Below are 72,089 nucleotides of genomic sequence, written 5' to 3'. Positions count from 1 at the left end.
GTGGTTTCTGTCAGCCAAGAGTTATCTAAACATAAAGGCTTGTGTTACATCAATCTTTCCTCAGTTAGCACTAGGACTAATTTAGCCTTCATTTGCCATTTTGGATGATTGTGTATGCTATCGCTACTTCTGTGAATGTATGAACTTTGTATCCAAAAATAAACTGGTCACATTCAGGACATAACTTTGTAAGGACTGTGTTCGTGCAAAATGTTTTTGTGAAAAAAAACAGTGTGGCTAGCTCATATGCTGACTGTTGCATCGATCAAAACTAGACATTCTAAATAAGCGTTCTAATCACACCAGTTTGAGAGTACGTTGCAGGGACCACTATAGCATGATCACATACATTTGTTGGTAAGTGTGAAAAGGTTAAATGTTAAATTACTTTGACCTCTTCACTGGACGTGCTACCTTGTCCAGGACCTGCTGTTTTCGACTCTCTCTCTCTACCGTACCTGCTGTCTCTAACTCTGAATGCTCAGCTATGAAAAGCCAACTGACGTTTACTCCTGAGGTGCTGATCTGTTGCACCCTCTATAACCACTGTGATTATTATTATTTGACTCTGCTGGTCATCTTTGAACGTTTGAACATCTTGGCCATGTACTGTTATAATCTCCACCCGGCACAGCCAGAAGAGGACATGCCACCCCTCAGAGCCTGGTTCCTCTCTAGGTTTCTTCCTAGGTTCTTTCAATGGAGTTTTTTCCTCGCCACCGTGCTTCTACACCTGCATTGCTTGCAGTTTGGGGTTTGAGACAGGGTTTCTGTACAGCACTTTGTGACATCGGCTGATGTAAAAAGGGCTTTATAAATAAATGTGATTGATTGATTAAAGTCATGTTCCCCTCATCCTTAACTTTTCCTAAATAAGTTTATATAACACACTGTCCTTAATTTTAATATCACAAATCGATAACCAGTTTTAGGACATTTCATTTTTTGAATGCTTTTCCCCGACCTGCTCCACTCCTCTCTGATAGTTGAGTTTAACATGCCCAGTTGATTAATCACCCCAATAATTGCCTCAAAACTGAACCTAAAATATACTGAAACTAATTGCACATATAACAACCACAGATTCAATAAATGAAGTATAGTATGATGGCGAGAATGGGTGAGTTCATGGGAGAGGGAAAGCGAACGACGCGTAACTATGTAATTGGCCATTGTGAATGAAGAACAGGGTGGGGCATTCTATTGTATGCATCTATTGTAATTATAATCTCAAAACTGTGTACCCTATATCAGTCCACTGAATCCAAGCAGTCTTATTAGTCCACTCTAGCCCTACTTGGGGTAGAGAGCGTGTGTAATTTACAATGACAAGACCAAGACGAATGGATGCACATGCAGCCTTAGCGTTGCTACAAGATCTGAATGAAAATGACTCAGACGGCAGGGAAGAAATGGATCATGACATCTCTGATGATGATTATTCTAATTCATGCTGAACGGCTTTCCATATCTGGGAAAGAATCCATATCGGGCAGCAGGTAAACGAGTGGCGGATAATGTTTTGGATCAGATGTCACGGCTTGTACTAGTTTGAGGGAGGAACTTGCCGCTGGCCTGTTGCTGTGTTCTACAACATGTTTGACTTGGCAGTTATCAACGCAAACATGTTGTTTAAGCAGTGCATGAACAATTATTATTCTTATTTTGATATCGTTTTTAAGGATCCCCATTAGCTGCGACCAAGGCAGCAGCTAGTCTTCCTGGGGTTCAGAAGTATTAAGGCAGTTATATACAATTAAAAATATCACATGACATTACATTTCATAACACTTTCCGCAACACATTAAGTGTGTTTCCTCAGGCCACTACTTTACTATCACATATCCACAATACAAAATCCATGTGTACGTGTGTGTAGAGTGCATGTCTTCTCGTGCGTATGTGTGTCCGTGCCTGCGTGTGTCTCTTCACTGTCCCCACTGTTCCATAAGGTGTATTTTTATCAGTTTTTTAAATCTGATTCTACTGCTTGAATTTTCCATGGAACTACGTGGAATAGTTCCATGTAGCCATGGCTCAATGTAATACTGTGTGCCTCCCATAATCTGTTCTGGTGGCATGTCTTGTGGGGTATGCATGTGTGTCGGAGCTGTGTGCTAGTAGTTTAAACAGACACCTCGGTGCATTCGGCATGTCAACACTTCTAACAAAAACAAGTAGTTGGTGAAGTCAATCTCTCCTCCACTTTGAGCCATGAGACATTTACATGCATATTATTCATGTTAGCTCTCCACGTACATTTAAGGGCCAGCCCACTGCCCTGTTCTGGGCCAATTGTAATTTTCCCAGGTCCCTCTTTGTGGCACCTGACCACACGACTCAACTCAATAGTCCAGGTGTGACAAAACTAGAGCCTGTAGGACCTGCCTTGCTGATAGTGTTTTTTAAAAAGGCAGAACAGTGCTTAATTATGGACAGACTTCTCCCCATTTTAGCTACTGTTGTATCAACATGTTTTGACCATGACAATTTACAATCCAGGGTTACTCACAAGCAGTTTAGTCACATCAACTTGCTCCATTTCTACATGATTTATTACAAGATTTAGTTGAGGATTAGGGTTTAGTGAATGATTTGTCCCAAATACAATGCATTTTGTTTTTGAAATATTTAGGACTAACTTATTCCTTGCCACCCATTCTGGAACTAACTGCAGCCCTTTGTGTTGCAGTGATTTCACTCGCTGTAGTAGCTGATGTGTATACTGTTGAGTCACTCGCATACATATTCACACTAAACAACACCATGAGCAGGAGAGACTTCACCATGAGTCAGTCGCACGGGCTGTGTGAGAGACATTACTGTATGAGGGCCAAGGCAGCAGCAAAGATTCCACGCCAGCCACTGCACAAGGAGGAGATACTGCAAGATGGTCAGGTGCACTTGGAAGAGAACGCATGGCACCTGTTTCAGCTGCAAGCAACTTGCTTGTGGGAAGTGTTGCAATCAAGTGAAGAAGATTTGTGGTGACTTGTAGGACAACGGATAACAGCTAAATGAGATCCAACTGTTGTGTGAAGACGCACACCATACTGTAAGCTCGAGCGAGGCCACAAAATGTGAACAGTAACTGAAAATAATATTTAATACTATTTTTAACCGCTGTCATATCAACACTTATATTCATTATGTGCTGATTTTCGCTATCAACCGATGTTTAGGCTATTGATTGTTTGTGATATTTTCCTCATTGACTGTGTGTTTGAGTATTTATTTTGTCATTCTAAAAATAAGTGTTTCAACACACATGCTTTTGGTTTCAAAGTTGTAACAAAGGCACTCCACGAATAAAATAAACTTTACACTTGAAATGATATGTTTTTAGTATTCACGCCACTTGACTTTTCCCACATTTTGTTGGGTCAGCCTGAACTTAAAATTGAATACATGAGATATTGTGTCACTAATCTACACACAATACCCCATTATTTATTTTTTAATCAAAAATTAATTAAAAACGAAAAGCTGAAATGTCTTGAGTAAATAAGTATTCAACCCCTTCGTTATGGAAAGCCTAAATAAGTTCAATAATAAAACTGTGCTTAGTCACATAATAATATGTTGCATAGACTCTATGTGCAATAATAGCGTTTAAAAATGTTTTATGACATCTCTGTACCCCACACATACAATTATCTGTAAGGTCCCTTAGTCGAGCAATGAACCACAAGCACAGATTCAATCACAAAGACCAGGGAGGTTTTCCAATGGTTCGCAAAGAAGGGCACATACTGGTAGATGGGTAAAAAAACAGACATTGAATATCAAATCAAATTTGATTTGTCATATGCGCCAAATACAACAGACCTTACATTGAAATACTTACTTACAAGCCCATAACCAACAATGCCGTTTTAAGAAAACAACGAAAAATACCAGAAAACAAAAAAAGTAAAAGATAAGAATAACAAATAATTCAAGAGCAGCAGAAAATAACAATAGTGGGCACCGGTGTCGAGGTATTTAATTTAAATTGTACCTTTATTTAACTAGGCAAGTCAGTTAAGAACAAATTCTTATTTTCAATGACGGCCTTGGAACAGTGGGTTAACTGCCTGTTCAGGGGCAGAACGACAGATTTGTACCTTGTCAGCTCAGGGGTTTGAACTTGCTTTCCATGCAGAACTAGAGAGAACAGTCTATGACTAGGGTGGCTGGAGTCTTTGACAATTTCTAGGGCCTTCCTCTGACACAGCCTGGTATAGAGGTCCTGGATGGCAGGAAGCTTGGCCCCGGTGATGCACTGAGCCATACGCACAACCCCCTGTAGTGCCTGCGGTCGGAGGCCGAGAAGTTGCCATACCAGGCAGTGATGCAACCCATCAGGTTGCTCTCGATGGTGCAGCTGTAAAACCTTTTGAGGATCTGCCAAATCTTTTCAGTCTCCTGAGGGGGAATAGGTTTTGTTGTGCCCTCTTCACGACATCATGTAGTGACACCACACCATGGCTTGGTGTGTTTGGACCATCTTAGTTTGTTGGTGATGTGGACACCAAGGAATTGAAGCTCTCAACCTGCTCCACAACAACCCCGTCAATGAGAATGGGGGCGTGCTCGGTCCTCCTTTTCCTGTAGTCCACAATCATCTTCTTTGTCTTGATCATGTTGAGGGAGAGGTTGTTGTCCTTGCACCACACGGTCAGGTCTCTGACCTCGTCCAGAGGGAGGTGTTTAGTCCCTTAGCTTAGTGATGAGCTTTGAGGGCACTATGGTGTTGAACGCTGAGCTGTAGTCAATGGATAGCATTCTCACATAGGTGTTATTTTTGTCCAGGTGTGAAAGGGCAGTGTGGAGTGAAATAGAGATTGCATCATCTGTGGATCTGTTGGTGCGGTATGCAAACTGGAGTGGGAATAGGGTTTCTGGGATAATGGTGATAATGTGAGCCATGACCAGCCTTTCAAAGCATTTCCTGGCTACAGACTTGAGCGCTACAGGTTGGTAGTCATTTAGGCAGGTAAACCTTTAGGCAGGTTCTTGGGCACAAGGACTATGGTGGTATGCTTGAAACATGTTGGTATTACAGACTCAGACAGGGAGAGGTTGAAAATGTCAGTGAAGACACTTGCCAGTTGGTCAGAGGATGCTCGGGGTACACATCCTGGTATTCCATCTGGCCCTGTGGCCTTGTGAATGTTGACCTGTTTAAAGGTCTTACTCACATCAGCTGCGGAGAGCATGATCACACAGTCATCCTGAACAGATGACGCTCTCATGCATGTTTCAGTGTTACTTGTCTCGAAGCGAGTATAGAAGTAATTTAGCTTGTCTGTTAGGCTCGTGGCACTGGGCAGCTCTCGGCTGTGCTTCCCTTTGTAGTCTGAAATAGTTTGCAAGCCCTGCCACATCCGACGAGCATCGGAGCTGGTGTAGTACGATTCGATCTTAGTTCCGTATTGACACTGCCTGTTTGATGGTTCGTCGGAGGGCATAGTGAGATTTCTTATAAGCTTCCGGGTTAGGGTCCCGCTCCTTGAAAGTGGCAGCTCTACCCTTTAGCTCAGTGTGAATGTTGCCTGTAATCCATGGCTAATGGTTGGGGTATGTACGTACAGTCACTGTTGAGATGACGTACTTGATACCCTTATCGATAATGCCTGTGACTGATGTGGTGTACTCTTCAATGCCATCGGAAGAATCATGGAACATATTCCAGTCTGTGCTAGCAAAACAGCACCTGCTTCATCTGACCACTTTTTTATAGACCGAGTCACCAGTGCTTCCTGCTTACATTTTTGCTTGTAAGCAGGAATTAGGAGGATGGAATCATGGTCAGATTTGCCAAATGGAGGGCGAGGGAGAGCTTTGTACGCATCTCTGTGTGTGGAGTAAAGGTGGTCTAGAATTTGTTTCCCTCTGGTTGCAGATGTAACATGCTAGAAATGAGGTAAAACTGAATTAAGTTTCCCTGCATTAAAGTCCCCGGCCACTAGGAGCGCCGTCTCTGGATGAGCATTTTCCTGTTTGCATATGCGGTGTACATCTCATTGAGTGTAGTTTTAGTGCCAGCATCAGTCTGTGGTGGTATGTTGACATCTACGAAAAATACAGATGAGAACTCTCTAGGTAGATGGTGTGGTCTACATCCTATCATGAGATACTCTACCCCAGGTGAGCATAATCTTGAGACTTCCTTAGATATTGTGCACCAGCTGTTGTTAACATATATGCATAGGTCCCCACCCGATGTCTTACCAGAGGCTGCTGTTCTATCCTGCCGATAGAGTGTATAACCCGCCAGCTGTATGTTCTTAATGTCGTCGTTCAGCCACAACTGGGTGAAACATAAGATATTACAGTTTTTAATGTCCCGTTGATCCCATTTATTTTCCAGCGATTGAACATTAGCTAGCAGGAGGGAAGGCCAAGGCAGATTAGTCACTCATCACCTGATCCTCACAAGGCACCCTGATCTTTTTCCGCAAAATCTCTGTTTTTTCTCCAGCAAATGACGGGGATCTGGGCCTGGTCGGGTGTCTGTAGTATATCCCTCTCATCCGACTCATTGAAGAAAACTCTTCGTCCAATTTGAGGTGAGTAATCAAGCTCTTTTCGGGCATAAGAGATGGTAGCAGCAACATTATGTACAAAAAAAGTTACGAACAACACGAAAAAACAAACAAAATAGCATGGTTAGTTATGAGCCGATAAGAAGGCAGCTATCCCCTCCTGTGCTATATCCCTTTGAGCAGTTATTAAATACACTTTGGATGGTTTATCAATACACCCAGTAACTACAACGATACAGGCACCCTTCATTACTTAGTTACCGGAGAGGAAGGAAACCATTCAGGGATATCACCTTGAGGGCAATGGTGATTTTAAACAGTTACATAGTTTAATGGCTATGATAGGAGATAACTGAAGATGGATCAACAACATTGTAGTTACTCCACAATACTACCATAAATAACAGAGTGAAAAGAAAGAAGCCTGTACAGAATACAAATATTTCAAAACATGCATCATGTTTTCAATAAGTCACTAAAGTAATACTGCACAATAAAATAGCAAATAAATTAACTTTCTGTCCTGAATACAAACCATTATGTTTGTACAACTCTTCATATTTTCAATATATTTTTTTTCTTCCACTTTGACATGACTATTTTGTAGATTGTTAAATCCATTTTAATCCCACTTGTAACACAACAAAATATGGACAAAGTAAAGGAGTGTGAATACTTTCTAATGCCACTCACTGTATTCTACAGCAACATAAAATAATGAAAATGTTAAAATGCTCTTTCAAATATTTACATTTCGTATTCTAATTTTGCCTTACACTGACATAAACACAACCAAATTACATTGGCACAATGGATTTATTAGACTGGTGGTGGCTATTAGTACTCATATTCTACTGTAAAAATGGATACTGGTACCCCTATTGTATTGTAAAAATGCATACGGTCATGGTGCTTTGAGGATGAAATGCTCAGGAATTTTTGTATTTTATGATATTTGTCTGAAAGTACTGCTAGAGTGTAAAATACACATATTTAGGAAAAGTCATGGACAAGTGGGGTCAAGTTTTTTATTGAAATTAAGTTGTTAAAATTACAAAATTAAAAACAGACCGTCTTAATGGTTTTATTGTTCACTAAGGCAGTGAGCATGGGGTCAAGGGAGCAGGTTGTGGTTGTGGATTTAGAAAATTGTGAATTGATGATGGCTTTAGGGAGATGACATTGTATGTTCTCAGGCGGCGAGTCAGACAGTCCTGGGGGGGTGAAGGGGTCAGATGAAGGATAAGACTTTTGCAACTGTTGGTAGATACAGTAGCCTCCACTTTGTTTTGAAAGGAGGCCAGAAAACAGTCACAGATGTCACTGTCTGTCTATGTGAGTCTTTCATAGGACTGTGGCTGTCATGAAATGTTGTCAGCCAGTGATTGTCAAGCAAATAACTGCCGGTCTCACAGTAATTGACTGTTAATTAACATAAACACATTTAGCATCTCCTGTCTTCCACGCATAGCCTACATGTCACTGATGCAGACCTTTGGAACATCTACATTTTAATGAGTCTAATAAATCCAAGTAATATAGCCGACACCATCACAATAAATCTATTATTTATTTTAAAACAGGTCTAAAGAAAAATTATATGAAGAAAATGTAGTATTTTTCAGAAGAACAGAATAGCATATATTGCTTTGTCATTATGTTAGGCCCTGATCTGGCTATGCCATATGGCTGTGGGCTACACTAGTTAATTTAGCAGACAAGATTTGCTTAGAATTCTGTGTCATTATTTTATAGTACTTTATAGTATGAAGAATACAATTGAACATAGCTGAATAGCTGAATAGAAAGGATATTTCTTCTAAACAATTTGAGGGAGTGCTCACATGCGGCTATTCTCTGTTTAGCGGTTAACAAAGAAACAGGTAATCATATATGCTTAGAGTTATTTATGCTACTTTAGTTGAGATACAAATGTTGGGCTATATGTTTTGATTCTTAATACATTCTAAGGCTGCATTATGTGACTCTAATGAGGATTTGAAAAAAGTTGCATGAAAGCCATGAGCTCTGCTTTGTTTCTGGCGCAGGCTGTACACACTTCATCAGTCTCTCATTCACAATTTGACAAGCACTTGATAATGCCTTGAATTTCCTGTCTGATATACCCTTTGTGTGGCCATAATCCCTCTAAAAAAAATCCATGTCTTTTGTGGCCAGAGGCTGTTATACCCTTGGGCTGAACATAACAATTATAATTCCCTTCTCCCCGCTGCATGCCAAAGCACCTCTCACTCACATGGCACTCAGTCTCATACGCTACAAGTGAATACAGACACATCGGGGACACAACTGCGTGCATCCTTATACAATTCCGAGGCGCATATTGAAGACGTTGGAAGAACTGTCCACATTTATTTTCGTCAGCCAACAAGATGAGTAGGCCTAATGAACAGAAAAAGCACTAGCCTATGTCAATCTACTATCCCACATAGTACAAAAGTTGACGTTTCTATTTGCTGCGAGAAATATGTATTCCAAACATACTGTAGTCTGGGACAATTGTGGGATGCGATAGATCACAAATTTATACAACCACTTGCATCAAAATAACTTTTAAAAGCAATAAGGCTGATGCAACAGGTCAGAACATTGTTAAAATGTTGATAAACTATTAGGCTATTTCTACACATTATAAGTGCAGCAATGCGCACATGGAAGTAGGCTATCAGCCCAAATATTCCATTAGCAGGAAAACACCATTGTCAAAAGTGACCACAAATCAGTTTATTGAAAAAGATCTTGCCCAAACTTGAAACTCACACGCTGCTTATGTAAATCAGTTAGGCTCTACACCCGTTGTAAAGCGGATTAATGTGCTTCATTTTAAGACGTTATTTATCCACTTTAGTTGTGATACAAACCTTAACAAAACATATAGGCCTATGGGCTAGGCTACATGACTATGATTTGAAAAAGATAAAAGAAATGGGCATCGTTGTGATAATATATATTTCACAAGTGATAGGCTAATAGTGTCACCCATCAGACTATTCTTGATTTTATCTGGTCTTTACATATACTAAATAATATATATGTGAAATTTGTTTTGATTTAGAATGAACCATTATCATGCACCTGTGTCAAAACAGGTTCATTGGGGAAAAAATACATGTCATCTATGCACCTAAATAGAAAGAGAAGCAATGCGCTTAATATTAGGATGGTTGAAAAATAAATATATTGTCCTAGCATATAGAAACCTGACAGGATCCTCCTCTTCTTAATAGGGGCCATCAGTGTTTTCTCAAGCAATTGCATTGCCTATAGAAATGTTGCGCAACATGAGCTCATGGGCTCTCATGGAGTGTTTGATTCAATTTTCGAACATTTGCATTAATCAGAGTGATTAGAGGGACGACAGAGTGCTGCGTACCAGGTAGTTAGCAAGTTTGGTAGGCTACTAATGACCATCAGCAGCATCAGAGCTTGGCGAAGCCTAATTACCGTGACTAACAGGTCACATGGAATTTGACTGCCATCATGACTCGTGACCGCCGGTGTGGCGGTAATACGGTCACCGTAACAGCCCTAATCTTTCACCAATTTACCTATTGCAGCTTTATCACCAACGTTTTTGTCTTTAATGCAATGTATTGACTTATGCGTCAAATCTATTGATGCAAACCTATACATCAATATCCTTAATGCATATCTTTTGCATTGAATGCAATGTATTAACTTCTATGCATCCAAAATCCAGTCTGTGGAAGTGGGAAAGAGGAGAGAGAGTAGGCGGGAGGGAGGGATATAGAAAGAGAAGAGAGAGAGGTATTGAGAGAGAGAGAGAGAGGGAGGAGGGAGAGAGCGAGCAGGAAGGGAGAGTGAGAGAGCGAGAGGGGAACGGGCGGAGCGGTGAAAGAAGGGGGAGGGAGAGAGATAGAAGATAGTGAGAGGGTGGAAGAGAGAGGGGGTGGGTGGAGGAGGTGAAGGATGGTTGATGCTAATCTTTTCCCATTTACTGCAATGTATTGACATAAACGTCAATTGGTTGATGCACTTCTTTTCCCATTTACTTTGATGTATTGACATAAATGTCAATTGATTGATGTCCCCCCCCCCATTTACTTTTATGTATTGACAAACATCAATTAGTTGATGCATTATGTTGTGATGTTTTTTAGCAAAAACGTCAGAATGGCATTTTTCTATGATATCATGTTGCACAGTAATTCAATTAACCGGCCTCTCACATTAACAACACAACAACTATTTAAACAAAGGAAGAAAGATTGAAGTGTACTGTAAAAAATAATTTCAAACATTTCAAAATAAGTGAGGTTTTAATGCCAAATAATATGGGGAGAGTAGTGAAAAACAAAAACAATATGATACAAGATAACAAGACATTAGAGGCTACTCTGACTAGTTGGTGTATTTCGAAACAGCCCCCTCTATTCTACCAGGAATTAGGAGTCTTTGGTTTTGTAAGTATTCTCTTTGAAATGTGTTACCTAGTCATATAACACACACAGTGGGTATTACAACATAGACGTATATGCACAGCTTGAAAGAGATTATTGGTGTGATTTTGTGTGTCACTGGGCAGGGTTATGAACTTGATATAACAACGGAGTCTACATTATTTATCGGAGTCGTAAGAGGTTGACATAATAAGGGAAAACGGGAGCCCACCATAAATAATGCAGTCATATATCTCTTTGACTATGCCAATGGTAGAATACCTGCCAATACAAAAAAAACTCCTATCTACAAATTCTCATCCTTACACAGTATGCCTATGTGCGAGTAAAAATGGATTGAACTTCTGAACTTCAAGAGGGACAGTGACTAACTAGTAAGTAGGATTTGGTGAGACATTTTTCATTCTGTGCATTAAATAGTGTCTGTCCGTCAGAAGAAAGATAGCGTGAGGAGCAGGCAGGGGGTTAGTGTTTGCAGTGGTCACCCACACGTTGATCGCGATCGACTGGCCAATCTCCAAAGCATACCTAGTTGATCACCAAACATTTCTGTAAGAAACCCAACAATAAAGCGCTGTTGGCGGTAGGTGTACTTGATTCAGCAAACCGTAGCGGTTTCCCATTTTGAACTATTGCATGTGTCTGGAGTAGTGCTGGAACAGACCATAGTTGACCATAGTCATAATTCCCTAAATCTCGATGCAGAGTTGCAGTGAAAAGATAAAGACAAGACAAGTGTTTTACTCTGAAGCCTGATGGTTGATTTGATTATTTTTTTTAAAGCAGTTGTGTGTACTGTTCACGTGAACGGGGCATGTTGAATCCCAACGAATCAACCCTGGATGCTCACGTTGCAAAAAGCAAAGAAGAAAAAAAAGAGTAGTGAGGAGCTGAAGAACTGGAAAAGCCTCCCGATTCATTTAAGTCTCATGTATCGGAGTATATATATGATGACGGAAGAAGGGTGGTGGAAAACACCATTACGGTGAATAGGCATTGTGCCAGAAGAAAGCCGTATGATCATGGAAATACATTGAGAATGGACACTCATTTAAAGCATCACCACCCTGGTGTGTCAGTGACGGGAGCCAACTCAGCCAAGAGACAACAACTTCTCACCGCGGAATTTAAGCAGCCATTTGCTGCAGAATCAGACCGGACTACAGCCATCACCATCATCTATTGGGATGTTTATCGCTGCAGACACGAGGCCATACTCTGTTGTGGAAAACAAAGTGTTTAGAAATATGGTGAAAGTGCTTGAGCCACGCTACGAAATCCCTCGCGCCCCCCACTTCAGTATGAAGATCGTGCCTGATCTTTATGAACAGGAAAATATCAAAATTGTTGACAAATTATCCAAGGCATCCTCTGTTGCCCTCACCAAGGCAACGGAAAGCTACGTGACTGTGACTGTTCACTACTCCACAGAGGAGTGGGATATGTGAAGTCCGGTGCTACAGACACGCTCCCTCTATGAGAGTCATACAGGCACAAATCTGGTGCAAGTACTGCTAGGAGCAGTAGCAGAGTAGAAGCTAGAGAGGCCCAATTGAGACATTTCTATCACCACAAATAATGCCAAGAACCAAGTAAATGCAGTGATAGAAGCTGGACTGGGGCCACAGTCCAGAACATATTTAGCATCCCAACGGGGAATCTCAGTGAACCAGATGGACCGCCTCCTTGGGAGGATCAGGAAGGTGGTTTCCTTTTTTCAACGACACACAACAGCCGCTCATGTGCTTAAGACCAAGCAAGAAATGATACAGCTCCCGACCCATGAGCTCATACACGATGTCACGTCAAGATGGAACTCCACTTATGACATGTTGGAGAGATATCTTGAGCATCAGGCAGCTGTATACTCTGCCCTGACAGACAAGACCCTGACAAAACATAGACATTATCACGTGAAAGTGTCAGAGGAGGTCCTCCAGGTGCTCAAACCCCTCAAAACGGTTACAACCCTATTGAGCACTGAAACTGCACCTTCTGTGTCCATGATCCTACCTCTGAAAACAAGGATTCTACAATCCATGGCCCCAAGTGAGGAAGACAGCACCACCACTAGAGATGTCAAAGCTGCCATTAGAGAGGATCTGAACCCCAGATACCCCCCTAATGTACAGGACTACCTTTATAGCTCTACTTCACTGGATCCAAGGTTCAAGTCCCTGTCTCACCTAGACCCTGCCCGACACCGGAGGACATACAGTGATCTCACCACTGAGATTGTGGCCACTGAAGAGGTAAAAAAATGTAAATATGTGTGAATTACTTAATAAATATATTGCAGTCTAATCTTAATCTATGCTATTGCTATTAGAATCATCCATTTTTGATTTGGAATAATAATGGCTTTTATTAAAATGTTATTGCCACAATTACAGTTCTAAGAAGATTCAGAGGCATCTCCACCACAAAACTAATTTGGCCAAGAAGGAGCTTTTCGGGGGGACCTCTGCGAACAAGGACACAGGCAAGACGTTTGCCAACACCATCAAAAGATGCAGAGGCATCCTACAAGGCAGCAAGTGTCATTGCAGTGGATGGTGATCCACTGGCATGGTGGAAAAGCAATGAGTGTAAATACCCTCACATTGCCATGATGATAAGATGCTACCTGGCTGTGCCTGGCACTTCAGTTCCCAGCGAGAGGGTGTTCTCCACGGCAGGGGACATAGCGACCTACCCTCTCCCCAGACAATGTAGACATCCTCATCTTTTTGAAAAAGAATTTGAAGTTATAAGCTCAGGTCTGATTTGCTTTCTTTAAAAAAAAACTTTTGTTTGATGTGGATACAGGCTATTTTTTCACTCACTATTGTTCAAAGGAAGAAGGTATCATGCCTCATATTGCACTTTAATTGAACAATTGAGTATTTAATATTTTATTATAAGATTTTATTTCAACATTGAAAAGTTCCTTGCTTTAAGTGTTCTTTAAGTAATAAATGGAAAGCAAATTTATATTTGTCTCCCTTTTTTGTGTGTTGCTGATCCAAAAAGATGATCTGACTCAAAACCGCGATCCGATCCATGAGTTTTGTGATCCGTTGCACCACTCGTCTGAAGGTATAACTCCACCTACCCGGCAGGTCCAGTGCACCTATAGGCCTACCCCTGGCCAATCAGATAGGTCAGATTCTTGTGTCTGTACAGTTTCTTCTGTAAAAAGAAGCCTTGAACATACAGCAAAGTTGATACTGTGAGATTTCTAAACTTTTAAAGCCACGACCAGAGAGACTCAACGAATACAGCAAATAGCTGCTTTTTTAAGAATGAGGTCACATTTAAGTTGTTATTCAGGATTGTCAACAATTTGTTCAACGCTTTTATAAGCCACTCATGCTACAACCAGTGGTTTGCTGCTTTTTTCATATTGAGGAATATTTCACTTTCTCTGGTCATAGCAGTTAACAACTTTTAAAGGCGATGGGTACCCCTACATGAACTCCACCCCCCCCCCCCCCTTCAGCTGAAAAGGTGGCACAGGGAATGCAAAAATATTCTTTAGAAATATATAACCTCCACACATTAACAAGTCCAATACCTCAAATGAAAGATAAACACCTTGTTCATCTACCCAGCGTGTCAGATTTTTAAAAATGGTTTACGGCGAAAACAACATATATTTATGTTAGACCACCACCAAGCCAAAGAAAAAACGTAGCCATTTTTTTTCCAGCAAAAGATAAAAATCACAAAAGCAGGATAAAAAAATCTATCACTAACCTCTTGAAAATCTTCATCAGATGACAGTCATATGACATGTTACACAGTACATTTATGTTTTTATATCCATAAATCTCGGTTTATATTGATGCCATGTTCAGAAAATCCTCCAAAATATCCGGAGGAAGTATAGAAAGCTACGCCAGATAACAGAATTACTCATCATAAACTTTGACTAAAGATACATGTTCTACATATAATTAAAGATACAGCGGTTGCATTAAGAACCAGTGTGTCACATTTGTTTTTTACGTTACGGAAAAAGCCTAACATTGCAATAATCTGAGACGGCGCTCAGACGTAACAATATTTCTCCGCCATGTTGGAGTCAACATAAACACAAAATTACAACATAAATATTCCCTTACCTTTGATGATCTTTCATCAGAATGTAGTGCAAGTAGTCCTATTTCAACAATAAATCGTTTTGTTTCATAATGTTCAATTCTCGTGTCCAAGTAGCAGCATTTGCTATCACTTTCAGCTCACATGGCCAAAAAATGACTTCTGGTCCAGGATAACTTTGCATCAAAACTTCCAAAAGACATATTACAGGTCGAAGAAACTGGTCAAACTAAGTGCAGAATCAATCTTCAGGATGTTATAATCATATATATCCAATAGCATTCCAACCGGATCATTCGTTTTCATCTGGGGCTGATTGTCTTTGGTTGCTACGGCTGTTCCAAACGCGCCACAACAAAATGGCAATCTTTTGCGACACCTACTACTTTCCTTCCAATTAGGTCAAAGTTCACAGCAAATGCTCCATTACACTTTCTACTGAATGAGGACATCTAGTGGAAGACGTATGAAGTGTTTCCAGATCCATAACTTGTTGGGAAGGGAGGGGGCGATGACGTCAAAGTTGCCCCAACTTTCAGGATTTCAAAACTTGTTTGGAAGATTGCCTGCCCTGTGAGTTCTGTTATACTCACAGACATAATTCAACCGGTTTTAGAAACTTCAGAGTGTTTTCTATTCAATATTAGTAATAATATGCATATACTAGCAATTTAGGACAGATTTTGATGCAGTTCACTATGGGCACGCAATTCATCCAAAGTGGAAATACTGCCCTTAACAACATGAATTGGCGCATGAGGCAGAAATAATGCAGCGCAACTTGAGTTTGGCTATCAGCTGGAAGACTGTATCCCCTTTTCTCAGTGGCGGGATGGTGAGGTATGCTCACTCAGCTGTGCCTCACAAGTAATGCAACAAATGATCTATTACCAGTGTGATCATATACCACTTTTTTTAAATGGTCTGGCAGGAAGAAAGAAGCTTAATTACAGTCCATTAGGGACAGACCTCACACGGACAGACTTTGCCTCTCTGAATCATCTCTTCTCTCTAGAATCAACTGACCTGAGGAGAAACACTCACATATAAAATACATCTATTTTACTTTTTGGCTAGGTGACATGAGGACGCAAATCATAAAGATAGAGATGCAACATTCTCTATATCGCAGACAGCTACATTCTTGGAGCTTTAAAAAGGGACATTCATGTTACTTCTAAACATCTGTTATTCATGTCACGTCTACTATTAGTAAATGCATTGTCAATTTACTCTACAGAACCTGTGTACACGCACACATAATCCCAGCTGGCAGAGGCACACATAGGGGATGGGGCTGGGAGGCTAGTGTGACCATGGTTACTTACCGTCTTTGCATGCGAACTGTATGCACTCGACTCATCTGTACATAAAAGCTCACCTCTCTCCAGGGACAAGGACATAGGCAGCACAATCAAATCACTCTGCATTTGATCTGATGGGGAGAAAGTTCCTGGCATACAGATTGAGTTTCTACTCTGTGCTTGCCTCCCAATGGGATGTGAACAAACTGTTGGGCTAGGGACATGCAAAGAATAACAGGGAAAAACAGAACTGACACCCACGGATGATGACTGTCATATTTACCCTCCTGTCTGCTGGCATGAGAAACGAGGAACTGTGCTCTCCCTGGGGCCCTACACCACGATGGGATGAGGATGAGGAAGCCATCAGGAAGGCTGGGTGGTTACATAACGGCAGCAACGCCAGTACCCCCACAGCATTTGACTGATAGCAGTAATGATGTCAAAGAGTGGGCCCATGCCAAGTTGAAGACATGAGCTAACACTATGGGGGAGTAAGCATGAGAAGTGGGTACGTGTGTGTGAGGTGATGAGAAGGTGTGGAGACAGTTCATCAGTCCGCACAAATCCAAAGGAGTCGAGAGAATACATGCATTCAATCTACGTTGACAATTCTCCTTCTCTATTGGCAAAGGTTACAGTGATTACTGGAGCTAGTGTGGTTTGGTTTCAATAGCTTACTGTACATGAAGTGTCAAATATGTTGTATGTTGATTCGTGTGATTTACATCTCAATGTTATTTAAACATTGCGATTAGTCTCCTGTTTCCTTTTGTTTGTTTTTTACAACCTGTTCAAATAATTGTTACCAAAACGGATGTAAAATCCAGAGCGGTCTAGTTGGTTAGTAGAGAAATAGAAAAATAAACCTGATATACAATTAACTTATTTTCACCTCGTTTTGCTGGACGTAGGCTAATGTGCTTGGTCTGCAATCCTCTGATTAAGCTTATCCTCAGCTTATAAAGATGTCAGCAAAAGCTCATTTTAATAGCATAGAGCTGTTTAATTCATTACCAAATGTAAACTTAACTATGGAGTGAAAAGGGAAAGGAGCTGGAGGTACATTTTTAGGTTTATTTTACACAACTAATTACGCAATCAATTCAAAGCCCCCATGGGAAACACACTAGAATATAAAAGTGTTTAAAACTACAGCACGTGATTTTCCCCTAACATGATGCAACATACTTTAAAAATATTACCAAGGAACCACTCTTCTGCTTATGTCAACAGAACTGGCTCAGACGTTCAGGCAACACACTGAGCCATACTGAGTAAGGAATAGAATAGACGCTGGCCAGATAAAACAGCAGGAAAAGACAGTCATCAGCTGATTGCTTTCCTCACTATTCCAGTTCTGAAACAACATGCTGTAATAGAAAGCAGACACAAAGAAAGTAAAAGAATACCTCACAAACCTCGAGCCTTATGTTGATAGAAACCACATGGGGGGTTTTAATGGTCTGGATGAATAACCCAAAAGTTGATATCCTATTAGATATACTGTTTATCCCAGAACTCACCGTATACTGTGGCTTGAATAAACCCAGACAGTGACAACTAACACAAAGTAACAATGTTCCAACAGCAGCAGCAGCAGCAGTGAGACAACTGTGGTTATAGACATCAATGATGTATCCCTGTCACTCTGCCAAGGTAGTGATGTTGAGACAAACACTCAGGTGCACCGTGCAACCTGATTTAACAGGCAGCACAAACCCTTCTAGTACACACGTCTGTCGGTCTGTCTCGCTGTCTGTCTGTTAGGGCATCCATTCCCGTCTCTTATCTCCTCGCAGAAGGATGGCGTTTCAATGTCACCAGAAGCCCCCCTCCTGAGTCCCAGCTGTCAAGCCCCCTTGTCATTACATCCCCCGGTCCCCTCCCTCCATTTTGTTCTGTCAGGGTGGATGAGGTCTGACTACAGGTGACAGCTCGGGGTGCTCCTGGGAATGTCAAGCAGCTGGAATACAGCAGGAGGCCACGTTAGGGAGGAAAGGGAAATCAACAAGCACACAATCTGACTAAACCATGCCGGGGCCTCCCGAGTGGCACAGTGGTCTAAGGCACTGCATCACACTGGTAGCTGTGTCACTAGAGATCCTGGTTCGAGTCCAGGCTCTGTCGCAGCCGGCCGCAACCAGGGGACCCATGAGGCGGTGCAAAATTGGCCCAGCGTCACCCGGGTTAGGGGAGGGTTAGGCCGGCATGGCTGTTCCTGTCCAATCGCGCTCTAGCTACTCCTGTGGCGGGCCGGGCGCAATGCATGCTCACACTGTAGCCAGGTGTACGGATCTGAAAAGGAGGTTGTACGGATCGAGGAATCCTAAATGTACACTCCCTTCCATGTGTATTTGGACAGTGAAGCAACATTTTTTGCTTTGGCTATAATCGAGCATTTTGGATTAGAGATGAAAATACCCCCAAAGATGGTGATTTTCATACATATCTGTTTCACCTTTTAGAAATGAAATCACTTTTTGTATCTAGTCCCCCCCATGTAAAGTCACAAGTGTTTTGGACAAATTCACTTATAGGGTATTAAAGTAGTCAAAAGTTCAGTATTTGGTCTCGTATTCCTTGCAAGCAATGACAACATCAAGTTTGTGACTCTACAAAATGGTTGGATGCATTTGCAGTTTATTTTTTGTGCGTTCTGGCTCGTGATACACTTTCAATACCTTTGGATAAATAGAAGCATTAAGCTATCAGTTAAGCCAAATCATGACGGCATCTTGATTCCCTTCCCAACCTCCCCCTGGTTAAGAAATGCCGGTATTTATTTATTAATTCATATGTATGCATGCACCATTTCTGACTCGAGCTGTAAGGCAACATGTGAAACCAGGAAAGACAAAGCCATTCTAATATTCACACTCATGACACAACTGCAACAAATTTCCAGATCAGACTGCACTCTGCATTTCAGACCATGCCTGCCTCAATTGTAACTGAGTGAGCTCTGACATGAAAGCTGTGAAAGGGGGAGGGATGCCGGTTCACTTTGTAAATTCTAACCATTATAATAGAATGCACAGGCAGGTGCCAGGACATGGTGGGGAACATAATATTGGTAAAACTATACGAGGCTAGAGGTGACAATCTCTTTCTAATCAGGAGCACAATGGGGATAACAGGGACAATGGTGACAGAGTAACTGAAAAATATGAGAGAGAAACCATGCCTATTGAGAATTTGTTTGTGTTGTGTGGATGTGTGAGTTCACAGAGAAAGAGAGCGAGAAAGCAATAGAGTGGAACGGAAGGAAGCAGAAAACCCCACTGTGAACAGAGCACATCATTCGCTTTTTCCTTCCTGTCTACGTCAATGAAAGTATATATATTTATTTGTCAAAGACCAGACTAAGGCCAACCTGTTATTGTGTGACTTGACTGTAATCCGGCCAGTCGATAATACATAGCCAAAACCTCAAACATACACAGGTAATTATTTTCTAACAAAAATACGATTTTTATGTTTCAAAGGGATTTTTAAATCTACATGACCAAAAGTATGCGGACACCTACTCGTCTAACATCTCTTTCCAAACTCATGTACATTATAATGCTGTAACAGCCTCCACTCTTCTGGGAAGCCTTCCACTAGATGTTGGAACATTGCTGCAGGGACTTGCTTCCATTCAGCCACAAGAGCATTAGTGAGGTTGGGCACTGATGTGGGGCGATTAGGCCTGGCTCGTAGTTGGCATTCCAATTCATCCCAAAGGTGTTCGATGGGGTTGAGTTCAGGGCTCTATGCAGGCCAGTCAAGTTCTTCTACACCGATCTCGACAAACCATTTCTGTATGGACCTTGCTTTGTGCACGGGGGTATCGTCATGCTAAAACAGGAAAGGGCCTTCCCCAAACTGTTGCCACAACGTTGGAAGCACAGGAGAATCTAGAATGTCATTGTATGCTGTAGCGTTAAGTTTTCCCTTCACTGGAACGAAGACGCCAAGCCTGAACCATGAAAAACAGCCCCAGACCATAATTCCTCCTCCACCAAACTTTACAGTTGGCACTATGCATCGGGGCAGGTAGCGTTCTACTGGCATCCGCCAAACCCAGATTCACCCGTCGGCCTGCCAGATGGTGAAGCATGATTCATCACTCCAGATAATTAATTTCCACTGTTCCAGAGTCGGCAAGCTTTACACCACTCCAGCCGACGTTTGGTATTGCGCATGGTGATTTCAGGCTTGTGTGCGGCAGCCCGGCCATGGAAACCCATTTCACAAAGCTCCCAACGAACAGTTCTTGTGCTGAAGTTGCTTCCAGAGGCAGTTTGGAACTCTGTAGTGAGTATTGCAACCAAGGACAGACGCTCAGCACTCGGCAGTCCCGTTCTGTGAGCTTGTGTGGCCTACTTTGCGGCTGAGCCGTTGTTGCTCCTAGACGTTTCCACTTCACAATAACAGCACTTAGGCAGAAATTTAACAAACTGACTTGTTGGAAAGGTGGCATCCTATGACGGTGCCACATTGAGTCACTGAGCTCTTCAACTACTGCCAATGTTTGTCTATGGAGATTGCATAGCTGTGTGCTCGATTTTATACACCTGTCAGCAAAGGGTGTGGCTGAAATAGCCCAATAGACTAATTTGAAGCTCATTATAGCGTATTTTACATTGGCCTTGGCTGATCGAGCCAGACAGTTTAGAAAAGGGATACTTCGGATTTTGGCAATGATACCTTTTATCTACTTCCCCAGATTCAAATGAACTCGGGGATACAAGTTTTATGTCTCAGTGTCCAAGTATGAAGGAAGATTGAGGTAGTTTTGTGAGCAAATGCTAACAAGCGTTAGCACAATGACTGGAAGTATATGGGTATCTATGGGTATCTGGTGGATACGCATCCATTTAAAAACTGTCTGGATTGATGTAAAATATACTATATATACAAAACAACATTTTAGTTACTCCACAATATTTTGTTTTAGTATTTTGTTTTAGTTTCTGCCTACAGACAGGTCCACAGACGATGCAATCTCAACCACACTGCACACTTCCCTAACCCATCTGGACAAGACGAATAACTATGTGAGAAAGCTGTTCATCGACTACAGCTCGGCATTTAACACCATAGTACCCTCCAAACTCGTCATCAAGCTCGAGACCCTGGGTCTCGACCCCGCACTGTGCAACTGGGTACTGGACTTCCTGACGGGCCGCCCCCAGGTGGTGAGGGTAGGCAACAACATCTCCACCCCCCTGATCCTCAACACTGGGGCCCCACAAGGGTGCGTTCTGAGCCCTCTCCTGTACTCCCTGTTCACCCACGACTGCGTGGCCACGCACGCCTCCAACTCAATCATCAAGATTGCGGACGACACAACAGTGGTAGGCTTGATTACCAACAACGACGAGACGGCCTACAGGGAGGAGGTGAGGGCCCTCGGAGTGTGGTGTCAGGAAAATAACCTCACACTCAACGTCAACAAAACTAAGGAGATTATTGTGGACTTCAGGAAACAGCAGAGGGAACACCCCCCTATCCACATCGATGGAACAGTAGTGGAGAGGGTAATAAGTTTTAAGTTCCTCGGCATACACATCACAGACAAACTGAATTGGTCCACCCACACAGACAGCATCGTGAAGAAGGCGCAGCAGCGCCTCTTCAACCTCAGGAGGCTGATGAAATTCGGCTTGTCACCAAAAGCACTCACAAACTTCTACAGATGCACAATCGAGAGCATCCTGGCGGGCTGTGTCACCGCCTGGTACGGCAACTGCTCCGCCCACAACCGTAAGGCTCTCCAGAGGGTAGTGTGGTCTGCACAACGCATCACCGGGGGCAAACTACCTGCCCTCCAGGACACCTAAACCACCCGATGTTACAGGAAGGCCATAAAGATCATCAAGGACAACAACCACCCGAGCCACTGCCTGTTCACCCCGCTATCATCCAGAAGGCGAGGTCAGTACAGGTGCATCAAAGCTGGGACCGAGAGACTGAAAAACAGCTTCTATCTCAAGGCCACCAGGCTGTTAAACAGCCACCACTAACATTGAGTGGCTGCTGCCAACACACTGACTCAACTCCAGCCACTTTAATAATGGGAATTGATGGGAAATGTAAAATATATCACTAGCCACTTTAAACAATGCTACCTAATATGTTTACATACCCTACATTATTCATCTCATATGTATACGTATATACTGTACTCTATATCATCTACTGCCTCTTTATGTAATACATGTATCACTAGCCACGTTAACTATGCCACTTTGTTTACATACTTATCTCATATGTATATACTGTAGTCGATACCATCTACTGTATCTTGCCTATGCTGCTCTGTACCATCACTCATTCATATATCTTTATGTACATATTCTTTATCCCCTTACACTTGTGTGTATAAGACAGTAGTTTTGAAATTGTTAGTTAGATTACTTGTTGGTTATTACTGCATTGTCGAAACTAGAAGCACAAGCATTTCGCTACACTCGCATTAACATCTGCTAACCATGTGTATGTGACAAATAAAATGTGATTTGACAATGCCAACCTAATTGACAGTGAAAAGAAGCCTGTATAGAACAAATATATATTCCTGTTGTGCATCCTGTTTGGCACTAAAGTAAAACTGCAAAAAGTGTGGCAAAGCAATTCACTTTTTGTCCTGAGTACAAAGTGGTATGTTTGGGACAAATCCACTCTCCATATTTTCAAGCATAGCGTTGGCTGAATCATGTCATGGGTATGCTTTTAATTGTTAAGGACTGGTGAGTTTTTCAGGATAAAAATTTATGGAATGGAGCTAAGCAAAGGCAAAATCCTAGAGGAAAACCAGGTTGTCGGCTTTCCACCAGACACTGGGAGATGAATTCACCTTTCAGCAGGAAAATAACCCAAAACACAAGGCCAAAACTACACTGCGGTTACTTACCAAGAAGCCAGTGAATGTTCCTGAGTGGCCGAGTTACAGTTTTGACTTAAATCTACGTCAAGACCTGAAAATGGTTGTCTAGCAATAATTAACAATCAATTTGACAGAGCAAGAATACTATTGAAAATAATAAATGGGCATGTGTTGCACAATCCATGTGTGGAAAACTCTTAAGAGAATTACCCAAAAAGACTCACATCTGTAATCACTGCCAAAGGTGATTCTACAAAGTATTGACTTATGGGTGTGAATAATTACAGTACGTAAATTAGATATTTTGGTATTTCGTTTTCCATAAATGTGCAAAAATGTCTAAAAACTTGTTTTCACTTGGGTGAGAGAAAAATATGTTTAATCCATTTTCAATTCAGGCACTGTAAAATCCATACCATTAACATGCATGACTATTAATATACATTGAGGTTTTCATTAATAATGGAGAGTTCGATGCATTCTGATGACAGCCACAGGAACCTGCTTGATTGCCTTACTAATAGCATATTGTAATTCCAGCAGCCATGCAAGAAACTATGAAAAAAATACAAAAAGGCACAAGGTAGACCCCCTACCGTATCTATGTGTCGTTAGCTATTGTGATGGTAAGATTGTGTAACCACGAATGCTTCCAGGTCATTCAACTCACCTACTACATAACATCTGACCTATGGACAACAATCAACATTGCAAAAGGTACTGCACAGTCTTTCATATCTCAAGGGCAAGCTTCTTATCAATAACAACCCTTTCCGTCACCCTCCTATGGCTGTACCCCATCACACTCAAACTGCAGCACGACTTCTGCATACGGTGGCAACAATGGCCGAGGATAATTGGCTGGCACAGGGAAGGTTTCTCTGATGTTTATTGGCACTTGGCGGCCCCAGCAAGAGTCTCTTAGGTGTAGGAGCATTGGGACGAGCCCAACAAAACCCCTGTCTGTCTCAACTCTGCAGCAATTTGACGCAAGCTAGCAACAGGGGAGCTTTGGGGGAGAAGCCTGGGAATGGGAGAAAATTGGAAATGCAGCAGAGTAATAATGGAGTGATAGGGTGGGGGGGTTGGGGTGCAGGAGAGAAATTGTTATTGGTTTGAAAATATCTGGTTGACATGAGGGGAGAGAGGCAGTTGTGTCGTGGTGAAAGAGGAAGGATAACGGCACAGCAGGGGGGATTCTTGAGAAGGAGAGGCTGGAGGAAGACAGAGAGATAGTATATAGTTATAGATAATAGCCTCTCGGATACTTCCTATGGATGTTAAGGGTCATTAGGAAAGACCCTTAACATCCAGAGAAAAAAACATCCTGGGGCACTTCAGCCACTTTGACCCATTCTCTGTCCTTCCCCTGTCCAATCAGGAGGTAACAGACTGGCATGGTGGTGGGTGGCAGATGGCAACAAGCTGACCTTTAATGGCAGAGACACTTCACTAGTGGCTGTGAGATGTGCGATGTGAGCAGATCAGGCGATGACAGAGGTGCTGCTTGACAAGCTTTCAGCCGTGAGGAAATGTTCCGCGCAGCCAGGCATGCTGCAGGGAAAGAGAGACAGTGACACAGAGGGACAGGGAGAGAGAGACAGTGATACAGAGGGACAGGGAGAGAGAGACAGTGACACAGAGGGACAGGGAGAGAGAGACAGAAGGAGAGGGAAGGACGTGAAAGAAGGACTGGGGGAGAAAGAGACTAAAATAGATTGGCGCATGAAGGGAAAAGGACAGAGCGAGAGGAAAGAGCAAGAGAGAGGAAAGACAAAGCGAGAGAGAGGGACCTGGAGGGCTTTTGAGTAAGTCACAGTGATAGAAGCAGGGATGCCTTTTTCTGAACCAATTACAATCTGCCAATGAGGGATGTGCTCTTCCCAGATAGGGCCAGTGAAGGGAAATCATTCAGAGGGTTCCAGGATCCCTGGCTGCAGAGAACCATGGGGACAGGACCTGAGACTGGAGTATAGATTCAGTAGTCTTAAGTTCCTCGGCATCCACATCACAGAGGACTTGACAAGGACCATCAACACCTCCACTCTTGTCAAGAGGGTGAAACAGTGTATCTACGTCCTGGGCGGCTGAAGAAATTCCTCTCCAAATACTACCGCTGCACCATCAAGAGCGTCCTGAGCGGTTGCATCACAACCTGGTACGGACATTGCTCCGTCCACGTCCGCAAGGGCCTCCAGCGGGTGGTGAAGATGGCCCAGTACGTCACTGGGATCGTGTTCACCACCCATCCAGGACATCTACTCGAAACGGTGCCTGAGGAAATCTGGCAGCATCCAGCCACGAGCTGTTCAACAGACTTATCGTCGGGTAGATGATATCGGAGCATGAGATCTGATACCAACAGTTGAGGTCTAATACCAGACAGTTTCTATCTACAAGCCATCAGACTGCTGAACACTTGAACTGATCACCTGCTCTGATTCTCCGCACCTCAACACACATGCACCCACACATCACAACTGCTGCTACCAGACTCTTATTATGATTGTTAAATACTGCACCATTTAAAACACATGCCCCCAATTCCCACTTCCCCAATACACATGTAAACTTTGGACTATAAATTGTGCCTGTATTATATATATATATATATGCTAAAAATGTTTATTCTATTCTACTGATCTTTTATTAATTCTTATTGTTGCTGCATTGTCGGGAAGGAACCTGCCCAGCAAGCATTTGTTTGGACGGTGTATACCATGACTATCGCGTACACACGACTAACAAAACGTGAAACTTGAACTTGAAAGGGATGGATGGCAAACAACTCCATGAGTGACATGGAACTAACAGAGGAAGTACACTTTGGGTTGAAGGTTGAAATAGAACTCTCTCTATAGGGCTGAAGAGTTTATACAAAAGAGAGGGAGAGATTGCAGGCATGCGTACGTGTCTGCATGTGTGCACGTGTGTGCTTTTGTCCTTGCGGAGTGTGCACGTGTGCCTGTCTGCCTGCCCCTGGCTCCTGGGGTTTCACTCAGGGTCCTCTCTTTAACCATGCTCATCACCTTTCACTAATGCAGCATGGCGTCGTGCTGTGAGCCTGACTGAGGACCAGCAAATGAAGGAACAATGCACAAGTCAATGTGCTTCTCTCTGGGCTCAAGGCCTCAGTCAATTGTAATAGGCTGTGTGAAGTGAGAGAGGGAAGAAATAGGCTATGAGAAACGTAATTTAGTATCATCTGACATCCATCACAGTATGTCTAGTACTTTTTCAAGCGATGTGTCTTCTTCACAAGGAACAGCATATAACCCAGGCAAGTTGAAGTGGAAATGTGTGTGATTTAATTTTTCAACTGCGACAGCTTTATAATCGACCGTATGTATTCATAACATCAATCGATCACCAGGGCAACAGCATACTTAACTGACCATGGTCAACCCACAATTCTACCTAATATAATGTTTACATACCCTACATTATTCATCTCATACGTATACGTATATACTGTACTCTATCATCTACTGCATCCTTATGTAATACATGTATCACTAGCCACTTTAACTATGCCACTTTGTTTACATACTCATCTCATATGTATATACTGTACTCGATACCATCTACTGTATCTTGCCTATGCTGCTCTGCACCATCACTCATTCATATCTTTATGTACATATTCTTTATCCCCTTACACTGTGTATAAGATATTAGTTTTGGAATTGTTAGTTAGATTACTTGTTGGTTATTACTGCATTGTCGGAACTGGAAGCACAAGCATTTCGCTACACTCGCATTAACATCTGCTAACCATGTGTATGTGACAAATAAATTTGATTTGATTTGAATTCTTGGTCTATATCTTAAATCATGTATTTTTAACCTTTTTACCTGAAACATTATGGGTATTTTTGAAGAGACTGGAATGAGTTGGTCTTGAATCTATGACAATAACATTCTCTGAAAAGTTTTGTTTTTAAAAGAATACTCTGTTTGCTTCATCATTTACATGGCCTTTTCTTCTGTTCAATTTCATGTCTAAAGCATGGCTCTTTAAAAGAATTCTATAAAACATCCGGCCTCAAATGTCACACCTACTGATAAACTTCAAACGTTGTTACCTTTGTTTGTTCATTATTGTTCTATGGGTCAGTGCATAAACAAGGTGTTCAATATGCTGAGTAACAACATGCTCCAGTGGAAAAGGTACCGAAGGTCCTTCAGACAAATGGGCCTAACATATGGGGAAGAATCTCAATCGCATACTCCTCGCTTCCTCTCTCCTCATTCTCAAAATCCCTCTCCTTGTCTCCTCAAAACCCATTGGAGGAGAAGAGGAGGAGAATAGGAGTATGCAAATGAGATTCCTCCCACTGAAGTGCTACCTGCTGCATCAGGACACTGTTAATGTCTTCATAATGATGTCCTCTTCCTGACTGTTAATGAGACCAAGGGAATGCTTCTGCGGGAGAAATAAAACACAACTGCATGAAAAAGTGAGAAGTGATATCAAGGAAATAGAAGAGGGATAGACGGGGTCGAAGATGTTGCTACTAATTCATTATTTCAGGTAAACACATCGACTTCAGGTTCGTTGTTCATGCCGATGTGTTCGAGAAGTAAATGCTCATTTGGATTATAAAAAGAGACAGCTAATGGCTTTGACTTACTGAATAAAACATGCATAAACAAGTAGTTATTTTTCAGTTCTATGGAAAATGTGTTTATATAAGGATACCTTGTACAGCGCATCATCAGCAAACTAAGCACAGATCATACAAAGAAATACACTAGTCTTACAAAACAATGAATCATTTTCTGTATAAAAAAGGATATATTTTAAGTACAAACGTGCACAAAAACCTTGAAAATAGTTCACCTTTATCCTTGCACGATAACAATGCATGTTTACAAAAGCACAGTAACAGTAATGATTAGGCTAGTCATTCATCTAACTGCATGTGCATTCAGTCTGAGGATTCGGAAACAATCGGTGTGAGAAAATATTCCATGTATATTGGCAGTGTATTGCTATTGAGAGCCATACCACATATATAAAACCCAAAGTGGACAAACTGACATTTCTCTGGGAGTCATTTCTGTGTACAAATGTTTGATGGAATTCAAATGAAGGGTAAGTGGGGTGATCTGGTGTTGTAAGCTGATAACAGAGTGTGTACAGCTCAAAAGGCATTCACACCCGCGGCGGCGCCCCTCCTTTCTCTCCTCTATCACCAGACGTTGTGCTGGAAGGCATTCTAGGGCATAATTAACTCTTCAAACAAGCTGTAAATTCCCATCTCCATCCCTGACTAGGATGACTCAGAGATTGACTTATTGAAAAAATACCATTTAGGTTTCCATCTCCAAATTAGACACGGCAACAAAAATCTCACCGGATAACGCGCAATGATAATAACATTCGTTTTACACGTGGTTGGTGAAAAAAAAACGGCCTTCGCTTATCCCAGCAACAGGTGGTCATTACCAGCCAAGCGCTCACCCTCCTCAGTCACGCACAAAAAAACTACTGCACTCTGGGTACAAGAAAAATCATTAGACAGATCAAACATTGCACAACATCAATGAGGTTAAAAATAGAGAGTAATGAGAGATTCGATTAGCTACATATTGAGAATATGGGTAGAAAAGAAAGCAATTCTTCTTCATAGAGCTACATCTGATTAACCCGAGTGAGTTAACCTCCTGGGTAATATTATTGATCGTCTACGCAGAGCTCATAGTTGTACTGCAGAAGCGGTCACACTCGACCAGGAACAAAACAACGTGGAAAAGGGCATGATGCAGCCTACTTCTTCGGCACATTCTCCATCAGTCCTCCTTCATTTTAAGGACCTGTCATACTGCCCTCTCAAACGCTCTCTCGCCATCTCACAGAAAAATCAATCATACGTCATAGTTCTATCATAAGTTGAAAGTGTTGTAGCAGTGGAACAAAGTGCCAGCCCAAGTGGTGGATTGCTTTTTCTCAAAGCAATAAAAAGAGCCTCCAACTTGTTCTTCCGTGAGTCCAAGAGTATGCATGATGTATTTTCGCACACAGTGCCATGATGACGGGCAAGGAAGACCCAAGATTGTATCTGCCTTTTCACTTACTTGGTAACAAGTTTCATAGTACAAGTATCCCGTAGAAGTAGCAGAGAGAAATCAATGTAACCACTAAGTTGTGTGAATCAGTGGTAAGAGTCCTCTTTGGTGGGTACAGCTCTGAGCAACACCAGTCAATACTTTACTCAGCCCTGAGCATCCACCAGTCCAGTCAGTCAGAATTATCCCATGGATGAGAGTTTTGACAACTGTACATCCATGTTGAATTGCCGATGAAGGCACACTATTTCCACCTCCTTGTTTGAAGTCTGTATAAATAAAACAAACATTCCAATGAGATATTAGTAGAAAGCAACAGGAGAAGAAGACTGACAGATGCACACAAAGAGATAAGAAAAAGATGAACACCAACACAATAAGAGCCACAGAGTAAAGCTAAATACATACGGTGGGAGAGACATGGGTAAACACAGCCAATCAGTCAGATCAATGCTCTTGTGCAGACACACAATAACAGAGATGAGAGCTCTGAGCTGACCTTCACGATGGATGGGGCTGTCAGAACATCACAGTCTCTGGTTCGGGTTCTGAGTGGCGGCTGGTCACATGGCGATGACCCTGGAAGTGGATCGACTCTTTGAGGCCCTCCCTGGAATGGTGCATGCTGGGAGTAGACTTCAGTAGACTAACTGAGGAGAACATGCCTAAAGCAGGAGAAGATTGGATAGGGATTAGAAATATCCTTCAATAATCTAAAGCAGGGTTGTCAATCAATCAAATTGAAGAATTTCTATGTATAAGAATTTCTAAAGGATATTATGTTTTAAAAAAGACCTAAGTGTCTTCACCGTGTTCAGCCCGCTAACAATCCCCAAAACTAAAGCTACACTCTTAGAAAACAGGGTTCCAAAGGGCTTCTTCGGCTGTCCCCATAGGATAACCCTTTTTGGTTCCAGATAGAACTCTCTTGGTTTCCATGTAGAACCATCTGTGGAAAGGGTTCTACATGGAACCCAAAAGGGATCTACCTGGAACCAAAAAAGGTTATTCAAAGGGTTCTAATATGGGGACAGCAGAATAACCCTTTTAGGATCTAGATAGCACCTTTTTTTTCTCCTAAGAGTGTAGACAAGTCCGGAACCATCATAAAGTCCCAAAAGATTGGATAGAAATCATATTTTTTTTCAGATCTTGACAAGGCAATATACCCAATTTGCCATGAAGCCTCGGCGAAGACAGAATGTGGCCCCGAGGGCAAAATGATTTTGACATGCCTGTTCTTAAGCAACAGAGCTAGTGTTATTAAACTCCGTTCTGAACATATTTCGCTCAGACAGGGCATGCCAGTCTTAAAAGAACATTATAGCTCTCATACCTCTGCCTTCAAGGTCTTGATCTCCCAGCTGAATGGACACATCAGCTGAATCCCACTCATAATTCTCATCCACTGAGGCCTTTCTCCTGAAGAAACACACGCACAAGCGGAAAGTTTGCAATGGCTAAAGTTGAAGATTTTCTCTCATCAGCTATTCATTATGTTGCATGTTGCTCAATGTCAAAGGGACAATGTAGAAAGAGAGCATTAGAGATACTAAATAAAGGGTGACTCAGGTGCATACTCGCTCAAGGGACAGACTCACCTTTTCAATGTCTCCATGTCCTGTAGGTGTGACTCCACTGTGTTTCCCTGCATCTCCTCAGTGGACTCAGGAGAGCTGATGAGGGTTGGGGAGAGGCAGATGGACAATCGCCCGTTTGGAGGCTCCAGACTCCCCCTGCCACTGCTCTGGCTGGCATAGCTACTGTAACTCCCCCCCAAGTCTGGCACTCCCCGATGATACCTCCCAATCTCCACCTCATGTCCCCCATACCTCTCCTCCTTTTCCTCCTCCACTACTACCTCCTCCTGCTTCTTCTCCTCCTCCTGGGGTGGCTGAGGGGTATGGTGAGGTGCAGGCCAGCTGTAACCCCTGAGCAGGGAGGGAGCCGTGGTTCTGCCTCTACAGTCTGGGGGTCTGGGGTGCTCCCTGTGGTCCCTGGGGAGAGATGTATTCTTCCTGGCCTCCATGTGCTGCACCGACCTCAAGGCCTCCTGGTAGGTGATGGGCCACCTGTAGGCGTCTGGGAAGATGGAAGCCTTCTTCCTGGGGTCGTGGGGGGATGACTGGGGCTGGAAGGCACTGAAGGAGGGGTTGGGGGGAGCTGCGTCTGTCTCTCCAGCACCGGTCTTCTTACGGTTTGGATGTGCATATCACCCCCATATGCTTCACAGAGCTGCTGTGGGGCCCTGCTGGGAGGTCGGGTGTCCTGGGGGGGAGGTGGCGGGGGAGGGGGAGGCAGAGAAGCAAGGGGGGCCTCTGTGTGAGTGGGGGTCTCAGGAGCTAAGGAGTTTTCGGGTTCAAAGAAGACAGAGTCTGGGCGGAAGGAGAAGGGAGAGGAGCAGTTCTCCTGGCTGAGAGAGTCGACCCAGGCATCAGGCGTCAGGAAGTTACCCAGGGATTGTCTCCTGGAGTCTAGACTCTGGCTGCGTTGGTGGTTGTCGCCGTTCCTGTTCTGAAAGCCTCCTAGACTGATAGCCTTCCTGAGCGCCGGCCTAGGAGGCTGAATGGTAGCTGGGCTTCTGCTCCGAGATGACCTCCTGTGCCACTTCTCCCGCTCCTCCCTAGGCACTGGGCTATTCCTGTGGGCCAATGGATGGGCTCTGTGGCCTTTCATGGTCTGTGGTCCTCTGTGGTCTTTCTCAGCCAATGGGGACTCATTGTTTACCTGATGGGCATGTCTCTGGTGCCTTATGGGATTTGTAGGAGGATCCACTGAGCCTTCATCCTCTGGTTCATCCACAGTCATTTCTACACATTCTGAGAGATCAACCGATGTGTGTAGAGATGACTCTTCACATGGCTGTGACCTTGCTAATTCCACTCTCCATGAACCAGGCACTTTGTTGACAGAGACATCTGGCTTAGACTTGTGTGAAATGCTGACATTACATTGATTGCTCTTGCCGTTCCATTCATGTGACTCCAAGTCACCTCTCTTCAGCTCTGTTGATATGCGAGTTTCATCACAAAGCCCTGTGTGTGTCTTGACCCTTGCAGTCTCCATCCCTTCCTGCCTGTCTAGTGGCTGTTGGCTCACCCTCCTCTTAGAGTGACACTCAGGTATCTCTGACCTGAATGGGTGTTGTGTGACAGGTGACAGAGAGGGACACTGGGTGAGTGGAGGGTCACAGTGGAGGACCGCCGTCCTCTCAGAGGGGGTCTGATGTGCTGGGACAAGGCTGGTGGCTGAAGTGAGAGGGCTGGCCTCCCAGTGAATATAGGACGGGGGTGAAGGGCCTTTGGCCATGCTTGAGCACCCCCTGTTGACCTGGGGGCGACTGAGATGATGGGGGTGACTGTGTGGTGAAGTGTTGTCCTGAGGTTTCCATATTGGATCGCACTCTTCAAACTCTCTCCACCTCACCTCGTCGCTGCCTGGTCCCTCTCTCTTCCCGTCTAAAGTAGCGTTACTATCAAGTGTGTACTTCCGTAGCTCTCTCTCCAGCTCCTCTCTCTCCCGGGCAAGCTTCAGACACCTGCTCAGGTTGCCGGTCTCCTTCTCATGCTCCATCTGCAGGACCAGGGTGCTGGCAGTGGCTGGCTGGACAGCCCGCTTTAGGGATGGGTATCCTGGATTGCTTTCCTCCAGGCTTGGCTGGGGGGACATGTCTGAGTTACTGTCTGAGTAGAGACTACTCTTGTCTGGATGTCCAGCACCACTGTCCTGCTCCTCATCCAGGTAGAAGCGTCCGTGGAGGGAGAGGTGTTTGGCCATGGCCCGGACCCTGGTCGTGGGGTTGGGGTCAGTTCCACTACATGGGGGTAGGTCCACTGAGAGGACGAAAGGCGGCTCCCTCCCCACTCTCGTCTCAGAGCGAAGGGACACTGACCTCTGGACCCCAGTGGATTGTGGGAAGTCTTTCCTCAGGGATCTCATGGTGTTGGAGGAGGGGGCGGAGGCCTGGTCGTAGGGCAGCACAATGAAGCGACCGTCTGGACCTCTAGAGATAAACTCTAGAGGGGAATTGGGGGAAGAGCCTATCCTGGGGAGGTGGTGATGGTGGTGGGCAGCATAGTGAGGAGGTGGTGGGGGGCAGGAAAGCAGCTGCTGGCGCTGGTCCTTGTATTCACTGTGGCTGTCTCTGCCAAAGGAGGAGTGGTCTGACTGGGAGGAGGAGCAGGAGGAGTGGGAACCGGGATAGTGGGGGTGGGGGTGGCAGTGGGGAGGGAGGAGCTTCTGCTTCAGCACACTGTCTGGACTGCTAGCAAGCGACCTGCTACAAGAGAGAGAGAAGGGGTTTAAAGGAAGGAAGGAAGGAAGGAAGGAAGGAAGGAAGGAAGGAAGGAAGGAAGGAAGGAAGGAAGGAAGGAAGGAAGGAAGGAAGGAAGGAAGGAAGGAAGGAAGGAAGGAAGGAAGGAAGGAAGGAAGGAAGGAAGGAAGGAAGGAAGGAAGGAAGGAAGGAAGGGAAAGAGAGAGGGCCATTTTACTGAGCAATCACCATGTCTTGAGATGTTTTGTGAAGACATCTTGAGTCATCTTAAGACATGTCTTTGAGAAAATGAAAATGTATCTATAGCGAGTCATGAAGACTTCTTAAGCTGTCTTGAAGATATCAGTCTTGAAAAAAAAATACATTAAGACAAAGGCGATCCAGGGTATGGTAAAATTAAAATCTCCTAAAGGTCAGAAGAAAAATCACCCTACAGCAATTAAAACAAAATGGCGAGAAGGAGAACAATTAATGATATTATGGAGGAAGGATACTTACGTTGAGGGGGGGCTTTTATAGATGGCAGGAGGGAGATCTGAAGGGGGGATGATGATTCACAATGACACAGTCACCATGGAAAAGAAAAAAATGAAAAAAACTAAATCAAGCCCAATAATATGAGCCCAATCAAAGCAGACAAAAATGGCCGGAGCCACAGCAATGGGCCGTGGCTCAAAGTTAATTACACTCACATTAATCAGCCACATTAATGAGGAATGACCCTAATTAGCTAGCAATGTAAACTAAATTAACTTATTATACAATGAAAGGGGAATGGGGTTGACAAGCATGGCGATGTGTCTATGCACTGAACTATGGTTTAGGAAAGTGTAATAATATTTTGGAAGTCATCTACATGCTGTATGATGGTGTTCATAGTGCATGTGATCAGTAAGTGATCATGTTTCACCATCTGTCATCTTTCTGCGTCGCTGGTCTCTCTTGTGACTGAAGATACACACGGTCCCCAGGACCAGGATGAGGGCCAAACACAGGAAGCCCACGCCGCCCATCACTCCAGCCAATAGCGGCTCGGGAACAAACTCCAGGAAGCGGGAAGTGGCAGGGTACATATCCATCCCTGTGACATGACCGCAACATCAGCATCCATAACACAGAATTCTACCACAGCCAAATGTTAACAATGCATTCCTTACAGTAAATACACTAGGGCAGCTTGTCCAATACGCAGTATGATAAAAGCATGACACTATCGCTGATATATCCGTCGTCAATAAGTCCCATGGTGAAATATGAATATGTTTAAAAAGCCAGATATGGTCAAATTCTAAATACGTTATTAGCTGCAATGTTTCATAACTCAGACTCTTAAAAAGACCAGTATTCTCCAAAGGGCTGTCCTAATTCTGTAATGGGCCTGTGGTAATGTTACAGAGGCTGGTTCTGCCTGGCTCCCCAGCCTGAAACACTGACCCATGGTGGAGACGTTGACTGATGGACTGGGCTCGCTCAGCAACTCCCCTCGCCGGGACAGCAGCCGCAGCTCGTACACACAGTCCTACACACACAGGGGAGGACGGAGGGACGGGGGGATGAAACCAGACTTTGTCAACATAGGATCACGCCTGCAATGCTAATCAGGCTCATCTGAATTCAGATGTAGGGAAGAGAGGGAGAGAGGGACAGAGGAGGCAGACAGAGAGGGGAGAAAGGACATAGATTGAAAGGAGGAAGAAAGATGATCGCTGTCATATGATAAGCCTGAGAGAGGCTTCCTAATTTAAATACCACTGTGGTGTCTAACGGAGATAAGAGTCTTTAAGACTGATGTCTGCTGACTGGTCTCTGAGGGAGTGACGAACAGGGACTGGCGGTTACCTTGCGCAGACCTGGAACGATCATCACACTCCTATTGGCACCGATGTCCTCGTCCAGATTGAACCACTCCCCTTGCTCAGTGCGCGATTGGAGGACAAATCCAGTGATGGGCAGGAACTGAGAATAGGGGGACCACTGCAGGACTATACCTGCCAAGCTCTGATTGGCTGACAGCGATGTGGGTGGCTCTAGTTTCGCTCTCCTTGGGAGTGGATCTGAAGGCGTAAGACAGAACACACTTAAAAATAGACCACGTAGGAACTATAATTTGGAGAATAATGTTCAAGCATGCAGCCTTGGAGTAGACAATGTCATTCAGGCTCTAAAAGAGACATTGTAAACAGAAGACACTTCAACACAACGGGTACTGACTCAGAGTTCGGGTGGTGGCGATTTCGCTGAAAGGCCCAGTGCCCACTTTGTTGTGTGGCAGGACACTGAACTGGTACTCTGTGGCAGGGACCAGCCCTGTCACCTGCAGACTGGAGCCAGAGGAGGAGGGAACAGGCACAGAGAGCCACTCCTGTTTCTCCCCACTGTCACCAACAGACATCTGCTTCAACCTGCAGAAAGAAGAGGAGAGTGAATGGAGAGAAAGGAGAGAGAGACAGAGATAGAAAGAAAACAAACACAATTTTGATAAACTCCCATATCTACTGGGTGAAATACCACAGTATGCCATCACAGCAGCAATATTTGTCACAAGAAAAGGGCAACCAGTGAAGAACAAACACCATTGTGAATACAACCTATATATGTTTATTTATTTTCCCTTTTGTACTTTAACCATTTGCACATCATTACAACACTGTATATATACACATGACATTTGAAGTGTCATTATTCTTTTGGAACTTCTGTGAGTGGAATATTTACTGTTCATTTTTATTGTTTATTTCACTTTTGTATATTATCTACTTCACTTGCTTTGGCAATGTTAACATATGTTTCCCATGCCAATAAAGTGCCTTGAATTGAAAATTGAATTGATAGAGAGTGTGTGCGCATATTCTATGCATACGATAACGTAGAGATTCTACACAATAGCATTATTTTCAAGAGATGATGTCACAATCATCGTATGGAGTAGACCAAAGCGCAGCATGGTTAGAATACATTCTCCACCGCATAACATGGTGCCTGCCTGGTACAACGCCCTCTCTCTCCATGGTAAGCGCGGGGAGCTGGCGCAGGTCTCCTCCCTGACTTCGCCACACTCCCCGTGTGCCCTCCCCCAATACATTTTTGGGGCTGCCACTCGGGCTTCCAGCCGCGCCGCTGTGCTGCCTCCTCATAACGGTGCCTCTCTGCTTTCGGTGCCTCCAGCCATGCTTTGGGACGGCGATATTCCCCTAGATGTGCCCAGGGTCAATTAGCCGTCCAGAAGTCCTTTAATTGCTGCTGCTGTCCGTTACCACGCTGCTTGGTCCATTGTTGTTGGGTTATTCTGTCACGATCATCGTATGGAGTAGACCAAAGCGCAGTGTGGTTAGAATACATTCTTCTTTCTTTAATGAAGAACATGAAGAACACTTAAACAAAAACAACAAAACGAATAAGACGAACGTGACCGCTATATAAACAATGTGCTACCGTGCAACATAACATAGACAATAACCCAAGAAATACCCAAAGAAGATGGCTGCCTAAATATGGTTCCCAATCAGAGACAACAAAACACCTGCCTCTAATTGAGAACCAATCTAGGCAACCATAGACCAACATAAACACCTAGATGAAAACAACCCCATAAATCTACAAAAAACCCTAGACAGGATAAACACCCTAGAATAAGACAAAAACACAGATATCACCCATGTCACACCCTGACCTAACCAAAATAATAAAGAAAACAAAGAATACTAAGGTCAGGGCGTGACCGAACCCCCCCACAAAGGTGCGGACTCCGGCCGCAAAAACCTAATCTAAAGGGGAGGATCCGGGTGGGCCTCTTTCACGGCGGCGGCTCGGGTGCTGGACGTGGACCCCACTCCACCATAGTCTTAGTCCGCTTTTGTGGCCTCCTAGGAACGGCGACCCTCGCCGCCAACCTAGGACTGGGAACCCTACTAAAGGACCCCACTGGACTGAGGGGCAGCTCCGGACTGAAGGGCAGCTCAGGACTGAAGAGTAACTCCTGGCTGGCTGACGGCTCTGGCAGCTCCTGGCTGGCTGACGGCTCTGGCAGCTCCTGGCTGGCTGACGGCTCTGGCAGCTCCTGGCTGGCTGACGGCTCTGGCCAGACGGGAGGGGGCTGACAGCCCCAGGACAGACGGGAGACTCGAGCAGCTCAGGACAGACGGGAGACTCGAGCAGCTCAGGACAGACGGGAGACTCGAGCAGCTCAGGACAGACGGGAGACTCTAGCAGCTCAGGACAGACGGGAGACTCTAGCAGCTCAGGACAGACGGGAGACTCTAGCAGCTCAGGACAGACGAGGCGCACTGTAGGCCTGGTGCGTGGTGCCGGCACGGGTGGTACCAGGTCTGAGGACACACACCTCAGGGCGAGTGCGGGGAGGAGGAACAGGGAGAACAGGGCTCTGGCGTCACACAGGAAGCCCGGTGCAGGGGGATGCCACCGGAGGGCTGGTGCGTGGAGATGGCACCGGATAGACCGGACCGAGAAGGCGCACTGGAGATCTGGAGCACCGAGCCTGGCCAACCTTACCTGGTTGAATGCTCCCCATAGCCAGGCCAGTGCGGCGAGGTGGAATAGCCCACACTGGGCTGTGCAGGCGAACCGGTGGACACCATGCGTAATGCTGGTGCCATGTACAGTGGGGCAAAAAAAGTATTTAGTCAGCCATCAATTGTGCAAGTTCTCCCACTTAAAAAGATGAGAGAGAGGCCTGTAATTTTCATCATAGGTACACTTCAACTATGACAGACAAAATGAGAAAAAGAAATCCAGAAAATCACATTGTAGGATTTTTTTATGAATTTATTTGCAAATTATGGTGGAAAATAAGTATTTGGTCAATAACAAAAGTTTATCTCAATACTTTGTTATATACCCTTTGTTGGCAATGACAGAGGTCAAACGTTTTCTGTAAGTCTTCACAAGGTTTTCACACACTGTTGTAGGTTTTTTGGCCCATTCCTCCATGCAGATCTCCTCTAGAGCAGTGATGTTTTGGGGCTGTTGCTGGGCAACACGGACTTTCAACTCCCTCCAAAGATTTTCTATGGGGTTGAGATCTGGAGACTGGCTAGGCCACTCCAGGACCTTGAAATGCTTCTTACGAAGCCACTCCTTCATTGCCCGGGCGGTGTGTTTGGGATCATTGTCATGCTGAAAGACCCAGCCACGTTTCATCTTCAATGCCCTTTCTGATGGAAGGAGGTTTTCACTCAAAATCACACGATACATGGCCCCATTCATTCTTTCCTTTACACGGATCAGTCGTCCTGGTCCCTTTGCAGAAAAACAGCCCCAAAGCATGATGTTTCCACCCCCATGCTTCACAGTAGGTATGGTGTTCTTTTGATGCAACTCAGCATTCTTTGTCCTCCAAACACAACGAGTTGAGTTTTTATCAAAAAGTTATATTTTGGTTTCATCTGACCATATTACATTCTCCCAATCTTCTTCTGGATCATCCAAATGCTCTCTAGCAAACTTCAGACGGGCCTGGACATGTACTGGCTTAAGCAGGGGGACACGTCTGGCACTGCAGGATTTGAGTCCCTGGCGGCGTAGTATGTTACTGATGGTAGGCTTTGTTACTTTGGTCCCAGCTCTCTGCAGGTCATTCAATAGGTCCCCCAGTGTGGTTCTGGGATTTTTGCTCACCGTTCTTGTGATCATTTTGACCCCACGGGGTGAGATCTTGCGTGGAGCCCCAGATCGATGGAGATTATCAGTGGTCTTGTATGTCTTCCATTTCCTAATAATTGCTCCCACAGTTGATTTCTTCAAACCAAGCTGCTTACCTTTTGCAGATTCAGTCTTCCCAGCCTGGTGCAGGTCTACAATTTTGTTTCTGTTGTCCTTTGACAGCTCTTTGGTCTTGGCCATAGTGGAGTTTGGAGTGTGACTGTTTGAGGTTGTGGACAGGTGTCTTTTATACTGATTACAAGTTCAAACAGGTGCCATTAATACAGGTAACGAGTGGAGGACAGAGGAGCCTCTTAAAGAAGAAGTTACAGGTCTATGAGAGTCAGAAATCTTGCTTGTTTGCAGGTGACCAAATACTCATTTTCCACCATAATTTGCAACTAAATTCATTAAAAATCATACAATGTGATTTTCTGGATTATTTTTCTAATTTTGTCTGTCATAGTTGAAGTGTACCTATGATGACAATTACAGGCCTCTCATCTTTTTAAGTGGGAGAACTTGCACAATTGGTGGCTGACGAAATACTTTTTTGCCCCACTGTATGCCAGCCCGAGGAGACGCATTGAAGACCAGATGCGTAGAGTCGGCTTCATGGCATCTGGCTCAATGCCCACTCTAGCCCGGCCGATACGAGGAGTTGGAATGTACCGCACCAGGCTATGCACACGCAGCGGGGACACTGTCACAATCATCGTATGGAGTAGACCAAAGCGCAGCATGGTTAGAATACATTCTCCACCGCATAACACGGTGCCTGCCCGGTACAACGCCCTCTCTCTCCATGGTAAGCGCGGGGAGCTGGCGCAGGTCTCCTACCTGACTCGCCACACTCCCCGCATGCCCTCTACCAATACATTTTTGGGGCTGCCACTCGGGCTTCCAGCCGCGCGGCCTCCTCATACCGGTGCTTCTCTGCTTTCACTGCCTCCAGCTCTGCTTTGGGACGGCGATATTCCCCTGACTGTGCCCAGGGTCCTTTGCCGTCCAGAATCTCCTCCCAAGTCCAGAAGTCCTTTGATTGCTGCTACTGTCCGTTACCACGCTGCTTGGTCCATTGTTGTTGGGATATTCTGTCACGATCGTCGTATGGAGTAGACCAAAGCGCAGCGTGGTTAGAATACATTATTTTTTATTTAATGAAGAACACGAAGAACACAAAGAACAAAAAACAACAGAACGAATAAGACGAACGTGACCGCTATATAAACAATGTGCTAACGTGCAACATAACATAGACAATAACCCAAGAAATACCCTAAGAAGATGGCTGCCTAATTATGGTTCCCAATCAGAGACAACGATAAACACCTGCCTCTAATTGAGAACCAATCTAGGCAACCATAGACCAGCATAAACACCTAGATGAAAACAACCCCATAAATCTACAAAAAAAACCTAGACAGGGGGAACACCCAGGAATAAGACAAAAACACACATATCACCCATGTCACACCCTGACCTAACCAAAATAATAAAGAAAACAAAGAATACTAAGGTCAGGGCGTGACAGATGGGGCAATGTTAGTTACTGGTGGTATACTGGTTTGTCTTTCAAACTGCTCCATCTGGCATCAGTAATTACTGGTGGGTTTCTGTGTTCTGTCCCAGTCAGGACATTTTGTCTGTTTCTCCGTTTGTGACCGTTTACCTCTGCTGCCGCTGATGATGCGCTGTCCTCCACTGACGTTCAATGCAATATATTAACATGTTGCTAATATGGTTACACAGCACAAGGCCACGGAGAGGGAGACAGAACATAGACTAGAAGAGTAGATGACTCACCAGACTGTGAATTTCTGGGTGTATCCCCCATCAAAGCCTGGTTCCCAGGAGACATTGGCCTGCTTCGCCCCTGGAGTGACAGACACCAGAGTGGCAGCATGGGGACTGGTGCCTGACAGACAGAGGAGGAGAAGAGAAAGAGGGAGCGAGAAGTAAGAAGGGGAAGAATAGTGATAGTATGAGCGTTGCGTCATTATTTTCCATTGATTCGTAACATACTGATGCGGTTACATAACGTCATGAACAATGTTCGCAGACTACTGCGCAGCTCCCCGGGGACTGCCATGCAGAATAAATATCAACCCACAGAGAGAAGCACGAGATTGAACTTCACTCAACTTTCTAGAGCAGTAGTCAATCTCCAAGGCATTCCTAGTCGATCGCCAAACATTTCTGTATAAAAAAACAACGATAACGCCTTCTGTTCCTATTTTTTGTTTGTTTTCCGTCTCATGCTGTTGGCGATAGGTGCACCTGATTCAGCTGCCCTGCGTGCCAGGTAGGTGAATTGTTGCCATTTTTAATCATTTCAAGTGTCTGAAGGTACAAACTCTGTCTACCCAGTGGGCCCGGAGAGTAAATCAAGTGCACCTAGTAGGCCTACCGCTGTCCAATCGGATGGCTCAGATTACAGTGTCTGCAGAAACGTAGCAGGCATAAAAGAAAAAAACTACAGCAAAGATGATACTGTGAGACTTAAAACGTTTAAAACCATGACTAGAGAGAAACTGTCAATGAATACAGCAAAGAGATGCTGTTCTTATGAGTGAGTTCATGTTTAAGTTCTTACTCAGCACTGTCAACACTTTGTATTCAACACTTTTATAAGCCATAAAATACTTGTTCTTCCTATTTCCACTCAGCGCTGCAACAAGCACTGCAGCAGTAATGAATGAGTAGGAAAGTGTATCTATAGGCTTGCGTTGTTGTTATTATTACCGGCTTGGGTATTTTTTAATATCAATAATATTTCACTTTCTCTGTTCATAGGAGTAACAGCATGAATTTGTGCATGAGGCAGAAATAATGTGGTTTTGCCATCAGCTGGAAGACGGTGTCCCTTTTTGGTCAGTGTCAGTGGAGGAAAGGGAGAGCGGAGGGAGGTTGAGAGGCAGACCCTCAGTCTGCTGCTCTCTCCCTCCGCTGAGACTGACCATCGGATGCAGGCACCATCAGCGCAGTAAAATAAAAATAAAAAGCAAATTATTTAAATGTATGCTCACTCAGCTATGCCTCACAAGTAATACAATAATGGATCTATTAATCGGTGTGTAGAAAAGTGGTCAGATGAAGCAGATGCTAAGCGACAGGACTGTTTTGCTATCAGACTGGAACATGTTACGGGATTCTTCATATGGCATTGAGGAGTACACCACAACAGTCATTGGCTTCATAAATAAGTGCAGCGATGACGTAGTCCCCACAGCAACCATACGTAAATACCCCAACCAGAAGCCATGTATTACAGGCAACATCCGCACTGAGCTAAAGGCTAGAGCTGCCGCATTCAAGGAGCGGGACTCTAATCCGGAAGCTTATAAGAAATCCCGCTGTGCCCTCCGACGAAACATCAAACAGGCAAAGTGTCAATACAGGACTAAGATCGAATTGTACTTCACCGGCTCCGATGCTCGTCGGATGTGGCAGGGCTTGCAACAATTACAGACTACAAAGGGAAGCAAAGCCGAGAGCTGCTCAGTGACATGAGCCTACCAGACGCGCTAACCTATGAAGCGCAAATAACGCAAATAACACTGAAACATGCATGAGAGCACCAGCTGTTCTGGACAAATGTGTGATCACGCTCTCCGCAGCAGATGTGAGTAAGACCTATAAACAGGTCAAAATTCACAAGGCCGCAGTGCCAGCCGGATTACCAGGACGTGTACTGCGAGCTTGCGCTGGCCAACTGGCAAGAGTCTTCACTGACATTTTCAACCTCTCCTTGTCCGAGTCTGTAATACTAACATGTTTTAAGCAGACCACAATAGTCAGGACAACAACCTCTCCCCCTAACATGATCAAGACAAAGGAGTAGATTGTGGACTACAGGAAAAGGAGGACCAAGCCCGTCCCCGTCCCCATTCTCATTGACGGGGCTGTCGTGGAGCAGGTTGAGAGCTTCAAGTTCCTTGGTGTCCACATCAACAACAAACTAACATGGTCCAAGCACACCAAGACAGTTGTGAAGAGTGCACTACAAAACCTATTCCCCCTCAGAAGACTGAAAAGATTTGGCATGGATACTCAGATTCTCAAAAGGTTCTACGAGATCCTCAAAAGGTTCTACGAGAGCACCCTGACTGGTTGCATCACTTCCTGGTATGGCAACTGCTCGACCTCCGACCGCAAGCCACAACAGAGGGTAGTGCGTACAGCCCAGTACATCACTGGGGCCAAGTCAGAGGAAGGCCCTAGAAATTGTCAAAGACTCCAGCCACCCTAGTCATAGACTGTTTTCTCTTCTCCCGCACGGAAAACGGTACCAGAGCGCCAAGTCATAAGACTCCTGAATATCTAATCAAATGGATACCCAGACTATTTGCACCCCCCCCTCCTCTTTAATAACTCTACCTACATGTACATATTACCTCAATTACCTCGACTAACCTGTGCCCCCGCACATTGACTCTGTACTGGTACCCCCTGTAAATAGTCTCGCTATTGTTATTTTACTGCTGCTCTTTAACTTCTTGTTACTTTAATTTCTTATTTGCATCTTTTAAACTGCATTGTTAGGGGCTTGTAAGTAAGCATTTCACTGTATGGTCTACATCTGTTGTATTTGGCGCATGTGACTAATACAATTTGATTTATGATCATATAGTCTACCTCAAATTTCAATGTTTTTTTTTTAAATGGCCAGAACAACAATGTATTGGCAGGGCAATTCCAGCAAAGCCAATATGCAGTGATAATGTATTGGGTTTATAGCTTACTGCACAAACCTCATTTCTACAGTACTGTTTTTAATTAGGTCAATGTTGCATAGGCCTGAGTTTTTTAAGTCATGCAAAAAACATATCTAAGTGGTAGATCCCCGGCTTGCATTTTGACTCAGAAAAGGTTGGTGACCACTGTTCTAGAGTTTTCCCTGTTAGTTAACACTATCAACGTTTCCCTTTGCTGTGGCAATTGTGGACAAATCAACGCAATATTAGACACTTTAATGCAACATCATGAAACAAAACAAACTATGCAAGAGATTTTGCATCGGAGTATGATTCCATTGCACTAACATGCACGACTCAGCCCGTAGTAGACCTGTATGCAAATAGACCATTGACTTTATATGGATCTGTGCCATTTACTTTGAACTGGACTGTGTTTACAGCATGAGTGGTCTTGAGTAGATGCACTTGTTTTGAGATCAAAGCGAGAGCTGCATGTAGCCACATTTTGTTCATATCCTTTACCAGTTAGTGAGTTAATAGCCCAGTTATAGATCATTTGTAGTCAGCAATAGGGGAGTGATTGCTTCCTGCAAGACCAAAAAACGTGCACATTCCTAGACATCTTTGGAAAAGCGAGTCAGGTAAAGAGCTTTTTTTGTCTTAAAGGGGAAGTGTTGTATTTTGAGACGGGCTTGAATAAGCTAAGTAGCCAATAAGCAGAGAGTAGCATAATTTGTCTGCTTCTTGTAACAATGGTATGGAAATAATAATGCATATTATTTTGTAAAGTGGTTTCTTTCATCAAACAATACAACAACATGTTCAGTCACCTCGTAGGTCTAAACGGACAAGCGGATAAACAGGGTAATGTCAAGCCCTGCATGTTTTTCCCAAGAGTCTCATGGAATGTAGGCCTACATTGAACACCAGACATTGGCTGCATGATAGAACAGCTATTTCCATGTTAAAATGTTATGGGATGCATTTTCTCCATAGTTTTTCATGGTAGGCCTACATTATGATCAAATAGCCACAGTAGCCTACTTGGCCACTGTTAAAACTGTAACTTAAAGCAGTAAACGTGCGCTGGAAGTTGCAAAGAATCTTTACAAAGTTCAAGTTTGCACTCAGCAAACCTGAAATTTGCTCAGTGCTGAAAAACAGAGAGAACATTGGTAATGAACACTTTACATAGTAGCTACATTAATAAAGATGAGTAAGTCAGTCAGTCTGTTCCACTCACCCAGCACTGAGATCAGAGTGCTGGCTTTGACAGTGGCCACGCGGTTTGTAACGCTGCACACCCACTCCCCCTGGTGGTCTTTACTGAGAGGAAGCAGCAGCAGGGAGCCGTTAGCTGCTACAGAGTACTGTGAGCGTGTGGCAGGTCCAACCTACAGACAGGGAGGACAGAGAGATCAGACTACAGAGTACTGAGAGTGTGTGGCATTTCCAACCTACAGACAGGGAGGACAGAGAGATCAGACTACAGAGTACTGAGTGCGTGTGGCAGGTCCAACCTACAGACAGGGAGGACAGAGCGATCAGACTACAGAGTACTGAAAGTGAAGGGCAGGTTCAACTGAAAGTGAAGGGCAGGTCCAACCTACAGACAAGGAGGATAGAGAGATCAGACACACAAGCTGGGCTGATTGCTGATGAAGGGCAATCTGCAAACAGTGAAGTGTTTGTTTGTCTCTGTTTGTCGGGAGAGGGGTGCTTGCTTGCAGGTGTGTGTTAAATAATAGCAATTTCTGCCTCAGGGTTTGTCCACAGTTCATACTATCGTATTCACATGTTGACTGAAGAAGTCAGTAGAGTACAGTCATTTGCTGTTGGGCCTGTTGGAGTGTTCTCACCTTGCTCCAGGTTATACTAGGGGCTGGATCTCCAGTGGTCTGGCAGGGAATAACAAGCATTCTCCCAACCTCCTGTCTATACTCCTTACGGGGACAAACGCTGAGTGACGGGGGGTCCTGTGGGTCATAACAAAACAACCAGCCGTGTCATTTAGTCAAGGAGTTTATCGCAACTAGAGAAAGTGAGTGAAACAGTTGATTACCTTCAGCTTTAGCCACGATTATTCTATTTACAAAAGGATTAGATCCATAATTAACTTTGATATAGAGGAGCTATTGAAAATCACACCACATTATACTCAATTCATGTAACAGGCTGACAAGCAGAGGAGTCATCAAGGTCATCAAAATGCTCATTGGCTATCTCAGATAAGAGCGCTCCTCAGAATGAGAGAGACTTTTAATTGGGTAGAATTTTATTTTACAGTGCTGTTTTCATAGGTATTTATCTGCAATTTACAAGGAAACTAAGTGGTAAAAATGGGACATTCTAGTCTAGTTAAATTGCACAAAATTAGTAACCAACTACTTGCTTCCAAATTGGTAGCAATAACTTTTTAAAGAATCCACCCAATATTGCAGAAGTTATTATTATGCAACTACCATTTTACTACGTAATTTCTAAGTAAATACCTGGTCATTTATGTACTGTACAATAAACTGCTTGAGAACATTGGGTGTACCCTGACCTGTAGGATGACTGTTGTGGGCCCTGATTGGCCCATGGTCCCGTAGCTGTTGTAGGGAGTACATGTGTATATGCCTGCTGCATCATCATTGGCAGTAGCCATGAACACCGAGCCTTCAGATGTCAACGTCCATCCTGGGTACTGATTAGATAATACAGAGAGAGGGATCAGAGAACTTTGACAGTTTTTTAAATTCAGCTTAATGCGAATATTTATGTAAACAATGAATAGCAAATAATTGCTTAGCTGAGGATAAAGCTAAGTGTTATAAGCCCAAAAAATGATATACAGTGCCTTGGGAAAGTATTCAGACCGCTTGACTTTTTCCACATTTTGTTACGTTACAGCCTTATCCTAAAATGTACCAAATTGTAAAAATCCTAATCAATCTACACAAAGTTTCTAGAAATGTTTGCAAATTTATTTCACTTTTTTTTTTTAAACAGAAATATCTTATTTACATAAGTATTCAGACTCTTTGCTTTGAGACTCAGAATTGAGCTCAGGTGCATCCTGATTCCATTGATCATCCTTGAGATGTTTCTACAACTTGATTAGAGTCCACCTGTGGTAAATTCAACTGATTGGACAAGATTTGGAAAAGCACACACCTGTCTATATAAGGTCTCACAGCATGTCAGAGCAAAAACCAAACCATGAGGTCAAAGGAATTGTCTGTAGAGCTCCGACACAGTATTGTGTCTGAGTAAGGGTACCAAAACATTTCTGTAGCATTGAAGGTCCCCAAGAACACAGTGGTCTCCATCATTCTTAAATGGAAGAGGTTTGGAACCACCCAGACTCCTCCTAGAGCTGGCTGCCCGGCCAAACTGATCAATTGGGTGAGAAGGGCATTGTTCAGGGAGGTGACCAAGAAACCGATGGTCACTCTGATAGAACTCCAGAGTTCCTCTATGGAGAAGGGAGAAGGACAACCTTCTCTGGAGCACTCCACCAATCAGGCCTCTATGGTAGAGGGGCCAGACAGAAGCCACTCCTCAGTAAAAGGCACAGGACAGCCCACTTGGAGTTTGCCAAAGGGCACCTAAAGCCTCTCAGACCATGAGAAACAAGATTATCTGGTCTGATGAAACCAAGATTGAACTCTTTGGCCTGAATGCCAAGCGTCACGGCTGGAGGAAACCTGGCACCATCCCTACTGTGAAGCATGGTGGTGGCAGCATCATGTGGGGATGTTTTTCAAAAGCAGGGACTGGGAGACTAGTCAGGGTTGAGGCAAAAATGAACAGAGCAAAGTACAGAGAGATCCTTGATGAAAACCTGCTCCAGAGCGCTCAATTTTAGAATAAGGCTTTAACGTAACAAAATGTGGGGGGGGAATCAAGGGGTCTGAATACTTGCACTGTATAAATCTCTGTTAAATGGCAACATATTCTCTGTTGAGCAGTAGGCATACAGGGCATATTGATTCCTTATGGAAATGGTCAAATCAGCAGCATCAGACAGTTAATGGCTATCCCTATGAGGGAAGATATGACGCTGATCTCCACCATGGCCAGATCCAGTGGCTGTCCATCCTTGGTCCAGTCGACGCGGAGCAGGGGTGGCTGAGCTCTCACGGGGCAGGAGACCAGACCTCCCAGGCCTGTGGGGAGATATGTCTGTGGTGGCATCAGGAGAGCCTGGGCAGGGTCTGAAAGGGAGAGAGGAAACAACCTGAAGGTTGGAAGGGATTTATGGACAGGTAGGATGTGTGTCATTATGTGGGGACTGAAGATTGGAGAGGAACGCATCAACACATAGACACTTACGTGTCACAGTGAGATTGGCAGATGCAGTAGGCGGAGTCAACAGTCCGTTGGTGGGCATGCAGGTATAGTTCCCAGAATCGTCTGGGGTAATGCGGGTGATGAGGAGGGTGCCGTCCACCATGATCTTCACACGGGACTTCAGAGCCCTAACACCAACAAAAAAAGAAAACAAACCGTAAAGGACATTCAAAGGGAGCAAACGCCTCATTAGAAACATTACACAATTTGCAAAAAGACACCGGGTCAAAATGCACCAAACTCACTCTATGTGGTAGACATTCTCTCCCTCTCTCTGCCACACATAGGTCATGTTGGGAGGATCAGCAAAAGCCTGGCACTGCAGCTGGGCATCCTGGGTCATGTTGAGGGAGGTGTCCTTCGGGGGGATAACAATGACTGGAGGACCTGTTTGAGATGGAAAGAAATCCCGGATCTATTCTATGATAAAAGTCAGCAGGACATGGCAGATTAGCAAGATATCTAAACTCCAATCAGTTATCTGGTGAGAGCAACACTGCACAGCATGACAAGTGACATTCATGTTGGGAGATTATGGCTGATTGGGATAAATACTTAGAGGATTTGTTTGAAGGCCTGTTTTATAGGCTTACATAAGGATTTGAAAAAGTGACTACAGCCAGAAATCAAAGCCTTATTATAATCCTAACAGGTGTCACTGCCAAAAACACACCCAAATCTAAAACGGCATATCCTGGTCATATTGACGTCATGCGGCATAACATAGTGCGACTTAAAAATAAATGGAAAATATTTTATTACATAAGTGAAATTTATGAGGGAAAATATCCACAGTATAGACACCCCATATAAACCCTTGGGTTCATCTGTAACTGAACATCACACAACCCCCACCAGATGGCGATAACTGTCAACACTCAAGAGCATAATTAAAGAGCAGCAAAAATAACATTAGCGAGGCTATATACCTATATACAGGGGGTACTGGTACAGAGTCAATGTGAGGGGGCAGGTAATTGAGGTAATATATAGGTAGAGGTATGTAGGTAGAGTTTAGGTAGAGTAGGTAGAGTTTAAAGTGACTTATGCATAGATAATAACAGAGAGTAGCAGCAGTGTAAAAGAGAGGGGGGGGGGGATGCAAATAGTCTGGGTAGCTATTTGATTAGATATTCAGTAATCTTATTGCTTGGGGGTAGAAGCTGTTTAGAAGCCTACTAGACAAGGTGTTGGGAGATTCCTATGAATTTTTCTATTCGTCCAGTATGACCCAGGGGGAAACTGTAGACGGGAATCTCCTGAACAAACAAGCAGACAAATAGCGACTGACCTTTGACTTTAAGTTTTGTCACATGAGTCACATTGCCCTCCGCATTGGAGGCGAGACATTCATACTGTCCTCCTGCCTCCCTGTCCACTGCTCTAAGAGACAGCGTCCCACTCAGAACCTGAGAGAGGGGGAGAGAGAGAGCAATGAATTTCCCTGCAGGGACAATAAAGTTTGCATTGAGAGAGAGATAGATTGCAATGTTGGATTGTAGGGATGATGTTTTTTTTATTCCTCACCTCAACCTTGTCTCCTTCAATGAGAGTACCATCTTTAGCCCAGGTTATGGTGGGTGGTGGGTTACCATGGGCAACGCAGGCCAGAGAGAGAGGATTCCCCACTAGAGCCTCCATGACAGGGGGAGGGGTCTTGCTGAAAATAGGAGGAGCTACAGAACAACAACAAAGACAGTCAACACAACATCCTCTATCCCTTTTCCACAGAGACAGTTAAACAGTTTGTAAAGGTGAAGATCTCACAAAAAACAAAGCAGAATCAGCAGGTTTGCCATAGTTTAAAGTCATATTGGCTGAAGGCGCTTGACCTGGGGTAAGCAAACATCCCTTAGAGGCCAGTCACTTACTGTACAGCTCACCATGAGTAAAGCATGTGTTTGTTTAGGAGACAGAAAGAGATGTTCTGCCTGGCCGTGTGCTCCAGGCCCTCCTGCCAAGGCATCTTAACCTTATTAGACAATGAGCCTGAGACGTGACCCTGCCGTTGCCCGGGCCATGTGCCTGGCTAATCTGTCCTAATGCCTCGGCGCCTCTCCTGCTCCTCTCTCACCCCACCAAAAGTCTTCCTAGTAGGAACGTGTCCTACATGGGTGCGTTTGTCTGAGCAGTCGTGTTTTGTTGACAGAGGTCACAGAGACACAGAGGGAGTGTGTATATATGATATGATAAGGTACGATGAGGATAGTAGGACTGTATGGCCTAAAAATAAAGCCCCTCCCCATCACAAGCCCCTCCTCTCACCGGTGACAGACAGCAGGGTCCAGGTGCCATTACGGGTCTCATCTGTGGTTTTGTCCAGCAGGAGGATGCGACACTCGTACAGGCCCTGGTCCTCTATGAGGAGCCCCTTCACCCTCAAGAAAGTATTCCTCACCAGAGACACACGGCCTGGAGACACAGGGGAGGACACAGGAGTGAGAGGGCACGAGACAGGGTCAGAACCAATCAAACCATTGGAAATAATGAGGAATTTCAGGGAGGTTCAATACAAAGAATGTGTTTTACAACTGATAGGAGTGTTCTATGATACTTCAATTGCCTACAGATAAAGCCTTCACTTCCAAACATACACGCACACACACGCACTGGGATCGTCATCGAGAGCTTTGAAATTGTATCTCCTGGTTGCCAGGTGACTGCACCCTGTGGCAATGGTGTTTGCTGACTCACCCCTCCCTCCCTCCCTCCTTCCCTGTGGCGTCTCTCTCATCTCCCTCACTCCATCCCTCTTAAGTTGTCATTTCTTTTGCTATTCAATTAAGCCATATTTGTAACTAAATGACTGAAACAGTGCAGTTTAGCAGTGTGATAAACCTGGACTTCACAGACAGTGAAGCACTGAGGAGAATATCCAGACACATACAGCTGCTGCATAAACATACAAGACATTACAAGAACACGAGCCTGCCTCACACTGTAGCGCTAATGTGTTTGTGACATTGAGTCATTGAGGTGTGTTGAGCTAATCATTAACGCCAGTCCATGTCTCCAGTGACAGGGAGGGACCGTTTCTATGCCCACAGTGGGGATCAGGAAGCTACTGCAGTTAAAGGGGTGGTGGCTGTGATAACAGATGAGGAACCGACTATGACATCACATGCTGTTTACTTTTTCCAAATGGAATGGGGGCTAAATCCACATGTGTCACGGTCAGAGCAAAATACCCGTTCTCACACGCACACACACACACACACGCACGCACGCACGCACACACACACCAACTAGGGATTGGATCACCTACCCGCTGTTGTGATTTGAAAAGGTTCACATGACAAAAATGCATCTCTAGATTTGAATAATATGTAAATTGAGAAAGCAAGAGGAGAGAGAGAAAGCAAAAGGAGAGAGAGACAGGGAGAGGGAGAGACACACGTATGCACTAACACAGGCACGGTATTGCATATGCAAACAAATCAACTCTGTAATGAGTTTAGTGGGGCTTAGTGTGGGGTTTCAGTGAAGGCATTGTTGATTTAAATACAATCACAAGACTGGCCCAGTGAGCCTTCTCTTTGGCAGCCATTCTCCCACATCATGGCATTCTCTGCAACCACCAAATGTCACTCCCCTAGCCTCGTATATACCAGACGTATTAATGCTGCAGCGAACCATTCACGTAAGCTCGAAGGATCAAGCAGCTCGCGAGGCTACCACTCCTCCCCCTCTTTCTCTCCTTCTCCACTTGCCGGTCCCTCCTCTCCTTTGGCACTCTAATGATCCAAAAAGTATTTCTGTTGACCGCCATGTCAGTCTCTGTCTGTTTAATCCAGGACAACACACTCTCCCACACCCATTAGTGCAGATACAAGTGTGGGACATCTGAGTCCGATGTTACTACTAATAATAATAATAATGTTTCCATTGGATGTCCAGTCCTGCAACTCAAAGAATTGGACCACACCCCATTGCTCTGAATGCATCACTAGACAAAGCCCAGCGAGGTTTGATCCTTCAATGACTCAGCTCTCAGGTGACAGTCCAACGGAAAAGCATCTACACTAACAGCACAGACACATGACAATGACTCAGCTCAAATAATGCACTTATTTCAATACACTACAACCCAATAAAATGTTATGTTTTAATTTGTAGATGAATGGCAACAATCAAACAGATTAGATCAGGATCACTAAATTATGCTAAACCTGCACACAGGCTGCCTTCAATCTACTATAAACAGCTTTGCATTTGTGTAAATATCTGAATATGTTTTGTTGCTGCTGGGACTTTCCAAGTGCCCACGGATATGAAATTCAGAATCTATGGTCCCTATCCCTTCCTTGAGACATGTCGTCACCCTTGGGCAAAGGTTTCCCAGGCGCTGGTATTCTAGTTTCGGTCAGAGAAGAAAGCAGATAGAGTTACCTCCTGAAACCCTTCAGTTCCTAATGTCTGCATGTTGTTTTCCTGTTAACAAGAGACGCTGTGAACATTTGAATCATCACAGTTTGGCTACCAACTCAGAGACGAGGAAACTGCTATGGAGCCATATGCATGCCTTCATGAAATATTAGTAATTCAATACAAGTCAGTAGCCTAATAATCGTAATATGATCCAATGCTGGTCCGTAGATGTTGGAAAATATACAGGCCAGTACAGTGGGGATATTCTTCTTGTATTTAAGATTTGCTTTGTAGACACTCTGGTAGTAATGTAGAGTACAGGATATCATTATGTTACACAGCATTTACACAGCTGTATTTCCCAAAGCATTGACTATTCTCTCTCCTGGGGTCTGAATCAGCATTTCTGTGTGTACAGAACTAACAACCTGCTCACTTCTCCAGATCACTTCTCTCTCTCTCTCTCTACACAGCGCTCTCCCTCTCCTCTGCTCTATATACACAACAAACACTGAAAAGACCCATTCAGCTCTTCCTCCTCCGTAATAGAGGGGAGAGGGCTGACCTATCCAGAGGACATTAGTCAGACTTTCTCCTCTTTAGGTTTCTTCCTAGGTTCCTGCCTTTACAGGGAATCTTTCCTAGCCACCGTGCTTCTACATCTGCATTGCTTGCTGTTTGGGGTTTTAGGCTGGGTTTCTGTATAGCTCTTTGTGACATCTGCTGAAAAAAGGACTTTATATATTCATTTGAGTGACTGACTTTCTTGCTTTTTCTTTGGCAAGAGCAGCACGAAAAATTGAGGCATCCGTTATCTCTCATCACCAAGTCATATTACTCTGAATGGCTTTATAGCAAGTCTGCTCTACAGCAGTGTCAATGAGGTATGTATGGTTATCGTATTTCCCTGTCTGGTTGGCATGGGTGTGTCATCTGGCTCTCTAACATTCTAATACGAATTGGCTGAATTGGCTGAACAGGTGTATAGTGTGATTCCTGAGCCCTAGCCAATACACACATATGAATGCACTGCACCCGTGCACAAATTCCAATGATCAGAGACAGGTCTAATCTCACTTCCACCGGCCCGTTGGAAGACAGATCTTCCTCTAGTGAGGTTCGTCCTAAAACACACAGACATGCTCTCCCTCTGTCCACGTCAATCCCTTTGTCTGAGACTTTAAAGGACAGAAGCCGTCACAAAAGGTATTTCTGCTCTATTGAAGATCTCTTTCCCCCATAGACTGCCTTTTGTTCTCTGACCCTGGGCGGAATGGGGACAATAGACCATGATGCAATCTGAGAGGACCAACGAACACAAAGCCCCCAGCTCACACAGACCATTGGGGTGCGGTGCAGTTAGGAGGACTGAAGCTGACAAAGGGATGAGTTACTGTTGTTTTTTGAGTGAAGATAGCTGTTAAGGAAGGATATAGGTAGGATGAACTCTGGGTGGACTTTTACTGTAGGAAAGGGGGCTTGACAGTGTTAATGGACAAGGCCTCTGGAAAAAACTGTTTGGGGTCTGGAAACCTCAGCCTTGGGCAAAAGATGATACAAAAGTGTTGAGACGGACCTGACAGGGGGCTGAAATGAAACACTCTCACTGTAAGATTAGATCCCAGTTGAGCTTCTGATGGGCTGAATATGGACTTACCCTCGTAGTTGGGATGCACCCGAGGAGCATACACTCCAAACTTCATCAGGACTGGGATATCGAATCCCTGGCGCACCCATTCCACCACATGCAGGGGCACAGACGCACCCGCGTAAGGGAGTGGCAGTCTACACGCCATCTCCACCACACCCCCTACCTTGGCACGCACCTCTGGCTTCTGACCGTGAGTGACCCCTATGAGGGTCAACAACAAAAAATACATTATACGCATTATAATCCTGCTGAGGGAAATGGCTGAATGTAGGGACAGGTATGGATGTGGCTGTGGAGAGAGCGAATGACAGAGTTCATTACAGAGGGAAAGCATTAAGTACTCTACTCACACAGAAGGCACAGTGCCGTCACCATGGTAACGTCCAGAAAATAGTCTCTTTTTGGTCCCATAGCTGCCAGTCAAACAGCCTCCAGCATACTTGATCTGTTGACAAAAATACACACTTGTCACACATTGCATCTTGCAAACAAAACAGACACCTGTCACCTATCTCCAAACTAGCGGGCAAGAGAGAACTGACAGTTGTGTCTAGCTTATAGACATATGGAAGATGTGTTTAGATTTCTTCAAGTACCTTTCTCAAGATTGGAATTCACCCCATATCATTTCACAAACGGATATCCAACAGACAACCCTGCCAAAACCCTCCCAGCCCTACATGGTTCTCATAACTTCAATGCTCATTAAATGTCACATAAATCTACAGAGTCCGTTTTGCAGAGCACCTGACCAGCTCCAGTAAGAATCAGTGTGGTTTTCTCAGAGAGCTTAGTGAACTTGTTGTCTGTCAGCAGTCAAGGACAGAAATAATCTAGGCTGCCTCAGACATACAGCAGCCAGTGGCACTGTACTGCATGTGGTGCATCAGTCATTGGTGGCATAAAGCTGGCAGTAGGCTACTTCAAGCAGGTCAAAGACGATACTGTGCTTGTTTTTATGATCCACCATGAATCCATATTGAAGGATTCCAGTCAGGGGGGAAGTCAGAGCCTCTACTATTATAATCTATACAGTAACCCTACAGCAAGGGTCGGCAACAGGCGGCCTGTGGGCCAAAACCGGACAGCAAACCATTTTTTGAGGGCCCCCCAGTTTTTGGTCAAATCACCTGGAATTCTGCAAAGAAATTGTTTAATTTGTTCCCAAGTATCCCCTCTAATAAAGAAAGAGGCATCTATGATCGTGTCTCAATGTGATCAAGGTATGAAGTTATTGTTATTTTCAAATACAATCTATTTTTGGGCTTAGTTGTGGTCAATTTGCAGTGTATAAATGATTAAAATTGCGTTCTGCCCCAACGACCATACACTCTGAACAAAAATTGGCCCACAGCTGTATCTAGATGCCTACCCCTGCCCTACAATATGCCTCCATAAAGCTAGAGATACATGGATTGCTTTGCTGGAGTCCTTGACCACATAAGACGTGTGTGGCGTGCTCGTGTGAGGGAGCGATTTAACGGGCTAATACTCTACTCAACACTGCATCCCCAGCACACTTTACCATACACCACTAATGCCAGCGTATTACGCTAAGTTAATTACAACCACTGCAGACCGCAAGAGCAAAGGCTATTCTTAGAGGGAGCAGCGGCACTCACCAAATCCCACGGACACGTGTCATCCTACGCATACGCCCACAAACCAACACGTCCACCAAAGAGAGCTGCAATCAAGCTCAAGAGGATTTCATAGCAATTCAAAATGCATTTTGACTTCAATAAAAAATATTGAATGCATTGAAATGTAAAAAGTATCAATAGTAAATAGTGCATAAGTACAGTTGAGTATGTATAGAAACCCATTTTCTATGGGTCTTCACTGTCGGTATTAGAGGGAGAGCAAAAGGTCAACAGTGACCGATCCCTGACTGACCAACTGAATACGGACAGCAAGACTCACCCTGTTAACACAATTTCAAATAGGTCATATAGGCTACGTATAAATTGACACTCACCATAAAACTTTATAGGACTCTTGCACAAAGTCCAGATGACAAACGCAATTAAATAAGATTGTCTTGTAAATTGAGTATCATGAGGAAGTCTCTAGTACTACAGTAATAACCATTTTGAGTGTGTTCGTCTGTTGTCACTCTATTTCAATTGCATTACTAAGCAAGCTGCCTCTTCTTTTTCTCCCAAACAGAGAGAGGATGAAAGGTTTGACTGGTTAGGAAGAAGGGCTTGGTGTGTACACACAGGGCTGACTGTGTTTCTGTGGATAAGCAGCAAACCTACTGTCCTAGCATTTGGCTCACAATGAACAAGGACTAATACCCAAGAGACCCTACTCCAAGAAACCCTACTCCCAGTGCTTTTTAAATGCCCGTCTCGCTCCAGCATGGAGGTCAGGTAGATAGAATAATCTGTTCTGGAGGCCAGCCACACAGAAGAGACAACTAAGCATTCATAAAGAGACCGATGACATAATCCATCTGTGCTGTAGGTCTGTCTCATTCTAAGATGTCCTAATCTGAATCTAAATGCAAAGTAAGCCCTGAGTGTACAATCGGACTGTGACAATGGAGGTGATTTGGGTGGTGCAATAGCCATACATAGTGAATGTACAGTTTTACGACCATGATTTGTTAAAGCAAGCAAAGATTGCTTCTCTCTTCAAAGGAACAGCACTGCAATAAAGCAATAAAAGAAGGTGAGGAAAAACAGAGCCAGAGCAATAGTCAATACTGGGATAGTCGAGAGAGAGAGACGGAGACAGAGCAATAGTCAATACTGGGATAGTCGAGAGAGAGTGAGACAGAGAGAGAGCAATAGTCAATACTGGGATAGTCGAGAGAGAGAGAGACAGAGAGAGAGCAATAGTCAATACTGGGATAGTCGAGAGAGAGAGAGACGGAGAGAGAGCAATAGTCAATACTGGGATAGTCGAGAGAGAGAGAGAGACAGAGAGAGAGCAATAGTCAATACTGGGATAGTCGAGAGAGAGAGACAGAGAGACGGACAGAGCAATAGTCAATACTGGGATAGTCGAGAGAGAGAGAGAGACAGAGAGAGAGCAATAGTCAATACTGGGATAGTCGAGAGAGAGAGACAGAGAGACGGACAGAGCAATAGTCAATACTGGGATAGTCGAGAGAGAGAGAGAGACAGAGACAGAGACAGAGAGAGAGGAGATTGTACGTAGTTGTAGACTAGTGAAAGGTCTGAAAACATTGGGCAAAGGGTGTTGTTTATTCGTTTGGTTAAGTGTTAGGCCTAATCAATAAAGGTGTTTACTCATTATTGAACCATAACTAAGAGAATGAGACAGAGCGAGAGACAGAGTTGTGAAGCTTCTTTAACCGTGGCAACCTAGGCCTGGGCAATTCCCTCAGTACACTTCCTGCCTTACAAACACACTGATGACGTTAACACAACGCTCCTGCAATGTTTGTAGAGCAAAAACAACAGCCCTCGTCAACGGGAAATGCCTATCTTTGATTTATCAGCATATAGGAAAGCAGGAAGGGCAGTGAGAATGTTACTGGTGAAATACAACGTGTATTACTACATTTAATCAGGGAAATGGGCAGCGATTGATTTGTAGCCACGAGAGAATACTTACCCACTCACCTAGCTCTATAACCCGGCCTGGACTGGCTAGAGAGGAAGCTCTGGATGCTGTTAAAATAGAGGCTTTAGCCAGATGTACATTTAAGAGGGAAGGATTCCAACTCATCCTTTGGCACTATGAGTGCGAGAGAGATTCTCACTCTTATTCTATTCATGTGAAATGGAAGAGACGGGTTAGGCCCATCAAATGTGGGTTTTGGGGGTGAGACATTGGCCGCAATATTAAGAGAGGCCACAAAGATCCCACACCTCTGAGTGATGCCGTGATTGAAAGTATTTTTTTAGAAGCTCTGTGAATGTGTGTGTGTTTGTTGCAGAGATGTAGAAATGTTCTACAAGCAAAATAATAGATTTGAAAGGTGTCTTTGATGATCACACAGAGGTGACTGGATAAGCAGGTGTATTACACACCTGTTAATGCAGGTTGATCCTGCCAGCCGTGGTTTGAGGACTGAGGTAATGAGGACTGGTTGTTCATAGTCATAACAAAGCACTCAGAACCCCACAGGTGAGATATTGTGCTCTATTCAGAACAAATTAGGCTTCTCATTCTCTTAAGCCTCAAGGTATAAGGGCATCGTCTGAGTAATAGCATAATAAAAGAGACGGTTTTCCCTGCACCTAGAAATCATCAGGGAAATTATTACATTCTCACATATCTGTTTGGAGGAGAGTTACCAGTAGATCTCTTGCCAGTGGGCTGGAATCACATCATGACCGATGCAGTTCACACTTATCGGCTATTCCCCCCCCCCCCCCCTTTTCACTCAATAGTGATATCAATCTCAATTTAAAAGCATAAAATGGTATATGATTGGAGTATGTGGTTTAAATCTACAGTAAACTAACATAGCCCCCACAACCCATATTCACAGCAATGTTAGCACATGTTTTACAATAGCCTATTATACAATTACTTTTCTTGTGTGTCCTAAATTACTAAGGCAAGAGTAAAGTCACCTCACACCACGTGACTCCAGTGATTCAGGAGGACTTTAAACCTGAGCATAAATAATAAATATGAGGCTGGCATGGTAGTCAACTGCAAACACTGGCTCAGAGTACAATGAACCCAGTGGTCTCTTAAACAAGTATCCCAGTTCCCTGTTTGTCATGTCTGCGACATCAGAGCAGGTACAAGTGTCGAGGTTAGTCTAAAATAAAGACGCTCAAAAAGATCTGGCTTGTAAAAGAACGTTTGAGATAGGTCAAGACTCACATTTGAGTCCTTGAACAAGTTAAATCCTAGAAGGTTCTAGTAATAAATATTTAAAATGCCATACAGAAGAGATAAAAAAAATGTATCTTGAAGTTGTCGGGGAACAAATTGAGTTTGCAAAATACAATTTACCTGTTTTACACTAATGCAAATAAAGGCAGGTTGTATTTCCATTTAGTGCGTCAGTCTGAAGTATCCTTTCAGTAATTCCTCTAGTCCTCAGTGCAAAAGTTACAGGTGTTTCACCGTGTTATTCGCAGGTGGCAAATATGTTGTTTCAAGTTTCAACAGATTTGCTGATCCTTACTGAAATATCGAATAGTATATGCAATTTAAAGCAAATCAATGATGGCGCATTCTGCGCTGAATTCTCAAATACAATTGCTAGACGCGTTGTATATCCATCATATTTCTTCAGTAATATCCAACATGTATACGAAGATTCACGATACTCCCAATGTTAGAAAGTACCCTAAAAAGCAGAGACTAACTTTCCCTGCACCTTTGATGCTCCGTAGCGAAGGTTTCTACTCTCTCACCTCTTCCCTCTTCATTGAGCCGCTTGTTTGACCAATCACCTCCCCCTCCCGCTCTCCCTCACAACACGCAGGCAAGCGCTCGCACGCACGTACAATTTTTGAAAAAGGTTTGAACCAATTGTGCTTTTAACTTTCCAGTCTAGTTACCTTTTTAGCACGTTTGTGTGTGGTATAAAATTGTATTTTGTAGGCCTTCTTTGAACTGAATGTTTTTAAACATTTTATTTAACTAGGCAAGTCAGTCAAGAACACATTCTTATTTACAATGACGGCCAACCCCGACGACGCTGTGCACATTGTGCGCTGTCCTATGCGTTTCCCAATCACCACAGGTTGTGATACTGCCTGTTGCTTTCCTGCATGGACTAAAACTAACTGATCATATAAACAATTAAAGATTTGTGAAACTAGACTGAAAGAAAATGTAAACTAGGCTACACTAGAAGAAGAATTTAATAATATCCACACAAAATGTATGCTTTTTTATGAAAAGTATATTTCCATTGGAAAAACAACTGCAGGCTATTCCAATTTGTCTGACAGTAATGAAGCCTGGTGCAAATGCATTATAGTCCATTACCGATGACTGTAAATAATAGTTTCCCATTCCATTACAAAGACTTGGCCCAAAAATATTTCAATAGATGATATGGGAATATTTATTCAAGCTATTATTCCAGAACAGGGGCAGGTCATTAAAAAAAACATGTTTCAATTGAGACCACAAGAGGGGGCACTTCGACAAATTATAGTATCAGTAAAACCTTGTTATTGCAATGCTCATAGCAAAGACCTACACTGACTGTACAAAACACATTCCTAATATTGAGTTGCGTCAAGTTGGCTGGATTTCATTTGGGTGGTGGACACGGGAAATTGTTGAGTGAAAAACCCAGAAGCGTTGCAGTTCTTGACACAAACCAGTTACCCTGGCACCTACACCCCACTCAAAGGCCCATAAATATTTTGTCTTACCCATTCACCCTCTGAATGGCACAAACACAATCCATGCCTCAATTGTCTCAAGGCTTAAGTCGTTCTTTAACCTGTCTCCTCCCTTCATCTACACTGATTGAAGTGGATTTAACACGTGACATCAGTAAATGGATCGTAGCTTTCACCTGGTCAGTCTGTCATGAAAAGTTCAGGTGTTTATAATGTTATGTACACTCAGTGTATACGCTTACAAGCTACTTGCAGCTTAAAATCTTGAAAACAAAAGGACATTCAAACAAGAACAAATGAGGTCTCTATGTATCCTGCAGAGAAGTAACAAGTAGCATGTTGATCAAGAAATGGAAGTATAATTGTTCCTATTTTAATAGAAAAAAAGAAAGAAACAAAAAAATAACGTATTTGTACAAAGCCATGCCATTGGATAGTTTATTATTATCATAAATCTGTAACGTAAACTGGATAGTCTCTTTTACAACCAATCACACATCTTTAGAGAGCATTACAAACAGATAGTCATGACAAATATATAACAGGCCTTGCATATCTTAAATACTATATCAGTAATAAATACTGTTAAGTTTAAAGCCAAAGCCACAGTCGCATTGCACACGTGTGATATGCAATAAAACAAAGAGTAAAGTTAAGCCACTTGGTGATGCTGTTTCTCAGTCTGGGAGATACTCGAGGTAAATGAAACAGTCTCATGCAGCTAACAGGGGCAAAAAGGGTGGCTCAGTCGTCAAAGTCTGGAATGTCGTCATAGGAGTATCCGCGGTAACCCTTGGAGGCGTAGTAGGCGATTCGTAAATGGTAGAATCCAGGAAGGAACACAAGGATCCCAATGATGAGGACTGGAACTGTACGGTCCGGGTGCTGAAAAATAATTGCCTATTTAGTCTATGTATCGCAATCGGTGCCTGATTAACACATTAGCCTGTGTTTCAGTATCTGTCACAGAGAGGCGCGCACACACAGATACAGGCACTCTATCCATCAAATTACAATTTGGCACATATGCATCATACAACACCACAACCCTGACAAGACAGGGCTGTAAGAGGAAGTACTACGTAGGCATACTGACCCAAACATGGCCAGTCAACACACATAGCATTTATTCTCCAAGTGATGTCACACTAGAGGGAGTGTGCTAGAAATGGACACTGAAGACCACATACAGTACTACATGTTTCATGGCATGCAATGATGTAAATGTGTTCCTGAAGAGGAAAGCAATGAATAACCTGCCATTGTCATTTACAATTACATTATAGCATTGTACGGTGCATGACTTGGGATGGAATAAGTGCAGGGGCTGTCTTTTTCCAAGTCGGTCCATTAGACTATGTCCACCAAAATTCACAAATGACATTATGCTATAGAGACCTCTGATTATTCACTGTTAATGGTTCATACACATTTTTCATGACTATATCCTACATGAAAAAGTAAGCATTTTGAATGGAAAGCTGCTGTGTGATCCCATGTAGACCTACCACCTCCTGCCACTTAGCACCCCACATAGATCTGCACTGTTAGTCACACATTGTCAGCATGTGGTCAACCCTCCATCTGGAGAGCTCCTGGGTGTGCAGGCTTGGCTTTTTCAACATTACAAACAAATACTTCATTCAACAAATCAGGGATCAAATGGATAAGGTATGCTACTTCAAAACAATGTATCTAACTATACATGTTTATGCACAGCAAGTTATTTGTCAATTAAACTATTCTTAGAATATGTTTTACGTTGTCATAATTACATGGCTACTGTGTAATAGAGGGGAATCCCAGCTTTTATTTAGGCTCTACAGTGCTGGTGGAAAGGCAACAATGAAATGAATTATTAGTTAACTATAGCTAACTGCTACAAGTTATGTTTTGAATTGGTGATCTAGTTAGTCTGGTTGTCATTTTATACTTGCTGCTGAAATGTCGCGCTCTGTCTCCACGGGCAATAGCCCACTGGCACACACGCAGCACCACAGACAGGCACTGAAGGGTCATTCCAATAAGGGCTCCCGAGTGGCGCAGCGGTCTAAGGCACTGCATTGCAGTACTAGAGGCATCACTACAGACCCTGGTTCGATACCGGGATGTATCACAACCAGCCGTGATCAGGAGTCCCATAGGGCAGCGCACAATTGGCCCAGCGTCGTCTCGGTTAGGGGAGGGTTTGGATGGGGTAGGCCGTCATTGTAAATAAGATGTTCTTAACTGACTTGCCCAGTTAAATAAAGGCTCAATTAAAAAATGTAATGGCTGATATGTCGATTTTTTTATTGATTGATCATATTTAAGTGCGTTTTCATGAATTACATGAACAATTATGAAATTAATTTCCATGACCTTACAAATCCTCATTTGACAACTTGGAACAGAGCATCATGCCATTCAGGCTGGCATATTTTCAATCTGCGCAATCTCAAATAGCATACTGTCGCTCACAGATTCACAGACTAGCAGCAAATAAACTTGAACAAAGTGGAATCAGGAAATGAATTCCCACTCTTCATTGCTATTCAATGAAGATCCTGCCTTCATTCCACTTTGATCAACCTTTTTTTGCCTCAGTGTGTGAATCTGGGCCAGCGATAGATTACTTTGTTTCTATAGAGGAGCCGGACAATTTCAAAGTCATCACATAATACTGTAGTACTGTAGGTGATGTTGCTGCTGATTGTTTCTTTCAAGCCAGGATATCAGCCCGCCAAAAGGGTACCGTTGTTATATGTAGTCAAGCTACTGCAATGACGTCATATACACTACATGGCCAAAAGTATGTGGACACCACTTCAAATGACTGGATTCGGCTAATTCAGCCATACCCTTTCCTGTTTCAGCATGACAAAGCAAGGTCCATACAGAAACAGTTTGTCGATATTGGTGTGGACGAACTTGATTGGTCTGCAAAGAGCCCGACCTAAACCCCATCGAACACCTTTGGGATGAATTGGAACACCGACTGAGAGCCAGGGCCAATCGCCCAACATCAGTGCCCGACCTCACTAATGCCCGTGGCTGAATGGAAGCAAGTCCCCGCAGCAATGTTCCAACATCTAATGGAAAGCCTTACCTGAAGAACAAAGGGGGGACCAACTCCATATTAATGGCCATGATTTTGTAATGAGATGTTTGAAGAGCAGGTGCCCTCGTACTTTTGGCTATGTAGTGTATGTATGTCTGTGAGCTACTCACCGAAACTTCTATGGATCCTGCAAGGAGAAGCGCACCGATTACAATCAGTAAGGAGCCAATCAGGAAGAGGAACGTAGCCAGAGCAATAGCCTTGTAGGGAACTTTGGGAGGGCTTTTCTTGAACTGTTTGGTATAAAAGGTCAAAATATAGGATTCATAATAACCAAGACAACCACAGGTTACAATGATATGTGATATGACAGAGATGACTCCAAAAAGGCTCAACTATAGCTGGTTGGGAGGTTAGAGAGATATGCATGTAATGCAACATCCAGTTGTCTGTGTCTCACCTGCAAGTCAATGTAGCCATCCTCATCGCCAGCTAGTCTTGAGTACTTAACTTTGTTACTGGATACCCCACCACCAGCAACAGTGCTGCGTGCAGGCATCATTACAAGACGTGAGCTGTGTCAGGATGGAGAAGGCGACAACTTGAATGGCATTCAAATAACATGGAAACTCATATAGACCATATAACTTAGTGTCCAGAAAGCGATATATGCATAGCTAGTTATAACTTACATAAGTAGCTATAGCTAGCTAAGTACTGTACAGACAGAGTAACTAACTAGCCGCTACAGGCACACAACTTGGAGGCTAGGCACTGCACAACAGAGGTGTATTCATTATGCCGACTGTTGCAAAACGTTTTGCATCAGAAATGGTTTATTACTCCAAACAGAAAACGTTTTGCAATGAAAAACGAGTTTATTGGACAAATTCAAGTAGGTCCATCCCCATTTCAAATCAAATGTATTTGTCACCTGCTTCATAAAAAACTGGTGTGGGCGAACAGTGAAATACTTAATTACGTGCTCTTCCCAACAATGCAGAGAGAAATAAAATAGAGAACTAATATGAAAGTAAAACACGTAATAATAAATGCACGAGTAACGATAACTTTCTATATATGGGTACCATAGGTAATTGAGGTATACAGTATATGTACATAACTAGGAATAAAATAACAGTAGCAGCAGCGTATGTGATGACGAGTAAATAACATTTTTTTAAAGGTTGTGCTAAGCATTTACTGCTTGCTTCAGTTTGGTAATTAAAACGGTAAACGGTTTCCGTTGCAAGACGTAATGATTACAACCGAGGCCCTTTTTTCCCGATAGCGATGGAACTTGCTTACGAGTGTTTTAAAGACGCATCATTCCTAGAAAGTCCGAAGATGTAACACCCAACGTTTCCCAAAACACCAAGCAAAGAGAACGTTCGCTATAAGTGAGTCGTTGAGACATGTGTCGATACTGATAGAGTTGAAAGAAATGTAACGCTGCTCTCGGATCAGCTTTCCCCATTTAAATCTTACACTAACATTATAATTATTCCACAATGAAAGTTATCACCTATGCCTGCACATATTGAAGAGGCTATTCTAATTCTTACATTATAATAATGTACTAAATTATGATTTGCCAAATTGTGCACATTAGGCTACACATCATGAATATATTGAGACAAATTACAGACAGTAAGTAGCTAAATATAAAAGCAATAGAGTCAACATTAAATACATTGCAATATGATTGAAATATGCCTATAGTCTAATGTATTTATATTTTAACGCAGTCATCAGTTTTCATTTGAATCATCTTTTTGTACGTCTTCGTTTGTATCAATTGCAAAAGACATTGTCAGCTTTATATTTGTAGTCAACTTCGTTCTGAAGTTATCGGTGGTCACAGAAAGGCAGAGAAACCATGTGATTTTATGTTTAGTGGAGATCTTCTGTGTATTAAGGGACGCGGTAGACAAAAATTGAAGGTTACTCATGTAACCACAGTTGTGTGAGCTGTATGGATCACTCCAATATATTGATATTTACTCCCGTGTACACCGGTGTCACAGCTGGGGTCCACCCCTATACGTAGACCCCATGGCCGCGACACACGTTCTCTACATCATTTTTGAGGCACCGTAGCACTGTAGAGGATTGGAGTGATCCATATAGCTCACATAGCTCACATGGCTACATAAGTAACCTTCGTTATGTTTCACTATATTGGATCACTCCAATATATATTGGTATACCCGTACCAGATTAGTCGGCGCTAGAGGGACCTGGCCAGCCAGCGGCAAAGTCCCAGAGTGGGACCGAGCCGCAGAGGCTGTCAATGTGTGTGTGTGTGGGGGGGGGGGGGGACAGTCCCCCGAAAGGGAGGCGATGCCCAGGACTGCTGAACCAACCAACTAGTACCGCTGAATCAACCCAATAGTACCTAGCAAAGGTGCAAGAGGAAGCCCAGCTGGCCACAACACAGATCTCAGCCAGGGGCACTCCTCTCAGTAGAGCCAAGGACGTAGCCACACCTCGTGTTGAATGTGCCACCACAGATCCCAGGACTGGCATGCCAGCCAGGCAGTACACTGTTGTAATCGTGTCCACGAGCCAGTGAGAGCCTCTGCTTTGATAGTCCAGCCCCCAGGACTCTCTCACCATAGCAGACAAAGAGCTGGTCTGTTGTTCTCACTTGTCCAGGAGTGAGGAGATCTCCAGCCGCAGGGTTTTCAGGGGGTCGGCTACCGTGGTGACACGAAGACCCCTGAAGGACGGGGGCCGGCACCGGAATTGGTACCCCTCGAGTCCCCAGGGGGACTCCACACCCTCATCCCACTTTGCCCTTTGAGACCGAGAGAAGCAGCCGAGGAAGGGTGTGTCAGGGGTCCCGCCTCTCCTCTGGCGCCCTGAGCGCCTGCGTCTCCCAGGCATGTCCCTATGGCAGTGACGGTTAACACCATCACACCTGTCACAAAGGGAAGCCTTAAGCTCAGCCAAACCAACAAGGCCATGAAGCAGGGGTCTGGCGCCCTGGGAGAGCTTATGTCGTGACCCGCTTGGAGGAATAGGAACCCAGTAAGGGATAAATACAAATATGTACTGTACCCAGTACAGTACATCTGCAAAAACCAGGGGAAGACCCGTGTGGGAAAAACGGGCTGTTGTTTCGCCGCACGCCCCCCCCCCCCCCGCTTTCGTCCCTTAGCACGAGGCGACTTGGCAGGAGAGGGACCCCACCGTTGTTCGGGTGCAGGTGGGTGGCGACGGTCCGTCTGCCTTGGACCCAGGGCGGCGGCATGAATCATCTCAGGGTCTGCCGGTCCCTATGAACCTTATCAGTCTGCTCTAGAATGTCATCAGCCCTGGGGTGATGGGGTGAGTGGCAAATGTGCTCTGGAGAGCTGGCAGTCGCGATTGGGCCAGCCAGAGATGGTGCCGGGAGGGAACCACCTGCACCGTTGCCCGTCCGTTGGCGCGGGCCACATCCCTCTGGAGCAGGGAAAGCAGGCAAGACACCTCGATCATGTCCTGGAGGAGCTCCTATGTGCCCTCCTGCAGCCGGGAAAACAGGATCTCCAGGTAGGCCTGCAGTATCAGTTGGTAAGGCGGCCAAGGGAGTAGAGGGACCCATATGTGGCTTTCAAGTCCGCATCAAAGACTCTGGGGGGGTCCCGCCCTGGCAGAGGCCCAGCTCCCCTGCAAGGCCTTGCAGAACTCAGCAGAGATAGGGACAGATGGGAGTCATCGCCATCCACCAGTTGATGTCCAGTGCAGTGGTTACCCAAGTGAGTAGGCTCCTCATAGCCTCGAGCCGCTGGGGGCGATGAAGCCCCGTTTCCGGCTTCTAATGGCCTGTCAGCCTGGTAGCCCCGCTCATGGTGAACAGTGCCAGCACCGGCCCCCAGGAACAGCCTATTACTGGTCAACAGGGAACAGTTGTCATCGCCATTGAAGCTATCAACCTCCTGACGCAGGGCATGTACCCTCCATTCAAGGTGGTCCCAGCTGATTCATGCCCCCGTCCAGAACTGGCAACAGATGGGCTCTACCTGCAGTGGCTCCGGCCATGCTTCCTGGGAGGGGTACTGGGCCCAGTAGAGGGACTAACAGTTCGCTGCAGCACCACTCTTATTGGATGGAGCTCGTCCCCAGCCTGAGCCCGGCCGACCCACTCACTCACCTCACTCACTCACTCACTCACTCACTCACTCACTCACTCACTCACGCATGGCCTCCAATTGTGTCAGGTGCAGGCACCACACAAAACAGGCATCCAGTAGGGAGCTCCACTGCTCTCTCCGCGTGGCTCATACCCAGGCAGTGCATACACGAGGTATGCGGATCCCCAGAGGGGATGGCACCATCAAAGGGAAGCCATAAACTCAGCCAAAACAACAAAGCAGGGGTCCGACACCCTGGGAGAGCTATGTCGTGACCCGCTTGGAGGAATGATAAATTATCCAGTACCTCTGCAAACACAGGGAGAAACAGGCAGACAAAAAAAAACAGCAAAACAGGTAATGGATTTGATTTATTAGTTTTATGCCAACTGCAATACTACCTAGCCGGTTTAATATCCAAGCAGTAAAAACAGCACCATATGGAGTTACACCCGTTAGGAAACCCGTTAAGGAACTCCAAAGTTAATGTCTCAATGTAGTGGAAATCCCACCACGACAATCACACACTGCAAGGGAAAGAACAAGTAAAGACCCTGCAGGATAATTAGCAGAGAACCCGCGCAGCATTACATCAATTCACACCACAAACATAGAACAAGCCAGTCTGCAAGTTGTGTAAGGTAAATTCAAGTTTGTGGCAGCAAGTTCCACCAATATATTAATGCACACGGAGTCGTAGTGAAACACTAAAGAAACACAAGCACGACAAACCACCGGCGGAAGATACAGATCAACCGAGCACTCATGAGGGGCTGGCCATGTGGCCAGCTGCAAACAGCCAGTGAGTATACTTCCACGCTAGATATTACACTGATCAGTGACTTACCAAGCGAAATTCTGAAAGTTTCTACCTCAAAACATACGGACGTCCGCCGAGAAAATGAAAGAGAACATATGTCGCGGCCATGGGGTCGGACACAGGTGTACGCTGTTGTAAATCTGTAAATTCTCACCACGGATGTAACCCAATATAGTGAAACATAACATCTAACGCATTTAGCTGTTCTACGAATGGCCTGAGACGGGCGCTAGAATACGAGCATTTTGTAGTACAACGTTAGTAACGATGGTTTTGTGAAACAACTCGGAGATTTAACGATGCTACTACTAAGATGCTTTCGATTAATTTAGCCATTAAAATGTTTTTGGGAAACTGGGCCGTGTTATTGACAGTTACGTTATCTAGCTACATTCAAAGGGGGGTGTGTTCATCACGGAAACCGTTTATCAATTAATAACCAAAAAGAAGCAAGCAGAGCAAAAACGGTTGTTTCTATTCGACAAAATTCAGGTAGGCCCCTCCCCGTTTCGTTTGCTTCCGTTTAATAAACGTTTTATAACCGAATCGGCGGTATACACCCCTGATGAGCTGGCATAGTTTGCTAGCTAAATAAACATTACCTCTCACCTGTATTACTGCTGGACGCAAAATAATAAGTGACATCAACGTAATACTATTTTCCCCAATAAATGCTCATTTCGCGGTAGTGATAGACTTTTCAAATAGCTACAGTGTTTTGCTCACTTGTTTTCTATCTACAGAACTTCACCAAGCCCTCTGTCTGCTTCCTTGTTTTCCCGTATTTGTGGCTGCGCGCGCAAGAATTGGTCACCCAACATACAGTCTTCTACGGTTCACAGACCGTCTCGAGCGGCCATATTGGTAAGGGCAGAGTAAATAGACTGGTAGGCATGCTACCCCTGACTCCTCTTTATACAATTAGTGGTATAATAAGCAATATGGCAAACAAAACTGAATGACTTTTGTAATAACTTGGGTGACTAGCCCTACATGTTTTTTTCCTAACTCTAATATGTAGTATGTTATATGAATACAACAAAATAAGTATTCACTCACTATCAGCTTGTTAAAATGGTAGCTGTTATGAAAACCTCTACATGCATTGGTGATCTCCAAACCAATTAATTGGTTTGAAATACTATACAGACACCTTAACTTACCTGCCTGAGAAATGGAAATACATCATTTTTGCACCTACAAAAACGTACAACACAGAAAATGACTTACAGTTGGATAATTAAATGTATGATAAGTAATCATGGCCCCTTATGCTAATTAAAATCAGACCTGGATATTTTGATTGATTAGGAGACAAATCAAATATAATAGCATAAATAGTTATATTTGGTTGTATTACTATATGGTTATTAACCATCTCTGATAATAGCAAACTAAACTAAATCAAATCAAATGTTATTTATCACATGCAGCAAATACAACTGGCTTAGACTATACAATGAAATGCTTGCTTACAAACCTTTCCAAACGATGCAAAAATATTAATACAAACAGTCCAGGATTCAGGGGTTCAGTACCAGGCTCCTAGCTTTGCCTGATGCTATAGTACAGTAGATGCTTCAATTCAATAACATTAGCAGTCAGCTCACATGTAGAGACGCAAGGAGCCATATGAGTGGCTACTAATCTGCTAGTCCACTCTAATGAGGTGCAGAATTCAATTAGAATCGACACAATTTCTTTGAAACACTAACCTGGCTATTGTAGTTAAAAGAAAGAAAAAAACAATGCCATTCAGTTGATGGATTTATGTGTGTTTGTGTCTTGCTAGTTCATATAATTTACTCCCTTTATAATATTCTTGTTTTTCTGATGGAATTAGTTTTAGTCTGTGGTGAGTGTTAGAAGAGGGGTACAATCGATTTCACAGCTAAGCTACTGGATGCCGTCATTTTGCTGTCCTGCATAGTGTGTGGGTGTACCGTAAGGCTGGTTCAGTACTAAGCTGGCTGCATGGAATGATGGTTGATTGAAGTTTTTTGTTTTATGTTGATGTGTGTTGCAGACCATGGTTATTATAGTCTTGTGTTTATATATTTGTTTTTTATTTGAAATTCAGTTTACTTTGTTAGTTTTCAGATAAACTTGACTCATTTTTATTTACTTCAATGTTATAACATTTATATATCGGTTTAAAAATATTACTTAGCTTTAGTTTCAGTTTTATTGTTAGGGACAGAAAGTAGCCTATGCGTGGGAGGCTAGGAGCCAAGTACAATGCATTCGAAGGTTGTCAAACCCCTTTATTTAATTGATTAGACATGATTTGGAAAGGCACACACGTCTATATAAGGTCCAAAAAGCTGACAGTGCATTTCAGCGCAAAAAACAAGCCATAGGAATTGTCCTTAGAGCTCCGAGACAGGATTGTGTCAAGGCACAGATCTGGGGAAGGGTACCAAACATTTTCTGCAGCATTGCTCCCCAAGAACACAGGGGCCTCCATCATTCTTAAATGGAAGAAGTTTGGAACCACCAAGACTCTTCCTACAGCTGGCTGCCCAGCCAAACTGAGCAATCGGTTGAGAAGGGTCATGGTCAGGGAGATGACAAAGAACCTGATGGTCACTCAGACTGAGCTCCAGAGTTCCTATGCGGAGACGGGAGAACCTTCCTGGAGGACAACCGTCTTTGAGGCACTCCAACAATCAGGCCTTTATGGTAGAGTGGCCAGACGGATGCCACTCTTAAGTAAAAGACACATGACAGCCCAGTTGGAGTTTGCCAAAAGGCACCTAAAGACTCTCAGATGATGAGAAACAAGATTCTCTGGTCTGATGAAACCAAGATTGAATTATTTTACCTGAATGCCAAGCGTCACGCCTGGAGGAAACCTGGCACAACCAATACGGTGAAGGATGGTGGTGGCAGCATCATGCTGTGGGGACGTTTTTCAGCGGCAGGGTCTGGGAGACTAGCCAGGATCGAGGGAAAGATGAACGGAGCAAATTACAGTGAGAACCTTAATTAAAACCTGCACTCAGGACCTCAGACTGGGGTGAAGGTTCACCTTCCAACAGGACAACAACCCTAATCACACAGCCAAGACAACACAGGAGTGGCTTCGGGACAAGTCTCTGAATGTCCTTGAGTGGCCCAGCCAGAGCCTAGACTTGAACCCAAAGTGATGCTCCCCATCCAATCTGACAGATCTTGAGAGGATCTGCAAAGAACAATGGGAGAAACTCCCCAAATACAGGTGTGCCAAGTTTGTAGCGTTATATCCAAGAAGACTCGAGACTGTAATCGCTGTCTGTAAAACTAGTTTTTGTTTTGTCATTACAGGGCATTATCTGTAGATTTGATGAGGAAAAAATACTATTTAATCAATTTTACAATAAGGCTGGAACGTAATAAAATGTGGAAAAAGTCAAGGGATCTGAATACTGTCTGAATGCACTGTATATGTTGTATTGTTTTTGGAGAATTCACTTCTTGCCACTGTGGGGCAGTAATGCATATGGTGATGGGTCAGGTAATAGGTTAGGTTAAGTT

General features: G+C 44.0%; 3 protein-coding genes across 6 annotated transcripts; all 3 read right to left on the bottom strand.

The window, feature by feature from the left end:
• Nucleotides 1-27,896: 27,896 nt before the first annotated feature.
• On the bottom strand, nucleotides 27,897-31,468 carry LOC135517917 (uncharacterized). The gene is made up of 4 exons (XM_064942625.1): nucleotides 30,910-31,468; nucleotides 30,645-30,730; nucleotides 29,808-29,973; nucleotides 27,897-29,577 (listed from the first exon to the last, which is right to left on the bottom strand). Exons 1-3 carry the CDS (start codon nucleotides 31,335-31,337, stop codon nucleotides 29,828-29,830), a joined length of 660 nt encoding a protein of 219 aa, XP_064798697.1. The 5' UTR covers nucleotides 31,338-31,468; the 3' UTR covers nucleotides 27,897-29,577; nucleotides 29,808-29,827.
• On the bottom strand, nucleotides 31,352-59,676 carry LOC135517916 (protein turtle homolog A-like). 2 transcript variants are annotated; one of them, XM_064942623.1, is made up of 19 exons: nucleotides 59,244-59,676; nucleotides 54,647-54,741; nucleotides 54,303-54,497; nucleotides 50,543-50,689; nucleotides 49,805-49,953; nucleotides 49,569-49,686; nucleotides 48,523-48,664; nucleotides 48,260-48,405; nucleotides 47,999-48,141; nucleotides 46,488-46,628; nucleotides 45,799-45,915; nucleotides 45,183-45,333; nucleotides 41,046-41,157; nucleotides 35,793-35,983; nucleotides 35,421-35,635; nucleotides 35,016-35,100; nucleotides 34,492-34,662; nucleotides 34,080-34,116; nucleotides 31,352-33,587 (listed from the first exon to the last, which is right to left on the bottom strand). In XM_064942623.1, the coding sequence occupies exons 2-19, from the start codon at nucleotides 54,705-54,707 to the stop codon at nucleotides 31,352-31,354; spliced, it is 4,557 nt and encodes a 1,518-aa protein (XP_064798695.1). In that variant the 5' UTR covers nucleotides 54,708-54,741; nucleotides 59,244-59,676. The 2 variants fall into 2 exon arrangements, with proteins under 2 accessions (XP_064798695.1, XP_064798696.1); XM_064942624.1 differs by having other exon boundaries at nucleotides 31,352-33,584.
• A 1,343-nt stretch (nucleotides 59,677-61,019) lies between these two features.
• LOC135517915 (transmembrane protein 230-like) lies at nucleotides 61,020-69,368 on the bottom strand. 3 transcript variants are annotated; one of them, XM_064942621.1, is made up of 4 exons: nucleotides 69,176-69,368; nucleotides 64,096-64,210; nucleotides 63,806-63,928; nucleotides 61,020-61,480 (listed from the first exon to the last, which is right to left on the bottom strand). In XM_064942621.1, exons 2-4 carry the CDS (start codon nucleotides 64,195-64,197, stop codon nucleotides 61,340-61,342), a joined length of 366 nt encoding a protein of 121 aa, XP_064798693.1. In that variant the 5' UTR covers nucleotides 64,198-64,210; nucleotides 69,176-69,368; the 3' UTR covers nucleotides 61,020-61,339. The 3 variants fall into 3 exon arrangements, with proteins under 3 accessions (XP_064798693.1, XP_064798692.1, XP_064798694.1); XM_064942620.1 differs by having other exon boundaries at nucleotides 69,183-69,368; XM_064942622.1 differs by having other exon boundaries at nucleotides 69,300-69,347.
• Nucleotides 69,369-72,089: the final 2,721 nt, after the last annotated feature.

Source organism: Oncorhynchus masou, chromosome 28, assembly GCF_036934945.1.
Source record: "Oncorhynchus masou masou isolate Uvic2021 chromosome 28, UVic_Omas_1.1, whole genome shotgun sequence".
Taxonomy (NCBI): domain Eukaryota; kingdom Metazoa; phylum Chordata; class Actinopteri; order Salmoniformes; family Salmonidae; genus Oncorhynchus; species Oncorhynchus masou.
The sequence above is the reverse complement of the archived record's forward strand: the minus strand, read 5'-3'. Positions and strand labels throughout refer to the sequence as shown.

Coding starts and splice junctions, on each gene's coding strand:
- LOC135517917 (XM_064942625.1), bottom strand. CDS start 31,337: ATGGAGGCCAGGAAGAATACATCTCTCCCCAGGGACCACAGGGAGCAC. Junction 30,731..30,909: donor GACATGGAGACATTGAAAAG/GTGAGTCTGTCC, acceptor GTGTTTCTTCAG/GAGAAAGGCCTCAGTGGATG. Junction 29,974..30,644: donor TCAAGACCTTGAAGGCAGAG/GTATGAGAGCTA, acceptor CTCCTGCTTTAG/GCATGTTCTCCTCAGTTAGT.
- LOC135517916 (XM_064942623.1), bottom strand. CDS start 54,707: ATGGGACCAAAAAGAGACTATTTTCTGGACGTTACCATGGTGACGGCA. Junction 48,142..48,259: donor TGCCAATCTCACTGTGACAC/GTAAGTGTCTAT, acceptor TCTCCCTTTCAG/ACCCTGCCCAGGCTCTCCTG. Junction 35,636..35,792: donor CGCCACCACCCGAACTCTGA/GTCAGTACCCGT, acceptor TTACGCCTTCAG/ATCCACTCCCAAGGAGAGCG.
- LOC135517915 (XM_064942621.1), bottom strand. CDS start 64,197: ATGATGCCTGCACGCAGCACTGTTGCTGGTGGTGGGGTATCCAGTAAC. Junction 63,929..64,095: donor ATGGCTACATTGACTTGCAG/GTGAGACACAGA, acceptor TATACCAAACAG/TTCAAGAAAAGCCCTCCCAA. Junction 61,481..63,805: donor CAGGATCCATAGAAGTTTCG/GTGAGTAGCTCA, acceptor ATTATTTTTCAG/CACCCGGACCGTACAGTTCC.